This window comes from Cynocephalus volans, chromosome X (genome assembly GCF_027409185.1).
Source record: "Cynocephalus volans isolate mCynVol1 chromosome X, mCynVol1.pri, whole genome shotgun sequence".
Taxonomy (NCBI): Eukaryota; Metazoa; Chordata; class Mammalia; order Dermoptera; family Cynocephalidae; genus Cynocephalus; species Cynocephalus volans.
The window spans coordinates 23,674,246-23,735,193 of record NC_084478.1 but is presented as its reverse complement, the minus strand read 5'-3'; the positions used below and the strand labels follow the sequence as shown (position 1 = coordinate 23,735,193).

At 40.7% G+C, this 60,948-nt stretch overlaps 1 protein-coding gene and 1 non-coding gene across 2 annotated transcripts; one reads left to right on the top strand and one right to left on the bottom strand.

The window, feature by feature from the left end:
• Positions 1-1,023: 1,023 nt before the first annotated feature.
• On the bottom strand, positions 1,024-26,878 carry CA5B (carbonic anhydrase 5B). Its single transcript, XM_063084198.1, has 7 exons — positions 26,737-26,878; positions 16,174-16,371; positions 8,382-8,500; positions 7,247-7,342; positions 6,632-6,694; positions 5,444-5,599; positions 1,024-1,203 (listed from the first exon to the last, which is right to left on the bottom strand). Exons 1-7 carry the CDS (start codon positions 26,876-26,878, stop codon positions 1,024-1,026), a joined length of 954 nt encoding a protein of 317 aa, XP_062940268.1.
• Positions 26,879-42,472: 15,594 nt separating this feature from the next.
• On the top strand, positions 42,473-42,676 carry LOC134368803 (small nucleolar RNA SNORA73 family). The gene has a single exon (XR_010022504.1). It is a non-coding gene; the product is annotated as a small nucleolar RNA SNORA73 family (small nucleolar RNA).
• The last annotated feature ends 18,272 nt before the right edge of the window (positions 42,677-60,948 follow it).

Below are 60,948 nucleotides of genomic sequence, written 5' to 3'. Positions count from 1 at the left end.
TTCATTCTTACAAATTGTGATATTTCTTTATACTCTTTGCCCAACCTATCAAGTTCAGATAGTTTTAAAGGGAAGCCAAGCTAGCTCTGTCACTGTGAGAAATATTATCATTATATTCTATGTAACAGTGTACAAATAATATAAAATAATAATATAAACTACAGACTATTAGATTATTAGTCCTTTGAAAAATATTTCTATAAGTGTACCATGAAAGAATTCTAAGTTCTAGGCACTTTAAGCATTTTCATTAAAATGTTCCGCATACGCTTTCTATATGATCAAGCCTTTAGGTAAAATACCTGATCTTCAGAAATGCAAAAGGATTTCCAGATATAGTAAAAGTCCTTGTTTTCTTATGATTACAAAATATATTTTCTACATCATAAATTGATAGTAAGCATATCATGTACTACTAATAACAACTAAAGATTGAAGCAAATATACTCAACAAGAAGCCCTTATAAAAGAACACACATTTATGTTTTGAAATAAGATATACCTAAAACCATGGCCAATGTTCAGCCAGGAAGCACCCATCAGGGCCCCATGGCTGTTTCTGAAAGTCCTGTGTTCTGGATGGTCAGAGTCTGTGCCTCACCAGTTGTTTTCATTATAATCCCTACTTAGAACTCCATAGAACTCAATAGAATTGGTAAACATAAAAAGGTAGCTCAAAAATGTCAGACATAAATGTCAAACACTTTCATTATAATCTCTACTTATAACTCTATAGAACCACTAATTGGTAAACATAAGAAGATAGCTCAAAAATGTCAGACATAAAAAGATATTGCAATACCAACAGGTTGTAGGAGAAACTGGTGACTCTTGTTGATACTTAAGGATAAACAACAGTGTCAATAAAAGTAACAATTTGGTTACCAAATAGCTTTCCTCAAAGCACTCCCATACCAAGAAATGCACATCTATAAATGTTATTAAATGTGGGCGTTTAGAATACTCAAAAAATTTTAAAAAGCTAGAATGTGTTAAAGCAAAATACTACCTAATATGAATGCCTTAGGGTGTTGTTTGGCCGGTGGCCGGCTTGGATCTGGCCTGTATATTCAGCACATAATCATGCCGGAAAGACGAGCGGACAGTGCGATTCATCAGGGGCTGCAGGGGGCGGAAGTTGTCCACCATTTTTTTCTCTTGCTCCCCCTCGGAAGTGAAAAGCAGGGTCCGAAATTGCTCAAGCTAGAAATAGAAACAGAAAGCATAAATAATTTAATAGAAAACCAGCTTTACCTTATGAATAAATTACTTCCATTTTTACAATTCTGAAATATTTGCTTCAGCTTGGATACCACAGAACTTATTTCTGGGTAAGGATGCCTTTACCATTTGACAGGGAATAAAATGCCTGGTTGTTGTCGTGTGGGGAGAGCAGCAGGAGGTGGTAAAACCGGTGGGGCACTTCAGATCCAAACACTGGGGTCAAAGGCCCTGTCCCCCATATATCAGCCATTTACCAAGGAATCGCATCTTTAAATGAACGAAATAGCCAGCTTAGAAGATAATAAAGGAAAGAACTGATGCATATAGTAACAGTGCAAAAAATGTCGTTTTTTTTTTTTAATTGAACTGAATTGTCAACATAAAAAATGTATTCTCGATTGCTTGCCGCACCTGGGCATGGTGGGCAAAGCAATGCATGTAGATGTCTTAACTGGCAGTGGGATGCTCCCTGCTGGTGCTGCCCTATAGAACTTTCTGCAGTGATGGAAATGTCCTCTGCATGGTCCATTCTGGTAGCCACAAGCCACATATGGCTAGTGAGCACGTAAAATGTGGCTAGTGTGACTAAGGACTTAAATTTTTTATTTAATTTAATTGAAATTTACGTATATTTAAATTTAAATTTAACATGTGGCTGGTGGCTAATGTATTGGACAGTACAGCTCGACACAAAAGGAGCAACCCAAACTATCAAGGGCTTGTTCTCTGACATGACATCAATCAATAGCCCCTTGGCTTTCTGAGCAACCATGCTATGGAACAGTTTATTTCATGCCAGCCAGGAACCTGTTCACATTTCCCCTCAGTCAATCCGGCTTACTGTAGCTGGGGAGAAGATAGCCTGGGACACAGTCGGCAAGCATGTGATTTGTTTGGAACAAAGACTTCAGGCCAATTATAGCTGAAGAGTCAGGACTATGACCAGAGGCAAGCACTGAACACAATGGCTGCACTTGCAAATGACACATATGCCCTCTTTAATTAGGAAGCTGTGCAAGTAGCTAATGTTTATTTTTATTCGGCTAATTGCGAAAGATTTGAAATAGCTCAGGTACCAGTAACACAGGACATTAGATCTATAAAATTGACTATTATGTAGCCCTTAAAAATAATATTGAAGATAATGTTTATTATCTAGAAAATGTTCCACACATCACTGAATGAAAGGAGCAGTAAAATGGCATGTATAGAATGATTCCATGTTATAAAAATGATGCATATTTATATAGGCAAAGGACCAGAAGGATTTATGGACATCTATATAGATAAAAGACCAGAGGATTTACCCAAACAATGATTAAACTGAATGGTAAGATTATAGGCAACTAGAATTATAAATGACAGGTAACATTTTTTTTCTTACTAAATTTTCTGTGTTGAAATTTTATTTAAAAAGTCCTGTACCAGCCAGCCACAGGAAAAAAAAAAAAAAAAAAGCCCTCATATGGGCCACTGACCCTCTGATTTATTTACTTTATTTTTCAGTGTTATGTCAATTTTTTAATATGAAAGACAGTAGTGGACTAAATGTACAGGCCACAAAGCCTAGGCTTATGGGCTCAAGTTCTGTATTTTGTCATTTGTGGTCTTCATCATACAGAAATTTTTTTCAAAAATTATGTAGTCTAATTTACTAGTTGCTTTCTTTAAGACTTCCGGTTTCAATTTATAGTAAGAAAAGCTTCCTCCATTTGGAGGTATGAAAGGATTTTCCTCTGCTTATTCTAGTACTTTTATATTGGTACTTTTTACATTTAGTACATCTGTGATATATTCTTGTATAAGGTTTCAATTTTTTCTCCCAAATATCTGCTCAGTTGTTCCCCAACAGCATGTACTGAATCTTTTTCCCCTCATTGAGCTGAGATGCTATCTTTATCACAAGATAAATTCTCGTATGTATTTGGACATATTTCTGAACTTACTATTTTCTTCCTGTGAAGATTAATTTTATGTGTCAACTTGACTAGGCCATGGGGTGCCTAGATATTTGGTTAAACATTCTGAGAGTGTCTGTGAGAGTGTTTCCAGATGAGATTAGCATTTGAATTGGCAAACTGAGTAAAGCAAATGGCCCTCCCCGATGTGGGTGGGCATCATCCAATCCAATGAAGGCCTGAATAGAACAAAAAGGCAGAGGAAGGTTAAATTTGCTTTCTGCCTGACTGCTTGAGCTGGGGCATCAATCTTCTCCTGCCTTTGAAGCTCCTGGTTCTCAGGCCTTCAGACGTGGACTGGAATATACATCATCAGCTCTCTGGCTATCAGGCCTTTGAACTACATCACTGGCTTTCTTGGGTCTCCAGCTTACAGATGTGGGATTCTCAGCCTCCATAATTGCATGAGCCAATACCTTATAATAAATCTCTTTCTCTGTCTCTATCTTTATCTCTCCTGTTGGTTCTGTTTCTCTGGAGAACCCTGCCTAATACACTTCCCTTGATTGATCTCTTTATTCTTGTGCCTGTCCCATGTTACTTAATTATTGAGGCTTTATTACCTTGTGAGTTTAATCGTTCCTCATTTTCTTTTTAAAGATATTTTCTGGCTATTCACATTTGTTTTTACATGAGTTTAGAAGTAGCATATCTATTTAAAAATCCTATTGGTATGTTTATTGGGACCACATTAAATTTATGGAGAATAAACAATTCACGGAGAATAACAACTTAAGGAGAATTGACATCAAAGGTGTCTTTATGATGTCTTCCTCTCCAATAATATGGCATTAGTTTTATTAATTCAAGTCTCTTTTGTGTCCTTCAGGAACATTTTAAGTTTTCATGTTAACTTTCCTTGTTAAACTTATTCCAAAGTATTTTATAGTTTTGATTCCATTATAAATAGGGTTTTTTTCCCATTATATCATTACATCATTGTATCTTTTAGCTGACTGTATAATAAAAAAACTGGAAGCTTTTGTTCTTGTGAAAATTCTTTGTAATTAATAAAAATGCCATAAAACAAGTATGAGCAAAAATTATTTTAGTTTAGTTATATTATGAATTAAACAGGATTTTGTTGTATTGACAAAGTAACCACCATTTACACGTAGTTTTTTTTTTTTTTTTTTTGTCTTTTTCGTGACCGGTACTCAGCCAGTGAGTGCACCGGCCATTACTATATAGGATCCGAACCCGTGATGGGAGCGTCGCTGCGGTCCCAGCACCGCACTCTCCCGAGTGCGCCACGGGCTCGGCCCTACATTTCAGCTTGTTAAAGGAGTCAGTTCAACAGGAAAATTTATCATAACATGCCTTTTTAAGGGAAAAATAAATCCCAAGATCAGAACAACTAACTTACATTAAAATTTCCAAGCAGATGTTGTTGGATTCTGTTTTTATCTTGAGATTCTACAGCAAAACTCTCTTAAGGATTTTAAAGGGTTTTGAATATGAAGGGATTAAAAATATACCACCCCGGGATATTGACTATTTAAGTTAAAGACATTTGAGAAATAGCAGATGCAAAAAGATCACTTTGACCTTCATGCTGTTTCTTAAAAGCAGAAGATGAAATTCCCATGTGAAACACACCCTTTCTATACTAGAAACATGCAACATCATTACACTCAGGGATGAGAAGTTGACACAGAGAGAATGCTGTACAGACCTTGTTAGGATCACTCATCTTTTAAGCCCCCCCTACATAATTTAGTTGTTTCTTTGCAACTTAGTACTCTTTGTCCGATTCAGTATATAAGGAACTCACTCTACTTCTTTGGGTCTTCATTTCTTTATAAGGACTCCTATGCCACGTAAAATTTGTATTATGCTTTTCTCCTATTAATCTGTATTATGTCAATTTAATTCTTGAACCCAGCTGGGACCCTAAGAGGATGGTGGTGGAGTTTTTCCACCCCTGCAAACACATCCATTCCAGTCTTCACTCTTCCATTTAAAAGAGTCTTGACTATATAGAGATTCATAAAATTATTTGTAAAACACACAATGCATAAAACATATGTCCCTGTCCAGTACAGAAGAAAAAAGCTTATGTTCTATGCTTTAGCTCTTCCCTATAGTTAATTTGAAGCATCCCCAAATTCATCTGCAAACTGAGACAAGACATTAGCATATTTCAATAAAAATGTACAAGCATTACAAGACATTATAACTGATGCCAAAGTTTGAGCCCAGCCTTGTTTTAAACAGGCAGACTAGGATTTCCTTAGGTGGAAATTGTGGAAGGAATGTACCTGATCATGATCAACTTCGACTGGCTGCTTCTTAATGATCCAGGTGACAGACTCAGAGAGGGGCGGGGTAGTCAGAGATCCTGAGTAGGTCCAGTAATCCGGGCAGGTGGGCATCAGGCATGAAGGGTCGAACGACCCAAATTCCACGAGGGTGTCCTGGCCAAGAGACGGGGGTCACCAAGTCATTATTTAGTGGTGAAACACTCAGGAATCGCATGACAAGGTGATGATTCTTATGTTTGTCCAGGGATGAGCAGTGGTCCAGGGAGCTCCAGGTACCTCTGGGCAGCTCCCTGAAGAGTCACTGCTTAGGACAGAATCATGCCCACGCTTTGTTTCTGCAATCAGCTGTGTATTTCTGTTACTCCTCAGTGGGAAAACAGCCCAAACCTTGTTCTTCCTCAATTCTAGTGAGTTTACAGTTTCCTCTGGGTATCGTTGGGAGGTATTAGGCATCGTCTGGTGCAGAAACAAGGAGGCTTCTTACTTTCCCCCCCACCCTGCCCTTTCCAAGAGAGACTAACAAAGAATTGTCCCTTTAAAATGAAATGCAAATCAGGAGGAGCAAGAATCCTGGACTAACGGGAGAGACAGAGAAAGGGAAAAAGAGGGAGATGGAAAGGAGAAAGAGGTAGGGGGAGAGAGGGATGGGGGAATATATGGACTTCCAGGAAGAGGCCCCTTTGGGATTCTGAATATTTAAGAATTAATCTTGGGGGTTGGACAAAGGTATCCAACCTGAAGGAGAGCAGTCGTTTTTCTTTATAGCTGGACAAGTCAAGTTTCTGTAAAACTTTTCTCTGCTCTCCACCTTGGGAGCGTAACTAGAGAAAAGAAGGCTGTGCTGAGTGTTTTCACAAGGACTTAGAAGGAACCAGTGCATCAGGAACAGAACAGGGGACAGCAGTATGTTCCTGAGTCCCCAAGTCCTCAGAGGCATGGCAGTAAAACCAGAAAGCTCAGTGATCACCAATGCAATCACTTCTGTTCCCTGCAATGTGACCCGAGGCCAGGGACTCTTTCAACACAGCATCATAAATAGCAAGTCTCCTTCTAAGGCAACGTTCAAAGAGAGCCTGAATACAGTTCACTTAATTATACTTCCCGATTCAAAGTGCCTTGTTAATGTCTCCATCCTGAGATTGAAACACAAGATATATTTCAAGTGATTTAGGGTAAAAATATTACCTTATGCTTAATTGATGGCAAAGTATCCACCAACTTCTGTAGTTCTTTATGATGCTTGCCTAGCTAAAGAACAATCAATGAGAAAGTATTAAAAACAATGGACATCTTGGTGTAAAAACTCTAACAAAATGTGAATTGAAATTAACCACCTGGTGATTACATAAAATCAAACCACAGGGTTGAAACACTTACACTGGTAATTTAGAATGTCATTATAAACATCTCTAAATTAAATCAGACACAGAACAAATGAGCAGGCTCTTTGCTGATAAGGTCAGCGTGCCTGCAGGGAAAGGTGCCCCCAGCTCCATTTAAGTATCAGTTCTTCAACTGACATTTACATTAATTAAAATTAAATAAAATTAAAAATTGTTCCACATTTGCAGTAGCCACATTTCAAGTGCTCAATGGCCACATGTGGCTTGCAACTACTCCACTGAACTGTGCTTTTATCCCATTTGAAATATATTTGTAACAATCTTGTATTTTAACCATTGTTTATTTTCATCAGTGTATTGATCCCAGTATTCCTAAACTGAATAACAATATTATAATGTTGTATCTTTTCATGCTAGGATACAAAACATCATTTAAAGTTGGTGAGATTTTTGTTACCTTTAAAAATACTCCTATCACAGCCAAACCATCTTCTTCCAGTGCTGCATCCTCGAAGCTTTCAAATTTGACTGCATTCCAATGCACCAAGTGCAGCTGAAACACCATTAAAAGAGGATTTAACTCATGACCATACAGGATTGCTCCAAAATAAACTGAGAGCCTCATTCCACAGATGATATTTAAACATCTTTCCTCACCCAACATAAAGCCACTGAGAAAAGCATATGACAGTCTGCTACAAAATGAGATAATAATAAAAAACAAGAAGAAATTTAGGCAAGAGCAGCAATTAATACTACTTTGGAATAGAGGGATTTATATGGGGGAAAAAATAAAAGAAAATTCATATAGCAAAATAACATTTTAGTGAGGGATTAACATCTGTCCCTTGCCATCCTGATTTGCAAGAAATGCTAATATCTAAAAGCCTTTTTTGCATCTAAAGGAGAGAAGATATTTATACTGAGAGAAATAGATTCTCCCTATGGAAATTAAACAGGAGTTGAAGACAAATTTCTTCTTTGAAGGATAACCACTTGAAATGTGTTTTTATTTTTAACATAACACTTAAAACTAAATTAGGGGAAAATTTGTAAGAGATTCTATTTCTTTATGCTTTCCTTGTATTTCTCTACAAATCATTCCTCATCCGTCATTCAGGAATTATTATCATCCAGCTTCCTGAGTGAGACACCTCGAGGTCATGGCTAAATTCACCTTCTTTCCAGAAGAGGACCCACGTAAAGTTGCTTTTATTTCAGAAATGCTCGATAAATCTTGCTCTTTTTCTCTATTTCTATTGCCACAGCCTTCATTTAGGCTCCCACTGTCTCTCATTTGAATTAACCTGACCTTGGGGCCCTGCACTGTTGCCTGGGTGATTACTTGAGGCTATAATTTAAGCCTTGCTTAGAATTCTTTCAGAATATTAAGGTTCATTTCAGCTATATTATTTGAGATGAGGGAAGTTACCATTTTTACATGTCTAATCTGGGAATGATCAAATATGTCCCTGAGGGAGCTATTTACATTCACAGGAATCACCTGATTCTTCCTGATAATTTCTTAGACCTAGAAACCTCAGAAGTATCCCCACTTCTCCACACATATCGCTCTTCCTGACCTTACATACCTCTGCTGGGTAGCATTTGCTGTCCACGGTGTGCTCAGAGCCCCAGGCGTCGATGGCTCCCCAGTGAAAATGGAACTGCTTCAATCGGTAATTGTGTTCCAGGGGTCCTCCCTCAATCACTGAAATGGCACATCCAACAATTCAGGGGACGGTTATTTATGGGACTGTGGGGGAAAGGCTAATCTGTGGGTGGACTCTTTATGTGGACTGTCTTAAATGGAGTATGCTGTATTATATACAAGTGTTTAATAAACTTGATTTCCATGTGGTTGATGCATTTATAAAGGCAAGACTGAGTTGACACCAAGATTCAACCACATTGCAAGCTACATACAATTGTTAAAGGCCAATTCTTGACTTATCTTTGTATTATATTTTTACTGTGTCTGGTTTTCTTTTGTGTGCAATAAAATGCAAATTTCAGCATATTTATCCAACACAATCTCCTAAAACTGAAATATAAGGACAAAAGATACTCTCTTTTTATGCACTGACACTTTGCTTTTCACTTTTTGAAGCTATCAGTGTTTCTTTCCATTTCATTGAAATGCAATAGGAAATTTACAAGTCAAAAATGATCACCTGGGCCGAGCCCTTGGCGCACTCGGGAGGGTGCGGCGCTGGGAGCGCGGCGACGCTCCTGCCCGGTTCGGATCCTATATGGGAAAGGCCGGTGCACTCACTGGCTGAGTGCCGGTCATGAAAAAAACAAAAAAACAAACAAAAAAAAGATCACCTGGGAGATGTTGGTCAAAGGGTACAAAGTTTCAGTTAGGAAGAATTTTTCAAGATCCATTGCACAGCATGGTCACCATAGTTAATAACAATGTATGTTTCAAAATTGCTAAAAGAGTAGATTTTAAATGTTTTTACTACAAAAAATGATAAGTATGTGAGGTGATGGGTATGTTAATTAGTTTGCTATAATCATTCCATAATGTATACTTATGTTAAAACATCACATTGTACCCCATAAATATATATATAATTATTGTCAACTAAAAAAACAAAAATTGTCACCTAGCTCCCGTTGGACAGAATGAACAATGTTAGCCATCCATACACTTTACCACTGTTCTTACTGTGGTGGATAATAAATAGCTTTTGTTTAGACTAGGCTGTTCTGGAACTTGTGAAATCAACACATGATAGGCAAAATATTCAGTTAAGATAAGTTTTTAAAGTCATCCTTCCTGGTTTTTCCTTCTTAAATTTGCCAAGGCCTTTTAGTTCCTCATTTCTTCCATCCCCTCAGACCCTGGCAATGAGCAACACTAAAACTATCCATCTCATCAATTTTAATGATTTTTACTGTTTATTGCATCATTAGTTGAATTGGATGCACACAAACCAACAAGAACAGCAATCCCAAGGACCAAATACACAGAACACGTCACGCAGTGGTCTGTTATGTATCTTACCAGCTTTTGAAAAGTACTTACATAATTTCCTCTAAAAAAAAGTTTTGTAAGAGGCATGTGAAGATACCAATGACCACTTCTGTTTGGGGGAGGGGGGCAGGAAAGATGTAGAAAATGATATACCACATGATTCACTAATAGGAGGACTGTAAAAAACAAAAATCTTCCTAAAAATCTTATTTTTCTATGTCAGCTCTATATTGTGAGCACAATTTTGGCAAATACTGAATCCAATCTGTTGAACAAAACTGAAGTTCTGGTCCCAAGTTAACTGACCAGGGCAGTGGAAAGGGCTAGCTTTTCTCTCCTATCCCTAGAACAACACTGGCAACATTTCCTGCACCCTGTGTCTCCTCCAAAGATAATGAGCAGGACAGAGAGGAGACATCACCAATGGGTGGCTGCAAGGGATGGGAGGGGTGCAGAATTCGTCTTCAGGTGTGTTTTGACTCACCCACACAGTGTTGATTCACAAAGTACTAAATACATTTTGTAATTAGTTGCCAACATTTAAAGCTGGGCAATTTCATATAAAAACCCACATTTCCAATTTGACCTGTGAAAACGAGATGCCCTGGCCATGATGGGCACACAATCCCACTGGGAGACAACAGGCCGCCCCTTTAGATAGGTCTTCACTGTCGACGAGCTGCCATTTTTCTCAAACTCTCACAGCCTTGCTCATTCTCATTAATTCCCTGGCCTGTGGGTACGTCTACATTCGTGAGCCTTGGGACAGAAGTTAGAGGCCCAGGCATCTGACTCGGGCACTTGCTAGCTAGAAAGATCATTAAGTCCCCACCATGTGCTGGACACCAAACAAACTGTACACAAGGGAGAGGGGAGACAGGGAGGTAATTCTACTGTATAATGTGGCTAAGAGTATGTAGTGTGTAGGAAAAGGACCTCAGTTTGAATTAATCGGCTATGTGTCATTAGCCATGTGTAATGGCAGCTTCTTAGCCGATGCCCAATGATCCGCATCTCCTGGTATTCACAGTTTTGTATAATCCCCTCCCCTGAGTGTGAGCTGGATCTCATGACTTGCGTCTAAGGGCAAAAGTGATGGGATGTTACCTTTAGGATTAGGTTACAGAAAGACTCTGGCTTCCATCCTGCTTGCCCTCCCTGACTTTGCTTGCTTGCTTTGATGAAGGCAGTTGCCATGTTGTGAGCTGCCCTATGGAGAGGCCCACATGGCAAGGACATGACAGTGGCCCCTGCCATCAGTCCCCAAGAATGAAGGCCCTGAGACAAACTGAATCCCACTAATAGCCACTTGAGTGAGTTTGGAAGAGAATCCTTTGCCAGAGGAGCCTTGAGATGAGACCCCAACCAAGCCTAACACCTTGATCACAGCCCTATGAGAGACCCAGAGCCAGAGCACCAAGCTAAAGTGTGCCCTGATTCCCAGTCGATGAGCGTGGTCTGAAAAATGCTCCATGAATGGGCTCTTGCCTACCTCTGAACTTGTTCTTCTGCTGCTTCCTTCCTACACTTTACACACAGCAATACCTAACACAAGCATCACACTGCCTCACCCCTCTACCTCCACAAAGATTGCCCAGGTGTCACCTCCACCAGAAGCCTTCTCCCACCAGCCCCACATGCATACCTCCGTCACAGCACTTAGCACTCTGCGTGGGCATCATCTCATCTAGGGTCTATCTCCCAACCACACTCTAAACTCTCTTAAGGCAGGGACCATCCCTTCTTCCTCTTTCTATTCTGAGCACCTGGCACAGTGCCTGGCACTTAGTAGACCCGCAATGAAACCAGGAACTAAAGAAATAGACTGTCAAGTGTCTGTTGGTTTTGTTAATTAGGATGTTACTGGTAACCTCGGCAAGAGCCAAGGAAAAGGGTGGGGTCAGGTGGGGCAGATGACTGGAGGAGAAGGGGAAGTATAGTCATCAAGAAACGGGGCAGAGAAGGAAGACAGAAGATAGTGAATTAGAGAGCAGAACAGTCATAAGATCTATCAGATAAATATATACTTATGTATTTGAGGTTACAGATATTTTGTTTTTCCTGTGCTGTAAAATGAGAAAGGATTAAACTTATAAAAAAAATAGGTAACAAATATAAAACATGTAGCATAGAGTCTGGCTTACAATAAGCAATCTCTGTAATGTTCACTACCCTCTTTTGCTTTTCAATGCGTAAGTGAAGGAGCTAGCAGAGAAAAAGACGAAGAGAAAGGTAATACACAAAACCATAAAAGTAAATGCAGGAAATGGGCATAAGGAATCTTTCTGGGGTGATGGAAATGTTCTAAAATTGGATCAGGTGATAGATGGTTACACAACTCTGTAAATTTACTAAAAATCATTAAATTATTTTTAGTTTTTAAAGTAAATGTAGGACCAAAAATAGGGAAGGAGAACTTAAAATGTTTGTGAAAGCATTCTTACTAGGTTCACTGGCAATGCCCCCATCAAAGTGTAAAGAAAGTGAAGCGGGATGGGGCAGGAAGTAGCAGTAGAAGGAGAACAATGGGACTCACCTGTCCTTCTCGTTAATGCCTGTGGACATTGCCAGTAAGGGGAATTTCAGCGGTGATAATTTACAGGAATCATCCATGTTAGCCCAGGGATAATTTAGCGCCCTTCCCCACGATATTTTTTTTTAAATCTCTCATACTCACTCATTAAAATCATTTACTTGTCCTACTTAGGGGAACCAAATAACAAAACAATACCCAGCAGAGGATAGTGGTATGAGATGCTCACATACCTTCTCTTATAATCCTTGTAATTTCTGTAAGGTAGGTCATGTCGATCCCTCTTTCATTCCAGATTTTAGTAATTTGAGTCTTCTCTTTTATTGTTTTCTTGGTCCACTTAACTGAAGGTTTGTCAACTTTGTTGATCTTCCCAAAGAAGCAACTTTAGATTTCTGCTCTGTTCTTTACTATGTCCTTCTTTCTGCTTGCTTTGGGTTCAGTTTGCCCTTTCTAGTTTCTTAAGGTGGAAAGCTAGGTTACTGATTTGAGAAAGTTCTTCTCTATTCCATGCATTTTCATTTATAAATTTCCCTTTAAGCACTGCTTTAGCTGCATCCCATAAAGTTTGGTATGATTCATTTTTGTCACATACCTTCCCCAGATCCTTTTCCTTGTACTTTATCCCAGATCTTTATAAAGCACACTTTAGCAGCATTTCTTGGGTGCTGTTTTTTTGTATTTTGAAATTTATAGACATTGATATTTATTAGATGCTTACTTTTCTAAAATTGTTTCTTGCCTTCATTTCTACGATGTCTTTACTTTCTTTTACTTTTTCTTTATTTTTTATGTTCATTTGCTCTTTTATCTTCATTGAATGCTATTGATTATTTTGCAACAGCAGAAAGAAATAGCAGTGAAGAACAAGCAGGAAATAAGAGGCAGTCACTGAAATTTGAGAGAAAGAGAGAGAGAGAGAGAGAGAGAGAGAGAGAGAGACAGGTACTTATTAAAGACTGATGTTATCTTAAAGAAAATTATTAAAGCATAATAAAAAGGGACTATCAGTTTTATTCCTTCCCAACCAAACAAGTGGGTAATTACCAACCTCTCTACAATTTTTCTTGCATATTTTATAAAAACAGGGTGAGACTGACTCACCTAGGGAAGGCAGAATCAAAGAATGATTTAATCAGTTGGGTTTGTAGGTATCTAAAGAGCTATTATGATGAAAATTTCGGTCATTTGTTTTTCATCTGAGATTACCCATGAAAATGGGTAGATAAAGAATTCTTGAATCTATTGTTCAAAAGAAAAAGAGACAGCTAAAAATTAAAACAAACAGCTATTTGCCCTGGAAGTTCTTGGGCTCAACTCACTTGGTTAAGAAACACACTAAACAACTTCCTAAGATTTCCAACTCAATCAAGCAATGATATACAGTCCTCTCTTGGTAACTGTAGGGGATTGGTTCCAGGACCCTGCTGATGGACGCTCAAGTCCCTGATAAAAAATGGCACAGTACTTGCATATAATCTATGCGTATCCTCCTGTATACTTTAAATCATCTCTAGATTACTTATAATACCTAATACAATGCAAGTGCTATTAAATAGATGTTATGCTGTATTTTTTTTTTTTTTTTTTTAGCAGCTGGCCAGTACAGGGATCAAACCCTGGGCCTTGGTGTTATCAGCACCATGCTCTAACCAACTGAGCCAGCCCCTTGCATTGTTTTAACTTGTATTATGTTTTATTATTGCATTGTTATTTTTATTTTATTTTATTTTTTAATATTTTTGATCTGCTGTTGGTTTTATCCATTGATGTGGAACCCACAGATGTGGAGAGCCAACTGTATTCTGTATTGGCAACAGACAGTCCCTAGACTGTCAAGGGCTTTAGAAAGCCCACCAATACCTAGGATCCTCAGAAGAAAAGAAAGAAGGTTGCCAGGGACCTAGATGAGATTGAGACTTGAAAGGATTATTGCACATCCAGAATGAACGTATGAGAGTTGGTACTCTATAGACTGGATCTGCCCATCAGTTTAGCTCTGGCAAGGATAATGGTAGAGCTCTAAGGGAGACCAGTGGAGCTCACCAGAGTGTGAGATGGTCATCCGGAACACAGGATTTAGTTTCTGTTCTGAAGATTTCTGAAATCCTTATACACAATGTAATATTATAGGCTTCCAGCTGAGATGGAAAACACTTGAGAGTTTTGGAAAAATTAGGAAAGATGCCCTTGACTCTGGAAGGAAAAGGAACAACACCTTCCTTATTTGAGATACATAAGTTAGATGTTCAGGCTTGGAGGCTGTGTCATACCACAGAGGAGAAACAGAAGTATGGGAGACATGGACCCACCTAAGCCCTTAAGGACAGACTCGAATACTTCCTGAATCACAGCAGAGAACCAGAGAGAAAGTAAGCCCATTGGAGGAGCAGTCTATTTGCAGTTGGGCCAGAGCATCATGTCTAAGTATCAGAGCATCACTAGGAAAATGCAAAGAAAACAAATATACCAGTGAGAATCCTTGAGCCAGGATAAATACAGGAGTGAACAAAAGTTACACTTTTTACTTCATTCATTATCACTTTCATGAACTCATTTCCTCACATTCATGAGAGAAAACAAATTTCCTTTAGATCAGGATTTCTCAGCCTCAGCTCTATTGATATTCGAGGCTAGATAACTCTGTTAATGCTGTTCTGTGCACTGTAGGATGTTTAGCAGCAGCCCTGGCCTTGACCTATTAGATGCCAGTTGCAACCCCCACCCCCACCTAAAATGCCTCCAGATGTTGCCAAGTGTCACCAGTCCCTGGTCCCAGGGGTCGGGGGTTGGGGGGAGGGTGGCAAAGTTGCCACTGGTTGAGAACTATCACTTTAGATACACTATTTCAAATAATAATTATTTCAGACTAATTAAAACTATTTGATAATGTCAAATTCAGTTAAGAAAAAAAAAGAAAAGAAAAGAAAAAAGAAAAAAGGGAATAAGAAACCTGTATAGAATTAATCACATTCTGTCTTCCATAAACACCAAAAGTTTCAGATGTCTTTGAAATCACTCACATTAGTTTATATCCAGGCAGTTTGAAAAAAAAAAAAAAGATTCAAAAGCAATATAATTTGAATTTTAAAAACTCTTAAACTGTGTTTATTTTAAACTCTTAAACTGTGTTTATTTTAAACTAGGTGACATTGTTTCTTTAACAAAATTAACAGAAGTTTCCAGTTGTTAAGGCAGTAATCTAATACACACATGAATATTCTTTTTGTCTCATTTCAAGTGTATTGCAATCTGATAAGCTAAATCTAATTAAATAGTATGACTAGTATTACTATTTAATATAAAAGTTCGTGTAAAGTCAGCAGAGAAAAATTAGTACATATTCAATACACACATACAAAATCGATTTCTGGCAAAGCTTCAATATCACACCCTATTTTCTATACCAATTATAAAATCTCTATATAGAGATACATGTACAGTGACGCATTGTTTAATGATGGGGAGACATTCTGAGAAATGCATTGTTAGGCAATTTCACCACTGTGTGAACATCATAGAGCTCACTTCCACAAACCTAGATGGAACAGCCTACTGCACACCTAGGCTATATGGTATAGCCATTAGAATCCTATGGGACTACTATCTTCTACATAATCAGTCCGTCATTGACCATTATGCAGCTCATGACTGTATTCATTGATAAAAAATACTACCTATACTAGTGGCAGAAAATGCGCATAAAAACTAGAAAGGAATTTTTGATACATTTAAAAGTAAGACCAATGAGTTCCATGCCATTGCTAACAAAGACGTCAGTACTACCATGGAGGGAGTTGGACCTGTCCTGTTTTGACATGACACTGTTCCTTTAACTCCAGACAAGACCACCAGATCTTACCCTCACCTGATTTATCTGTAGAATCTTCAAATTCCACGAGGAAAGAATACCCATTATTCCAGATGTGGAGGCAGGTGGTCGGGTCATAAGAGATGGTGAGTGGTTTTAGAGCAGGATCATAAACACTGTCCCTCCACCGGATGTTGATGGGCGACTGTCGATCACCCGCGGGAACCAGGTCCAGGCTCTCCCAGAGTGGATGCACTATGAGAAAGCAGGTTGGGGATATTAGCAAGACCGTTCACTGTCTAGCATCACACATGAGACAATTTCACAGGTGGGGACCCTGTGGAGGCTAATTGAAACTAAAAGTCTTAGGGGCCAGCCCGTGGCTCACTCGGGAGAGTGTGGTGCTGATAACACCAAGGCTGCAGGTTCGGATCTCATATAGGGATGGCCGGTTTGCTCACTGGCTGAGCGTGGTGCTGACAACACCAAGTCAAGGGTTAAGATCCCCTTACCGGTCATCTTTAAAAAAAAAAAAAAAGAAACTAAAAGTCTTAGGAAATAGCCACTTAGGGCCTTCATCAACTGACTAAAGCAGAGGATAAAGGCAGGTCAGACAGCACCTTGAGGAGCATTCTGCTGTCTTGGAAAACCAACGCGTCTCAGTCGGCCTACTAACTTCACCTAAAGCAAGCATGTCAGTCCTGAGACTAGTCCATGAGGAAACAAGGTATTCACGAATGAGTTTCTTGTCTTTGTGCATAGTTTCCTAAGCCCCAACCCCCAAACTAGCTTTAAATACAAAGACAAATTAATTTAATTTCAATAACAGATTTTTCAACAAAGGAAATGGAGGAAGAATTTTTGGACAGCAAACTTTCCATCAAGTACTGTCAGTGTTTAGTTGCTTGGGTAGTAGACGTAAAGGCCCGTGGAGCCTGCATCCCGTGAAAGGCGCACCCCACCTAGTGTGTGTGCTGAATTCACCTCTTATGTGAGCAAACTTTGAGGACTAGGCAGCCACCCTGCAAAACCTGGGTAGAATATCAGCACTGTGAAGGTCCCGGGAGTTTGCAGTCTGTCACATGAATGTGGACATTATCGTTAAGGTGTACACAGACAATTCATCCACGAAGGCACTAACGACATCATTAATGCTTATTTTCTTCACCAGGTCTTTGTAGCAGGTCCCTGAAAAATACCAGCAGAGTTCCTGATAACACAGATAGACCTGTTGCAACATCCATGCATGAGGAATGGAACCCACATGTATCAGTTTGGGGTAGTCCACTTCTCTGCCCTTCAGAAGCACCACAAATGGGTAGAATCAAGGCAAGGAGGAAAACTAGGAGAAATGTGATCGAGAGAAATCATTACCAACGACCCTCTGCATCTCACCCCTTTGCTAAGAATGAGTCTAAGAGTTTAAGAAAGTGACAGGGCAGCTGCTATTCAGTCAAATCCCCCACATATGGCTGCGCCTCCTCCTACTGCCATAAAAACCAGAAACCTGCCTCTGATTTACTCTTAGACAGGAGACGTTCCTCTTGCTTCAGTAGCTGCCCAAAGCTGGAAGTCAAGATCTTAACCTTGGTTTTGTTTTGTTTTGCAAAAGCACTCAGCAGTATGAAGAGAGCTCTCCTGAGAATGTCTAGACCAGGTTCTCAGCAGAGGAAGTGATTTTGCTCCCCAAAGGACATCTGGCAGTGTCTGGAGACATTTTTGGATGACAAATCTGGGGGAGGGTGCTACTGACATCTAGTGGGTAGAGGCCAGAGATGCTGCTAAACATCCTACAGTGCACAGGATGGACGGGCTCCCACAAGAAAGAATGTTTCTTTCCCTGCCCAAAATGTCAATAGTGCCAAAGTTGAGAAATCCTTATCTAGAGCTAAAAGTTATATGCAAACTCACAGTATTTTTCCCTTTCTATATTTTCATATAACACAGCACTTCCATCTCTGGAGAGGCCTGAAACCAACATTTGGGTTTTTCCTTTTGTATAAAAGAACTTGTGAAGAACAAGAACATACGTTAGAGAAAAACAAGAACTTTCTGCTTCAGAAATCTAAAATCAAAAATGCATATGAACTGGTACAATATTGTCATATTATAATCTGATGAGAATGCAAATTCCCTGTGGGCAGGCGCCATATCTTTCTCTTTTTTTGTTGCCCTGAAGTGTTAAATAAATGCCCTTTGAATATTGATTATCCAACTGCTGCTGTTGGGCGGGGGGCAGAGGGAAGCTATATTCTCAAGTTGTGTTAACTTTTAAACTTCTAGAAAACCCTAGAACAGCCTAGATTTTATTGTAAAGATTCCTGGCACAAAGAGACTGTGGCTGATAATTTGAGAACTCACATTCTTCAAAGCCAATTAATGAGGACTTCCTGTGAAGACTAGGGAAGAACTGAACGAATGATCAGGTCCCTAAGATGATGCCCTCTTCATGCAGAGGTCACCTTAATTGTCTCCCACTTCGTGCAGGAAAGTAGCATCTCTCACACCCGTGCAAACATCAGCCCAAGAAAAACCAGCCTATTCCCTCAATTGCTCTTTTATGACCTTAATGCTACTATCAATTTATGCCCTTTGGTTTACAAGTTCAACTTCCAGAAGGTTTTCTTTCCCCCTACCCATGTCCTCCTTTACTAACCCAGACCCATCCCCCAACTGCGGGGAGAGGGGGTGGTCACTGTCCCTTTAGTTGAGGCAGCTTTTTGCCAAGGGCTTGTTTTGCTAAAGATAAACTCACCCTTTTTTTTTCTCCCCTCCCCTTCTCTTCCTCCATTTAAACTCCATTTAAACACAAAACAGACTGCAATAATTTCTTGGTAGTTGCTCATATTTTCCCTCAAAATAGGAAGATGATGATGTGTTCTCAGTCATAGAGGCTTCGTTTTCCGGTTTTTCTTGCATAAGGAAAATGAAATAAATAGAGATAATGGTTGTATCAACCATGGTTTAAGTGAGCAAAGTAACACTGTCATTAAGAAGGTGTCCGTAATCCACAGCTGATGAGCGACAAATCCCTTTAGATTCTATGCTGAGAATGTGCTCGGTTTTAGTTCTTATTTATATGACTAGTCCTAGCTTTGATTTATTTTGTGCTTTAACACTGTCTTAGTTCGTTTGGGGCTGCTATAACATAATACCATAGACTGGGTGACTTATAAATAAAAGAAATTTATTTCTTACAGTTCTGGTGTCTGGGAAGTCCAAGATCAAGGTGCCTGTTGATGTGGTGTCTGGTGAGGGCCTTCTTTCCAGTTCATAGACAGTGCCTTCTCATTGTGTCTTCACATGGTGGAAGGGATGAAAGAGCCCTCTGGAGTCTCTTTTATAAGGGCACTAATCCCATTCATGAAGCTCCACTCTTATGATCTCATCACCTTCCAAAGGCCCCAGCTCTTAATATATCACATTGGGGTTAGGATTTCAACATATGAATTTTAGGGGGACATAACCATTCAGTTCATTGTAACCAACTATTTCTGCAGCTTCAGGAGTGTCCTTCTTTCAGCCCTTGAAACATGGAAATCTCATTCCTGCCTTACTTAGCCCCTTTGTTCCTGCTCCTCCTCCACAGAAATCAATTTCCCCTCATTCAGCTCAGGGCTGGCTCACATTATCTTTAGATTTCGGGCTTAATTGTCACCTCCTCAGCAGTTTTTTCTAACTACTCTCTTATAATATGATCCCCTTATCTTATTATTTTGTAATCATAGCACTCTTATTTTTTCTTCCACAACATTATTACACAGGAGTAGTTATAATTATATGTGTATGTGCTTACTGATCTGCCTCCCCCACAGCTCCGCAAGCCAGCTGGCTTTCAATCAATACTATGGTCTGAATGTTTGTATCCCTCCCCCCATCAAATTTCTATGTCAAAATCCCATCCCCCCAAAGTGATGGTATTAAGAGGTGGGGCATTTGGGAGGGGACTAGGTCATGAAGGCAGAGCTCTTGTGAATGGGATTAGTGCCCTTATAAAAGAGGCTGATGGAATTCCCCGGCTCCTTCCACCATGTGAGGATGTAGCAGAAGGTGCAGTCATTGAAGCAGAGAATAAGCCCTCACCAGACACTGAATTTGCCAGTGCCTTGATCTTGGAGTTCCCAGCCTCCAGAACTGGAAGCAGTACATTTCTGTTGCTTATAAATTACCCAGTCTAAGGTAGTTTGTTATAGCAGCCCAAATGGATTAAGACAGTTTGATTCTCCTCTTTGCTTTATTTCCTCTTACCCCACTGAGCACCACATTATTTCTTCATTAAGACTCTTTTGGGCTCATCTCTTCCTTGCCTTGCCCATGATCACTAGCCTAGTTCAGGCACCTACACCCCACACTTTCACATGAAGCATCTTGATGGCTTGTCCTCCTCCTCCACGCCCCTCTGCTCTTCTGTTTTGCTGCTCAGTGGTTTCCCTAAACTATCACCTTCATCATGTTGCACCTGTGCTATAGACTTAAATCATCAAGTCGTAACTTCTGTGTCCAAGTGACCAGCTTTCCTATTAGGAACCCACCTCACTTATCCAATCTCATTTCTGCTCATTCTTCCCAAACTCTGGTCCTCCCATGCTGCTTTTCTTGTCTTGCTGCTCTGCTTGTCATGCTTGTCCCCTTGCCATGCTTCTTCCTTTGCCATGTTACTTGCCATGCCATGCTTCTCCCCTTGCCATGCTACTCCACTTGCCCTGCTACTCCACTTGGTATGCTACTCTTCTCACCAATGCCCACCAACACAGACTTATCCCTACTTTTGCTTGTGCTGAAATGCCTTTCATTCTCCTTACCACTTATGAAATCTTTTCCAGTTCAAGTCTTATCTCTGTGATGATGTTTTCTCCAGCCACTCTTATCTTTGCTTTTTGAATTCCCACTGCATTCACTCTCACACCATTGAGCACCCAGCCATTCCTCATGTAGTGTATGTTTGCTTTATCTGCTCAAAGGGTCTACAGCTTCCAGGGCTAAACTTGGTACCAGTCACAGAGGAGGCACTAAATGCTTATTTTACTGATAGAGAAGACCAAACAAGTTGATCTCAAGGCTCTCTATCCTTGCCTCACACCCATCATCTCTCTACCAGGCAAGCTGGTTTACCCTGAATTCCTCCTGGGTTCACATTATCGTATCTGCCTGTTTCTATCCCATTTTTAAAAATTCTACCAGGCTGTCAAGGTCAGTTCAAGCCCCTTCCCTGATAATTCCACCCTAAATTAAGCATCCCCTCCATCTGCTCTTACTCCTAAGCACCCACTTTCTCTGTACTTGAACTTTCCAGTATGGTAGGCACGTGCCCTGTGTGGCTAGTCTAAAATGAGATGAGCTATAAATGTAGGACACCAGGGACTTTGAAGGCTTAATACAAAACAAAGAATGTAAAAAAATTCATTTATAATTCTTATATTCATTACATGTTAAAGTGATAATATTTTGGATATATTGGGTTAAATAAAATGTATTAGTAAAATTAATTTTATCTGTTTATTCGTATTTTTAAAAAAGCACTTATTAGAAAACATAGAATTAACTTTGAGGCTCACATTATCTACTGGACAGCATTGCTCTATACCTCATTTGCTTTTTCTCCTGTGCCTTGCCATGCCTTTTTCTTGGGATGTGCTATTTCCTCACATAATTGTAGACCATCTTTGTATGTCTTGGCCTTAGTTCACTGGCAGGATACACAGGGACCCTCCATCTGACTTTGTTAAGGATGTTCACAGAATCACAAGGTGCCTTGTTGGAGCATCAGGGCTTTAAAAGGCACTCATGCTGAGTCCATCAACCAGAGAATACACCTATAGTTATCAGCACAGGAGAATGAAGCCTGCAATTCCTGGTGGTCAGTTCCAGGAGTATTTGTCAGTCCCAGCTAGCTGAAAATAACCCTGAGGCCATTAATGCAATTCCAAGGGGTTCCTAATCCACCCATTGTTTCTCAAGGTTATTTGAACGTTAACAAATGACTATCTGGGGCACCCTGAGTCTATATTATCTGGAGATTATCAGAGTTCTTTGTGAAAACACTGAAAAACAAGCTTTTAATCATTCTCCAGGCTTTATTTGTGTTCTTCAAAATTAATTGGAGAAATAATAGAACTTTCTAACACAGTTCAGTTATAATATAGATTAGTGCTATCATGTAGACCTTTTTCTGATGATGAAAATGTCCACTATGGTAAATTCTAGGCACATGTGACTATAAAATTTTAATAAATTTAAATTCACATGTAGTATTCTCATGGAGCTAGTGGCTACAGTTTATATAGTGCCATTCTAGTTCAAGCTGTCCTAAAATGTTTCTCTCCCTTCTAAAAGTAGGGAGATCAATCATGAACATTAAGAATCACTGGAGTTTTGTCATATATGGCTTTTATTGTGTTGAGATACTTTCCTTCTATACCTAATTTGCTGAGAGTCTTTATCATGAAGTGGTGTTGAATTTTGTCAAATGCTTTTTCTGCATCTATTGAGATAATCATATGGTTTTTGTCCTTGTTTTTGTTGATGTGGTGTGTCACATTTACTGACACGTATGTTGAACCATCCTTGCCTCCCTGGGATGAATCCCACTTGATCATGACGTATAATTATGTGTTGCTGTATTCTAATTGCTAATATTTTGTTGAGGATTTTTCCGTCCATGTTCATCAGAGATATTGGTCTGTAGTTTTCTCTTTTTGTTGTATCTTTGTCTGGTTTTGGTGTCAGGGTGATGCTGGCCTCACAGAATGAGTTTGGGAGAGTGGCCTCTGTTTCAATATTTTGCAATAGTTTGAAGAGAATTGGTATTAATTCCTCTTTAAAGGCTTGGTAGAATTCATCAGCAAAGCCATCTGGTCCTGGGCTTTTCTTTGTTGGGAGACTGCTGATTATTGCTTCAATCTCATTGCTTATTACTGGTCTGTTCAGGTTTTCTATGTCTTCTTGGTTCAGTCTTGGTAGTATGTATGTGTCCTTCGCTCCCAACCTTCCTCTCAGGTAATCATCAGCTTTCAACTCAAATTGCTGTTTGCTACTCTGTCAAGATGCAGATGGTAACTGTTGACAGTCCTAACTTTGAGGACTTCTAGGCAATACACTTGTTATCCAAGATGAAAATAAAATACATTTCACTTAGGGTATTGTCTAGTGAAATTTAGCCTAATTGTCACATTTAAAAAATTAGGCATGAGATCTTAGACCATAGGAAAATGAATTTAATAGAATTTAGTGAAATAGAAAGAATATCATCTGGAATGAAAAAGGTACGGATTTGTTATTATTCCAGTGATTCTTTTTCTGTGTCTTTTTTTTTTCCTTGTTTTTGTTTGTTTCTTTCTTTTGGTGGTTGGCCAGTATGGGGAAGTGAACCTTTGACCTTGGTGATACAAGGCTGTGCTATAACCAACTGAGTTAACTGGCCAGCCCCTCCAGTGATTCTTTTTTTTTTTAATTAAAAAAGAATTTTAGTTGAAACATAATTGATTATTCATATTTTGGGGGTATAGTGTTGACTACCAGTATTTGTGTGCAATATGTGATGATCAAATCAATGTTATTAGCATGTTCATTATTGTAGAGCTAGGGCTAGGGTCTGGAGCTAACAGACCCCTCGAGCCCATTCACAAACCCTTCACATGCAGGTCTATGAGCTAGGTAACTGGCAAAAAGGTCCTTGGAGACTTGGTTGAAGAAGGAATAGTCTTTTATTCAGCACACAAACGTCTAGGAGCTAGGCAGTACAAAGAGAAACTCAGAAACTCCACTGCTACCAGCAAAGTCCAAAGAAAAACTGAGCAGCTGCCAGCAGAGTAAACATACTTTATTTTTAGACACAAGCTCTGCCGGCCAACTTCTGCTTCACAAACTCAAGAACACACAATAGCAACAAAACTAAAAAGATACATTGGTGCACATGTGCACTAACTCCACCCATGCACAACTTGTTTACAAGGAATGTGCTGCTTGACCCCCAACCAGACCTAAGCTGAGGGAGCCTGACTAAATTATCCTATTTTCCCCACGATTATTACATGATCCTTTGTGTCCCTTGCCCAATTTCTCCATAATCCCCCCCCTTCCCCACCTGTAGTAACCATAGGTCTGTTCTCTCCTTCTGAAAGTTCAACATTTTACTGTGGTCTGTCTTCTCTCCCTCTCTCCCTCCCTCCTTTCTTTTCTTTCTCTCTTTTTCTTTTCTTTCTCTCCTTCCTTCCTTCCTTCTTTCCTTCCTTCCTTCCTTCCTTCCTTCCTCCCTTCCTCCCTCCCTCCCACTTATAAATGAGGACATGCGGTATTTCTCTTTCTTTGCCTGGCTTGTTTCACTTATCAAAATTTTCTCCAAGCTCATCCATGTACTGCAAATGGCAGAATTTCGTTCTTTTTTATTCCATTGTGTATGTATACCACATTTTCCTTATCTAGTTGTCTGTCAATGGACATTTAGGTTGGTTCCATATCTTGGCTGTTGTAAATAGAGCTACAGTGAACAAGGGAGTGCAGGTATCCTTTCAACATGATGATTTCCATTCCTTTGGGTATATACCCAGAAATGGGATTGCTGGATCGTATGGCAGATCTATCTATAGTTGTTTGAGAAACCTCCATACTGTTTTCCATAATGGCTGCACTTGACACAATAGCAAACAGCAATTTGAGTTGAAAGCCAATGATTACCTGAGAGGAAGGTGGGGAGCGAAGGAAGGTAGACAAGCAGGGCACAGGGCTGTTCTGAAATGCTGCTTTCATAATTTGCCGCAACTTCCTACTTCATTTACTCCTTATTCTGCTTCATCTCATCTTAAAATGGTCAGATTTAAACATTTGAGGCAGGCACTGGGCCACTGATGATGATGAAGATGATGATGATGATGATGATTACAATCACAGTATGAGAAGCAGCTGCCAACATTGACTTTCTAACCCTCACAATCTCGGGTCATGTTTGGTCACAAGTGTACACTGAGCATTCCCTTGGGGAACTGAGCTGCCAGAAACAATGAGTATTGTTTTTACAACTAAGCAGGTGAGGGACTGGAATATCACAAGAGGGCATGCTCCATGGCCCAGGGCAGCAAAGACCACCATGTTCTCCTGGGTGAAAAGAGGTTGGAACAATGTAATATGCCAAAAGCAAAATCAAATGGTAACTGTCACCTGTTTTTCCTAGTAACTTACCAACAAGAACATGTCATCTAATGTGAGAAATTAATGAAGTAAAGCTGTCACCTCCCCAAGCCACTACTGTTTGTTTTTTTGTCAGCACTAAAAGGAGCAAACTATCCTAAAGACATAAGCATACTGGATTTTAGACCTTTAACTTTCAACTTCCTGTTAAAAAGGCAAAACTTTGGTAACTACATAAATATGACTAATTTCCATTTCAAGCCTTAGACCACAAAGTGCCAGTGTTTAGAATAAGCCAGTCGTGGTAGGAAGTGGGCATGCCACACCCAGCAACCAGAAATTTGTTATGACTCCGGCCAGTTTATTTTAATGAGAACATGGTCAATGCTGAAGGAGACAAAATAAACTTACAATAAAAATATATTTATGGAGCAGTTTCAAGCCCTTAGATTTAGCCAGATTAGCATTACTAATTTATAAGCATTCCATTTCTACCCATTCTTTTTATTACATGCATATAGGGTCAAAGAGAGTAAACATAAAAAGTCAAGAAACCTAGACCTTAGTGCAAACCAGCATTTGAAAACTGTGTGTTAATTTCTTTTGAATAATGGAAAACATGAATAATTCCTCTTTAATGATATACTCAGCCACTTCATAAACTCAAACTCTTCTCTCCAACAAATACATACAGTATCCTCTTCTATCATCTCAATGGTTCTTAACCAGAGAGCAATTTTGTCCCCCAGAGCTTGTTTGGCAATGTCTGCAGATATTTTTGGTTGTTATAAGTCGGTGGGGGTGCTACTGGCATCTAGTGGGTAGATGCCAGGGATGTTACTAAAGACCCTACAGTGGATAGGACAGCCCCAAACTACACAGAATTGTCCATCCCCAATGTCAGTAGTGCCGTGATGAAGAATCCCTGCAACATCCAGACGTGGATGGGGATCTGTCTTTCCAGGAGGGGAACAAGGTGGAAGAGGTTTGAGGAAGACCATCTGCTGCCTCACTTGATCTTCCGTGTTTACAGCAGAGCGCACACTTGCAAGCAGGTCAGCTCGGATTACTCAGCAATTCTAACTTGGGACAGAATATTCTACAATGTGAAGCTACTGAACTGTTTGCAAACATTAATATGCAACTTTCAAAAACTTAAGAGTCACAGAAATAATTAGCAGTCTGTGGACCAACGTTAGTAAAAAGACAATTGCTAACAAGAACAATAAAGAACACGTTCCAAAATATTTGAAACTGGACATTTCTCTTGGCCGGTCTCCACATGACATCATTTTGACATTTTAAAATTGGTCAAGAAAGAACTTTCCACATTTATTTTAGTAGACAAATAGAGAAACAGTCATTCTCACATATAACCTTAAAGCATATAATCCCACACTGGAATGCCAATGACCCATAGTCACAAATGCTTAACACAGGTGATGGTTATAAAACAAACAAGCCTTTCTGCTCTCTTTGAGGCAGAAGTGTACTCACAGGCTCGGTTCCGGGTTTTGTAAGTGCAGGTATAAAGGCTGCAGGGCCTCACTGGCATGGACCTCGGAAGCTGGAACCTTTTCCAAAGTGATTTGCATGGAGAGACTCGAAGAATGACCCTCAGGCTATTCATCACCAACATCCTTAGCTTGAATTCTCTATCACTTCCCAAATAATTTGAAGGGACCTAATACCCTAAAGGGAGGAGGGCAGAGGAGGAAAGCTGTAAACAATAGAGATTTGAGATCCCTAGGAATCCTCTAGGTAGGATAACAACATTCAGAACAGCAGTACACACCCTGAGGGGCAGGGAGGGCCAGGGTTTATGCGCTCTTGTTCCTCAAACCCATTGGTCTCCTTGGTGGAGGGCAGGGTCGGATGACTGACTCATGTTTTCTTTTCCCTTGGGGTTGGCAAATATTAGAGGTCCAGAGAAAAGATTCTCTTTATCTACAGGAATGAAAAGACTGTTTACAGTACAATTTCTTATAGTTAAAAAGTAATTTACTTCCTGAAATTCAGCATGGTATTTTCATGTAGGAAGAACCCAAAGATTAAAGCTTCCTCTAGGCAGCCTGAATAAAAATAACATCTGTATCTGGATTGCTTTAAAAAAAAAAGAAAAAGAAACCTAAGATACATCCTGCCAAAATAGTCATAGGTGGTTTTGAAATCTAAGCTTAAATATAATCTGTGACTTTTGCCAGTGTAAGGCGTAACACTCTGGCCCTTGAACATGGGAAAATGGGCAAGGTGAATCCTGAACTCTCTCTACCTCTTGCATGTTCACAAAGTCTCAGATGATGCTTTCCAAGGTATTCACAATGCTGTTCTGGAATTACAGTCACATCGGCTTTGCACACTTCTCTTCCCCTCTCCCCTCCAATATTGCTTCATTCATTTTTCCTGAAATCTTCCATCCCTGTACCAAGTGAGCAAACAAGTTCTGAAATTTAAGAAACCTTTTTCCCCCTGATTACACAATCATTCCACCACAGATTTAGAAGTGTTTAGCAGGATTAGTTGAGATGCTTTCAGACAGCTGTTGGGGACACCATCTGAGCAACCATGGGGCTGGTGTGACTGTGAGGCTGGACCCTGGCCTTGTGGAGCCCTCAGCCTCACATCCACTGCCTGCCCCTGGCCCCGTGGACTTCGCTTCTCCATGTCCTGCCCTCCTCCAGCCTGTGCTGATGCTCTTGCTTTCCTGGACCACCCGTCCTCCATCTTGGCCTGGGTCACTCCCGCCCACCCTTCAGGCGACTAACTGCAGCATGATCCCTCGAAGGCTCCCTGAGCACCTGCTCACCAGGTTGGCCCAGCACCCTCTTCTTGGCCCAGCACTTGTGGCAGCTGGAGGAAGCACCTGACCAGGAATGTCCTTTACAACTCCATCCTCCCCAGCAACTAAGCCCCATGGTTGTGGGGACTGTGTCTGTCTCCATCACAGCTGCATCTCTCAAGACCTGGTTCCCCACAGGTGTTCGAGGTACTAGCTGAAAGACCTGAGGAGGCTTCCTTGGTGACAGAGATTTTAACGTCAAGAACTGAGAACCGTGACATGATGGCCAGCATGACATGACAGTACTGAGGGGCCCTCGCTTTCTCAAATGCCAGCACCCCCCAATTGCAGGACCGTTTATACTTTCAAAACTTTTAAATGCTTGTCCTTTAGAAGGAGAGTCTCATATCCCTACCTGTAAGATCTGAAGGACCCCCAAAGTCCTGCCTGATCTATAAGAGGGACGTAGCCGAACATGAACCTGACCTAGCCTCACAGGGATGGGAACTCTGTCAGTTAGAATTTCCATCCCAACATCTACTGCATTTCCTCTGCTGCAGGCACTGCGTCGGGTGCTGTGATGCAAAGGTGAACAAGATCATGAAAAGGAATGAAGTCCTGGTACTTGGTAAGAAGGCGGATGAACCTTGAAAACATGGTGCTAAGTGAAAAAAGCCACACACAACGGTAACGTAGATTCCATTCACATGAAATACTCAGGACAGGGAAATCTATAGACAGAAAGCTGGCTGGTGGTTGCTAGGGGTCAAGGGAAGGGGAGATGGGGAGTGACTGCTTAGAAGGTATGGGGTTTCTTTTTGGGGTGATGAAAATGTTTTGGAACTAGACACAAGTGGTGGTTGTATAACATTTTGAATGTTCTAAATGCCACTGAATTATACCCTTAAAATAGCTTAATTTTATGTTATGCAAAGTTTACCTCAATCATGTTTGTATTTCATAAAAAAAGGTGAACATGGAAACACACAGCAAAGCAGGTCACAGCAGTTTGTCTGCCTCCTGAGATTCTGCCATCCCCTGTCAAAAGGAGGGCTCTCAGCAGTGTGGCCTTGACTTGGGGACAAAGGCACAAAAAGAGAAACTGAGGGGCACTAAAGACACATTTCACTCACAGACCTGAACTTTATTTCTTCATATCATCTTTTCAAGAAGAGTGTAAGATACAAAACTCACATGATCCCCAGCGATGCTAAGCAAGGAGGCCAACATTGTGATTTCACCCGTCTCTTTTCACGCATGTCCCTGCTACTAGCTGGCTGTGAATTAGCTCTTCTCTCTGTACTGCTCTCCTTGACCCTGCTGCACCTGAGCTACAGGGAAGAAGGCTACACCTAAGTGAAAAGAGAGAAAATCACATCTGACTAACTGTGTCCAATGAAAGCGGGAAGCAGAGTTACTTCCTATCACTACCCACAAGGAACAATTGAGGGGTCCAGGCAGAACTCTTTAACTGGCTATCAACAAGCCATCTGCCTGGAGAAGTGTTCAAAGTTAATGTAACTGTAATTCCAGAACACCATAGTGAATACCTTGGAAAGCATCATCTGAAACTTTGTGAACATGTAAGAGGTAGAGAGAGAGTTCAAGATTCACCTTGCCCATTTTCCCATGTTCAATGGCCAGAGTGTTACATCTGTACCAGTCTTTAGCCCTGGTGCCATGTGCTTTGTATGTGCATGAGTTTGGGAATGTATCCACTGAACTCAGAGGGCCATCGCGTAAAAGGGGACCAGTAGGAAGTTTGTGAATCCTACAGCGGCTCCTCACCTGCAGGCCTAACTCCCTACCTGGGGTCTTTAGGCCAGGGACATCTAATGTATGTCTGCACTGCCCAAGAGGTGTTTTACATTCTCAAACCAAAGTTAAAATCAGTTTTCTTTATACTTTTATGTGTATATTTGTGTGTATATATTTTTGAAGGGAGCGTGTACGTCAAAATGTACCTTATTTAAGATATGCAAAAGTTTGACTCAGGATTTCAAACACAGACCGGTAATAAACTTCCAAGGGATTATCTTGATAGTGCCTTGAGCCAAATAATAGCACCTTGTTTTCAAATACCCTCCTTAACTGAATTAACTGAGCAGGTTTACAGAATATTAGACCATTGCCACCTCAATTCAGAAGCTAATTCTGCTTTTTTTCCCCTTTATTTTGTATTACGGAAAACTTCAAATTCATACAAATATAGTGAGAATACTATAATAAATCCACCCATGAATCCAATACTCCATTTCAATAATTATGTGTTCAAGGTAAATCATGTTTTATTTACACCCCCCCTTCCACTTTCCAGGTTATTTTGAAGCAAATCCCAGACATCATATCAACTCATTCATAATTGTATTTTTATAGGGAAATAACCTCCTATTTTATAGTTTCTTTTCCATAAAAATGATCTGTATGAAACAGCCCCTGGTGATAGTTTATTACAGAATATGAAAACAATAAATTTTTCAAAATTAAAAAGATAGCAAAAAAGCCTAGTAACCCAATAGACTTTATCAGTATCAACGTAACCTTTCATGTAACCACTTTACTTCTCTCTTGATATCTTCACCCTCTTCTTGGATAAGAGCTCAGATTAGGAACTTTATATTCTTCCTAACTTGAAAGACCATGTTCAGCATGAAACTGCATAATTTATAATTGCAGGGCTGATCGGTTAGCTCACTTGGCTAGAGCGTGGTGATGATAACACTAAGGTCAAGGGTTTGGATCCCCTTAACTGGCCAGCTGCCAAAACAAAACAATCAACCAACCGAACAAAAAAGTTATAATTGCAGCTCAGCAGAGTAAAAGGATTAGATGAACTGAAATGCTTAAGATTAAGCCTTAATAAAAGAAGACACAACAATCACAATTCCTTGAACTTGTTAAGTCAAGTGAACAGATATGATGTTGATGGGGGGGAGGGGGGAGAGGGAGCGGGGAGAGGAAGGGAGGAAAAGGAGGAATTGGTAAAGGGACACGAAAATCAACTACATTGTATATTGATAAATTAAAATGAAATAATAAAATAAAAAACCCACAAAGTTTGGCTTATGTAATGGAACCAAGTTGTGACTGAAGAAAACATGTCCAGCTATGAAAACAACAAAGTATAGTGTTCAAGGTTCCCATAAGCTTTATTGCTATTTTAACTTTCATGTGCAATGCTCAATTCATAGTAAATCTTCCCTTTTTTAATAATTTGTGAAACTGAAACAAAAAGTGTGAGATGGAAATATTTAGTGATAAGCTAATAAAGCATACATTTTAGTAAAAAAAAAAAAAAAAAAAAGATTAAGGCTTAATGTACACCCTTAAAACTTAGCAAGAGTCTAGTACCAGAGGAGCAGGAAAAATAGTTGTTCAATAACACCACACAAGAAGTTGACTCTGTGACTTCAAATGGTACAAGCTATGAGAAAACTCTCTGAAAATGCTAGTGAGTGATACATACGTGCAAGTTATTAGTACTACAATTAAGTTGGCTAAAATGCTACCCATGATATAAATGCAAAAACTAAGAAAACAGAAGGCAGTTTTGGATGACTTAATATTTTTTCTTTTTAAGCCATTACCATCAAACAATTGGAACTAATCAGGATTCCTTCAGATAAAATTGATTTGACACTAAAAAATTTCAAAAACTGCTAAAAGATATGGGGAAGCCTTGCCTTAATGCTTCCTTTCCATTGACTTCCATTCCTGAATTGGAGCAACAGTGAGGGATTCTCTCATGTCAAGCACTGTGCTTGTGTAAAGATGAAAAAGTCATGCTCTTTCCCCCTTCCCACAAGCTTGTAATCTACAAGGAAAAACTATTTAAACAAATAACTTCTAGGGCCGAGCCCGTGGCGCACTCGGGAGAGTGCGGCGCTGGGAGCGCGGCGACGCTCCCGCCGCGGGTTCGGATCCTATATAGGAATGGCCGGTGCACTCACTGGCTGAGTGCCGGTCACGAAAAAGACAAAAAAAAATAAATAAATAAACAAATAACTTCTCTCTCTTTTTGGTTACCTTTTTTAAAGTTATGGTAAAATATATATAATATTTATCATTTTAACCAATTGTGAATGTACAATTCAGTGGCATTAAATACATTCACAATGTTGTGTAACCATCACCACCATCTATACCCAAAACTTTTTCATCATCCCCAACATAAACTCTGTACTCATTAAACAATAACTCCTCCTCCATCCCCCATCTCCTGGTAACGTCTATTCTACTTTATGTCTCTGTGTATTTGCCTGTTCTAGTTAACTCACATAAGTGGAATCCTATGATGTTTGTCCTTCTGTGGCTGGCTTACTTTACTTACTAGCATACTCAAACAGATATTTCTTAATCCAAGCCAGATGCAATGACAGCCTTGATTTAGTGCAATGAGAACACAGGGGCAGAGGCTCTAAGTTTCAGGAAGGGGCAGAGGGATGGACAGGGGAAACTTCAAGAATGATGAGGACATGGTGGGAGCAGTGATTGGACGCCAAGGCCAGAGACGACAGTTGGGGTTGAAATATGCAGAACCTTAGGTTTATTCAGTAAACAATTCCAGTATCAGGGATATGTGGGCAAACGTGGAAAAGCTCTCCTTGCTTCCTTGCAATCTAGTTGGGAAGAGAGACTTAGTAATTTCCAGGAAGATGATGCCAAGGACAACATACACTCAACAGAAAGGACGTGCCAGCTTCACCTTCAAAGGGAAGGCTGTGATAAGACAAGGCCAAGGGCATGTCTGCCAGCAAACAGATGAGTGGACACACACGTGGCCAGGGCTCAGGGCCCTGCATGAAAGGCTGCGTGGAGGGTCTGAGGCCTGCTAGCATGGCACCCAGAGAAGTCTGGGGAAATGACCCTTGGCTTTGCTTCACAAAGAGCTGCAGGAAAGCACTCAGGAGAGGCTGAGCTGGTGGAGCAGGCTGAGGCTGACTGCCAGGATTGTGGTCATGCCTTGGAAACTGCCCTAAACTCTGCAGTCATGCTGTCTGTGCACAATGCCGAGGCTGGCAACCAATGACACTTGGCCCACAGGAAGTGTCTCCTGCACACTGCAAGACCGGCTCTCTAGGGATAGGGGGCAGGAGGGCTCCAGTGGGCCTGAAGTTACTCTCACCCTCTTAGTATTCTCCTCCACAAAGCCCACCACCCAGTGGCAGACTGGCTGGTAGTGGTCCAGAAGTCTGAACCTCTGCCTGTTCCCCAGGATGCAGCTGATCTTACTGCAGGGGACACTGACTCTGCAGACCTCATTTTGTGTCCTTTAGACAAAAACAAAACAACCTCCCCAAAACAAAATAATCCTCCCAAACCCGGTTTTTGGAACAAAGCCTAGAGTGTATCTGAGCACCCCATCATTCCAAGTCTGCTATTTATATTTGTCACACACCGGCCAGACAGATGCCCAGGGGGTACAGTGGAAGGTGGGGCTGGGTGGGGATTTGAGATTGATTTGGGAAATATGAATTTCCCATAGATGCGAGGCCTTGCAGGTGTTATTCCATGTGTACCAGCGGAAGCACTGATGGCTTCTGATGACACCAACAGCGAGCACAGGATGGCAGGGAGTGGGCGAAGAGTGCAGCTGGCCAAGTCAGGGAGGGGGTGATCCCTTCAGCTATCTTTCATTCAGTCCTTCACTCTCTCACTCTTACTTTCATCAAGATATCAACTGAACAGCTATTAAATGCCAGATACTGTTTTAGGCTCCTTGGGGACAAAAAAAAGTCCCTACCCTTGCGGAGCTTACATCCCAGTAGAGGGATGCAGATAACAAACAACAAATGTAATAAGTCCATCAGTTGTACAGACAGTTAGAATATGTTCAGTGAAAAGCAGAGCAGGGGAAGGAGAATTTGGAGTGCCACCAGGGAGGAAGTGTTGTATTTTTAAATGAATCACTCAGGAGAAACCTCATTGAGAAGGTGAAGTTTGAGCAAAGGATTGAAGGAGGTAGGGAATTAGTTATATGGGTATCTAGAGGAAGGGCACTCCAGGCAGGGGAAATGCCTGTGCAAAGATCCTGAAGTGGAAGCATGTCTGGCACATTCAAGAAACATAAAGGAGGCCAATACGGCAGGAGTGGAGTGAACCAGGAGGAAGGCAGTAGGAGATGAGGTCTGGGGATAATGGACGCCAGACCCAGTAGACTTCTAGGCCATCCTAAGAGTTCTTTCTCTAAGTTGGGGTCTCTCAACCCAGGCACTATTGACATTTTTGACCAGATGATTCTTGGTTGTAGGGGGCTGTCCTGTGCATCACAGGGTGTTTAGCAGCATCCCTACTGGCTGGCATCTGCTAGATGCCAGTAGCACCCTATACCAGAGTTGTGACAACAAAAAGTGTCTCCAGGCATTGCCAGATATCCCATGGGCGGGGGAGGGGTTACCCTAGATTGAGAACCATTGCTCTAAGTGAAATGAACAGACAAGGGAGGTTTTTGAGCAGAGGAGTAACAATCTAATTTACATTTTTAAAAGGTCACTCAGTGTGTCCTATTGAAAATTGCCTTGGGCAGTTGGTGGGTGGGCAGGGAAAAAGCAGGAGGACCATTTAGGATAATCCAGGGACTTGAACTAAGCATGTCACAGTAGAGGTGGTAAGAAGTGGTTGGATATTGGATATATCTTGAAGATACAGTGAGTAAGATGTGAAAGAAAGGAGTTGAGGATTACTGGAAGATTCTTGGCCTAAGCAACTGGAAGGATGGAGTTACCACAAACTGAAATATGGAAGACAGTGGGTAGAAGAGGTTTGGGGTGGGAAATCAGTAGCTCAGGTTTGGGCATGAAAAGTTTGAAATGAAAGTACAATAATCCAAGTCGGAGAATATGAAGCACCGAACTGCGCATGGCCATAGAAATGGACAAGGTCTGCTGTATTCAAGAGATAGCCATTTTGATTAAAAAAAAAAAAGAAGTACAGTTTGGCACTCAACTGGAGGAGAGAAAAGGGAAGAAGTAGAAGCCTTGTGATTTTGCAGCTGGCATGATGCTGGTGGTAGGGGGAGGATGAATCCCTGAACATAGAAATAGAACCTGGCATGAGAAACAGGGGAGGGAAAGATAATGGTCTCATCACTAATCATATTGGATTTGAGGTGCCAATGGGAAAGCCGAGAGGAAAGGTCTAGAAGAGAGTTGGCAAAGCAGCTCTGGTGCTCAGGAGCAGTCACAAGCTAGATCCAGAAGAAAAATCCCCTGTCTGCCCCCCCCCCTAGGAGTTACAGGTATATCAAGGGAGACTGACAAAAAGAAGTGATTAAGGATGCCGAGAGACTGAGAAGGAATAGTCAAAGGCAATCAGGGAAGAATCAGCATGGAAGGAGGGATCCAGGAAAATTCAAATAAATAGAAACTCAGCTAATGCTAAGCTACAATATCTGTAACAATACAACGCTCAGTCCTAAGGCCGATCCCCTCTGTTAAATGAAAAGTAAAAGTTTATTGAGTTGGTTATTTAAACTTACTCACTGAACTCAAAATCCAAGCTTGTAAAATCTCAAATAATGTTTAATCATCAAACACAGCACATAACTGTATTCCACGAAAAATCTGTCCATAATTAAATTTGGCCATAAAGATGGGTCTATGGGCTTGATGCGCCACAGGGAAGCTAAGCTTTCTGTGCTATGTGCCTTTACTATCACTGATTATTTATGTATATCCTTGGATTTTACTAACATATCCCTTATCTGCTGTTTTGCAGACTTAGAAATGTGTGAGAAAAAAAGATTCTGAAAGCCCTCAAAGAATCACTCATAAACCATATATTTATTAAATGACAAGTAGTTTGAACTCTGCCTGATTAAGCCATTTATACTTATGCAAAACAGCAAAAAAAAAAAAAAAGTACTCAGACTAAAAGTTACAATTACATTGAAAAAAATTATTTGATTCCCATCAGATTTATCCTTCATCTTCTCACCTCCTGATTTCAAAAGGAAGCAAGACTTGGCTTCTGGTCAAGATGGCAGAATAGACAGTCCCCAGACTCACTCTCTCCCACAAATCAACCAATTTACAACTATGAAAAAGCAACAACAGCCAAGCTGGGGCTGCTAGAGCTCAGGGGAAGAGGAGGAGAGACCTACGGAGTGCGTGTAGGCAGGAGAAGCCACGATGAGAGAAAGAAAAAACCACTCCTACCATTTTGTGCTGTGGCCACTTTAATTCTGGAGCTGCTGAGTGCACGGAGCAGGAGCTGGCAAAAGCCACAGCTGTGCGCTTTGGATGAAGTTGCTTGGAGGCAGCAGGGGAGAAGAGGGCCTTGGTGGCCCTCAGGACAGTAAGACCACTAATAGGGTTCCTGTGGGCCCACATAGAAGCAAGGAGTGACAACAACTGAAAAAAAGGAGCCAGTCATAGTCCAGTGAGTCATTGCAAGGGACCAGTGTATGGCCCATCCCATGGGAAGTGTTTGGAGCATGGGGGGTGGGGGAGACAGGCCCACCAGGAAAACACTGGGGCACAACAAGGACAGCTGACCAGCACCCCAGTTAGCGAAGGACCACTCAGAGGAGACTGGTCACGAATATAGAATTGCATGGGGTGCAGTTTGATGAAAAGACTCAGGCCCAGATCAGAGTTTCTACACAACCCAGGTGCACCAGGTCTCTGGAGAGCTGGAAGTACCTATAAGGTCAACTGTAAAAACCTGAGCTGCACAAAAAGCCTTCCCTAGGGAATCAGCAGCAAAGCAGCAATTTAGCTCAACCACATAGCTCAAGTACTGGTCCCTACAGGAAGTTTCCCCATTTTAGAAGTAAGCAAAGGACAAAAAGTTAGTTCCGGCCAGGCATACTGCCAGTGCCTTGGGGCCCACTCGGGTACCTGAGGTACGGATCTGGGCACTGGACCCCCCCCCCCCCCCCACAACCAGGCACACCACCAGCACCAAGGAGCATGCCAAAAACATCATCTCCATGTGGGTGGCCCACCACAGCCACCACAATAATTACGGCTCAGCGAAAGCAGCTAGATGCCACAACCACCATGCAGACAGTCCACCAGCCACTGGAGTGCATTGACACAAGAAAGTCACCAGCAGAGACCAAGAGGATACCTCTCTCCACAAAGCCCCTTCCAGAGTGACAGAAGCATCTGCTCTATGGTAATATTGGGGAACATGAACACACCTCTCAGCACTGGACAGATCATCTAGGCAACAAATCAACAGAGTAACCATTACTCTTTCAGAAGGAGAGAAGAAATCTAGGGTTATCAGAAGTGGGAGGGGGGAGGGAGAGGAGGATAGGGAAAGATTGGACAAGGGACATAAAGAGTAAGTATGATTTGTAACAATATATATGCTAGTAGTATTGATTCGATCAACATGTCAACGTTGAACCCCCAAAATATGTATAATCGGTTATGATTCAATAAAAATTAAAAAAAAAAAAAAAAAGGAAGCCTTTTGGAATTCCTTGAAATCTAAGTTAGAGGTTATGTTGCCATATCTTGACTGAGAAAGCTTAGTTTTTTCCTTTCACCCACTTCTCTCTGAGAGCATGATCCCAATCTGGGATTGCCAGAGGTTTCAAAATACGTGTCTAGTAATGGCTCTGTGTCCTGCAACTAACTTCCCAGTGTGGCCAATCAGATGATATGCATTTCCTCCTTTCCATCAGATTTTCAAAACCTTCATATTCACTGATTCACTCACAATTCACTCAACCTTTATTGCATCCTAACAACAGTGGAAGCCTTTTGCCTGGCTCCAGGGAGAAGAGGGCAGGTCTGCACAGGCACAGAGAATGGTACCCTTGCTGCTTTTGGCCTTTCAGTGAATTCCAACCCAGGTACTGACTTAAAAATATCTGAGTAATGGAAGAAAGCCCTAGAAAGCTGAAATATCTCCAACATATCTGAGAACAGTGGTCACTCAGGGATGTGCAGGAATGGCTCAAAGGTAGAGTCTGGGGCAGCTTCCCTCACCAGAGAAACAGGGCTACTCCTCTTCATACTCCAGAAAGGCTTTCAAACAGCAGACTGGAAATGGCCAGATTATCAGCAATGGAAGAAGGGAAGCAGAAAGCAATGTGGTTTTCAGTAGCTGAGACTGAACAAGTTCTATCGAAACTAAGGTGTACACATTAACTCCCCCTATTTCTCAAACTTTCCCAGCGAAAATAGTAGGGAGAAGAGGGCACTGACATTAATATTAACGAGTTGCCACCGGCCTGAGCGCAGAAGCATTTGACCAATGCCTCAAAGAATCTCAGCCACCAAAAATGTTTGGAGGTTGCTCTCCTCCAGCTCTGGGGCGGAGCACAAAACAAAAAGGCCAGAAGGAATTGTGCAGTGAAGAAAACTCAGATTTGTCTACATGGCACAGTTGTGATTCTGATCCCCTGCCCTGGGGTTGGCTGTGAGTCTGTCCATAGCCACTGGCATAGTGAGAGGGTGAGGAGGGTGGTCAGAAACACAGTGCAAACCCGAGTGAGTACCAGCTTACTGCGCCTCGGTTTTTGGAACTGCAAACTGCAACCTCAGATTTGCAACCCTTACCCATTCTGCAGCTATTTCACAGCAGGCTGGACTTTCTTGAGTTATTTAGATTCAACCAACCCTAACAACACCCCCTCCCAAGGAACTGCCCTCTCGCTCCCACAAATTCTCTGGGACAGCTGTTCTTCCATCATAGTGCTACGAACCGTAAAGAAGATGAAGCAGTCTGGTGACCCCCATAGTGGAGGAAGAGGACTGAGGTGAGGAAGGGAGATGCCTCATTACAGCACCACCCCCCAAGTCCCCCGGGGCGCCCCGACGGGACCCACGAAATACTCGCAAGACCAACAGCTGTCCGGGCTCTGGGACCTGGAGCGGCGGGGTTGGGGGTCGTGGGGAGGGTCACGGATCGCTATGGGTCGGCCCGCCCGCGCTGTCGCCCCCACTCCATTCGGCCGCCCATCCTTACCTCAGCGATGCCCCAGGTCAAGAACCTCGCGGCTCGCGAGCCTCCCGACACCCGCTGCCAGCGCGCCCAGCCATTATAGCCACGCCCCGCCCCGCCCCACACCACCCCACACGTTCGGGCCACGCCCCCACCTGACAGACCAGCGCCCCGCTACGTTGATACGTACCGCCCTGACCACGCCCCACCAGACCGTGCGGGCCTCCGCTCTCCGCCCTGGCCACACCCCTCCCGCCGAAGCCGCGCCTTGCGCTTCGCGTGAACTAGCCCCTCCACCCTAGGCCACGCCTCTGCGCTCCACTCTGGCCCCGCCCCCGCCCCTCGCCCGACCAACCCCCCTCCTTTTCCCTGCCCACCGCTAGTGGCGTTTGTGGGGTGAAATCGGACTGCAGGCCTACGGTCCTCGTCTAAGAAATGACTTTTTTCAGATTCTCTCCAAACACCACGACTTGATGTGTTAGGAACAGGTGACTCAGTAGAGAAGCAACACTGGACGTGTCCTTTCCCGCTAGTTTTCATGCCCAATTTACTCGAGTTTCTTCGAGCCAGTTTTCACGTCCTCCAAACTGGATCTGTGAACCCGTGTTCCTTCCAGCCAGTTTTCATATCCTGTAAACCAGAACTGTGAAAGCGTGTTTCTTCTAGCCCTACAGGCCGATCTTAAATGCTAGGCAGATGAGTGGAGTATGCAGAATTCCTCTACTTCCTGACGTCTCCTCTCCATGACCTTTGCTATGCACCTAGTGCCCTCTTGCTGTCTAGGGCCTGTGGAGACATCGCCCCACTTAGACTGAAACTCTGGTTGCAGCCCCGTGCTCTGAGATCACTCTGCTGCTATTTTTGCTCCTGCCATTTACAACTCTGCGTTTTCTTCACAAGAAAAACGTGAAGCGGTTATAACCATCTTTCTTCCCCTGTGTGTAAATCTCTGACTCATTCATTCAAGTCACATTTATCGAGTACATGCGTCCCTGACAAATAAGACAAGCTTCAAGGAGCTTAAGAAGTTGTCCTAACTTGGGTTTTGACAAGAAATGATGAGAAAGTTAGGGAAGATGTGGCAAGGGGTCAATAGGTGGAAAAAGACTTGGTCTTCTTGATTCCATTAGTAAAAATATTTTTGAGTGGCAAACACAGGAAGCCACTTTTATAGTACTTAGTACACTTCTCTACACAATAAATTCTCAATAAATATTTATCGAATATTTACCCTTTTCACATGTATAGAAAGACATAATCTCCCCCTTTATAGCAATAGGATTTGCTACTTATGCCAATGATAACGATTTTATGATCACGTTTTAGTTACTTTTTCTTCTTTTCCCATCCTCCATTTCTGGCTCGAAGACAGTGAGAATATTCAAAATGTTGTGCTAGGATGAACACAGAGAAAAGAACAAGTTTCAGTAGAACACCCTGACCCTGGGAACCCTGCTTCATCTGCAAAATGTTTCAACTGTCGGTCATTTTTTTCTCTGAAAAATGACAATCTCACAGAGATTGGTTAAAATGCAACCTCTATAAAAATTACTGAGTTGATTGCAACCTGTATAAAAATTGAGTGATTCTACCTCACCTTCTTCCACAAATGATTGAGGCACCTTACTAAAATATAGACAGTACTAGATAAAAGAGTTAAAGAAACCAAGGAAAGAGGAGCTGAACGGAAGGAGAGTAATGCAACCAATAAAATTAACACTTATGCATGCATTCCACTGGATCCGGAGCAGTCGTCAAGGGCAGGCCAGAAATTTGACTCTAAGTTTTTGAATTGCCATAGAAAAGATAAATAGTGACTATTTTAAGGTTTCCAGTATTCATAAGATAAAAGTCACCCAGGTTTTTGTTTTGTTTTGATAGAAGCACAGTTTTTCTTGAATTTTAGTCCTGAGGGAAAGTCTGTTTCCTCATGAAGATGATGTAGTGAGCTGAGTGGAGACTTAAGTGTCATAAGGAGTTACATGCAGATCCCCTCAATGGAAACTGTTGGCACAATCAGAGTGCATTAAATCAATTCTATAAACCATTAAAACTTTTCTGTCCACTTGAGCACACAGGCCCTCAATGATCGTCTTTCCCCAGGATGACAAATAGGTTTCAACTCGCACGTCAACTCTGGTCCATTCATAGTAGCTGCCTGAAATAAACTGTGTTGTGAAGTTTTGTGGCTGAGTCCAGGCTCAGAAAGGAAAAGTTCTGTGATTAATTAACACTGTCTGTCGTGCGTAAAGGACAGGTGAGCATACAACAACCTAGCTGGCATCCCTGAGTTGTAGGAATGGAGAGAGATTTTACAGTCCTCCAGAAACAGCATTTCTCATTATAGGGCTGTTGATAATTATCACATGGGAGAGAGTTCAAAGTCATTGTCACTGGCCAAAACAAGGGCAGAAATTTTGAGATGTTGATTAATTGATATGCTTTGTATGTCAACCAGGAGGAAGGTAGTTTAAGGTTCTGTTATAAAAATGAGAGCATCTAACCAAAGTGGTACATGGCCTGAGGACCCCTCCACCTCTTTATAAAGGCTGGCAAAGTAGGTAGGTATGGGCAGGGCTAAACACTTTTGGGTAAACTCCAACCGGCAACAAATGGATGACTAAAGACCAAACATCCTACCTCTGTGTACGGCTGCAAGAATTTTAGCTTAGCAATACAAGCATTGTGTGCCAAGATCATGGAAAACCTTTGGTATAATGCCTAAGAAGCAGTATAAATATGTGAACATCTAGGAAGGAATATCAGAAGACTCAGTACAGTCTTGCTTTGACTGTATGGGACCCACTATGACTTACTGGTATTCATTCACAGAATGAGACCCAAAAAGAGGTACTCATGTGTAGTGTTTAAGAAACTGTCCTTTACACCTCTAGTTTAAGAATATGAGGATACTGCAAAAAATACATGGAAAAATAAATTAAAAGATAATGTGAATCTTCCCATGAACTTTTTGAAAACTGCTCCATAATGTTGGCAAAATTATACTCACTCAGTTTGTCTGAGTTAATTTTTATTTCCAAGCAGCAGTGATTAACTTTCCCTGAAGTAAAAAAAGGTTAGACTGTGAAAAATAAGTCAAAGTTCATAACAGTGATGGCTGTTAATTAACCTACAAAATTTGATGAGACTTTTGAATATGCTAGTTTCATGAGATTTTCTCATAAAATAGAGTATAAAATATCAGGATGGAGACAAAAATATTCTAAAACCCAGAATTCTTTGTTTATGATCGATCCTGGAAGTTATTTTTGTTTTTTGCTTTTTGTTTTTCCTAGCTAGAAATGAGATAAAAAGTGCAATAGACCTGAAGACACTTCTTTCCCAACAGTTTTGGGCTCCATAGAAGTCCAGTTTATGACTAGGATTAGTCAGTTCAGTTATATTCAGAAACCAAATATTCATGGGCTATGAGAAGTACAAAAATGAACCAAGTATAGTCTCTGCCCTCCAGAAACTTATAATTTTATAGGACACAAAAGTAGATCATGTGAGCAATAGATGCATATGCAAATGTGGACAAAATGCTAGGTCCCACATGGATACTCCCTGGAGGTCACTCTCCCTGGGTTCTGTCCAAGTGGCATTGGGAGTGGGGGCACAGGGCTCTGCCCCATCATGAACAGTCCCTTTTCGTGATGATGGAGATGATGCTGGGCCTTGAGACTGCGCCTGCATATTCCGACAACTTCTCAGAGTCTGCGGACAATGAGGAGATAAACCATGCAGGAAAGTCTTCTACAGCAACAAAACAAAATAAAACAAACAAACAAACAAACAAGAAAAACAAAGCTATGGGAACACAGGAGATGGAGAGGATAAGAAGTAAATGGATTTGATGAGCCAATTATAAGACTCTACAACAAAAGCAAAAGAAAGCAAAGATTTCTCAAAGGAGGTGATATGATAAATTAAAAGAGACCTGGAATAATGACTAAGATGTTTAAAGGTAAAAAATCAAAGCTCACAGGATTCAAGTTAAGCAAACGGTGTGAAACACACACACACACACACACACACACACACACACACACACACACACACACACACACACACACACACACACACACACACACGGCAGAGGTAGGACGTGGCCAACTTGCAGGGACTGGCGGGTAGAATGGCTCGGAGGGGCTAGGGGAGGGAGCATGAGTGTATATGCACCTGAAAAGCCAAGTTAGATTCAGAGCTTAGAGAACAAAGTATTTGGATTCTCTGACTTGGCCCTGGGGCACTAATGAAGATTTCAATGTGGAAAGGACTTCTGTGTAAATGACAGGAGAAAGATAATGGAAGGTAGTAAGGGCAGTCCATGACAGTGAGTTTTGATATGTCTGTTTTTACTAATCAAGGGCTGTTGGACTGGCAGGATATATGGAAAGTGAGGGCCAGCAGGACCCTAGTGGGAACACAAAGAAGGGAAACATGGCTTCCTTCCCAAACAGCATTTGTGGGAATCAAAACTGGTCCCAAAAGGAAGGTACCAAAAACATGTAGACTCTTCTTATAAAGAATTTTCCATCTTATTACTCAATATGAACAGTTAAATGTTTACTTAAGAAGGGGATATATAAAAGGGATTAAATTTGAGTACAAAATTTGTATTAAAAATTGAAGCCAGATATTTTTTTCATGAGCCTTAAACAGAAAAATAAAATGAAATTTTGATTAGGCAAGTTAGATAAAGTACATGAGGGAGGGTAAAATGAATCAGTTATAGTAGCAATGACATTCCTTGAGATTTGATTGGAAATAAGAATCATAGGTTTGATTATTCTACTTTCTCACTAGCCATCTTAAGAGGATAAATGATCTTATTGTAATAGTAAATTCAGAATACAGAGCAAATGATAAATTATAAGCTTATTTTATATATATTAGACTAAGCTCTCATTTTAACTAGTATCCCATGGAGTTTATTAAACGATAATCTTTAGGGAAACACTATTCAGGCCTTTGGTAATTTCTTCCTCCTTATCAATTGAATTAAAGGAAATAATCCCAAATAAGAAGAACAGGAGTTAATAAAGGGAAACAACAAGAGAGGAAATCTGTAAATTGATAAATTAGGCTGAAGGTGATAATATGGGGGAAACCTTCATAAGAATATACCAAAATACTGTGCTCACCATAGAGGAAAACAGAATTTTAAAAGAAAAAAAAAAAAAAGACTCAAGTCAAAGTAAAACTTCAAGTTGCACAAGCAGTGTAAAAGGTATAAGATAGATATCCAAGTTGAGAACTCTCCAAGGTAGACAGTCCAGTTCTTAGACCAGAAGTTTCTACACAGTGGTCAAAATTGAACTCCATCATTGGTACCTAAGCAGGTATAGAGAAAACTCACTACACCTACAGCTAGGATGTTTTACTCTGAATATGGCTTATTTATTTATATATGTGAACGATAAAAGTAATGATGCCAATTAACCAAGGTGTCAGCACTAAATATGAGGGTACTTCAGAAAGTTCATATTATTTTTTAATTCCATTTTTCCATGAACTTTTAGAAGTACCCTCATATTTACTCCAATATACTAGATCCTAAGTTGCTCTTTCTAATATTGGGAAACTGGGAAAGAATACGTGGTCCATTATCCAAAAGCATCTGCACAATGAGTGGCACCATTACTTTAAAACAAGCTTTCTCTACCTGGGCTCTGTTGACATTTGGGGCCAGATAACTCTTCGTTGTGCAGGCTGCCCTATGCATTGTGGGATGTTGAGCGGCTTCCCTGGTCTCTACCCCCTAAATGTCAGTAGCATCCCCACCCTGCCCACCACAGTTGTGACAACCCAAAATGTCTCCAGACATTGCCAGCTGTTCTGGGGGTGGGGGGAAACGGTGAAAAATGGCTCCTGATCGAGAACCACTGGGTTAAAATAGAATAGATTTGAGCAGTAGACAAACATCTTGTCTCCTCATGCATCTTAATGCCAACTGCCAATTAAAAGAGAATAAAATCATTTTGTTATCTAATTATACTGAAAATATTGTATTAATGAATATAAACATCTTGATATTGTCTATTACATAGTCTATCAATTCCAATTTAAACTATGAAGGATCACATTTATTCAAAATTCTACAACTTCTATTCTAGAAAATCCTTAAGTGGAGCCATTTAATTAAGATGTTAACTTAAAAAATGAAAAGTTTTTATCTTATAAAATGTTTTTATGCTCAGTTATTAAAGGTTTTATTTGATTTCTTTTAATGTGTCACAGCCAGATACATTTCTCAGAACCCAATAAAAATATACAGAGTAACGTAATGTTTGAAATGATTTCACGGTTTACTGTACTAGTTTTAAGTGCTGTAGGTTTACTAAATTCCTGTTTGTGACAATGAAACCGAATAATCAGGGTAACAATTTAAAAGCAAAAGGCCTTCCTTACTCCTTGCTTTATTGCAGGTAAATGGAGCCTACATATCCCCACATGAATTTATGGCTCTGGTGAACTTTAAAAGGCATCCTGCATGAATCAAAAGAACAACACAAGATGTTGTTGTCTTTTTGGGTGACCTCATATTTTATTTACCCCAGAGCAGTAGATCAGAAATTACGTGCCCAGAAACTGCTTTTCAGTAGTGCTGTGGAGTGTCAAAAACACGGAAAAATCGATTTCTTTTTCCTGTCTCAGGAGACTTGGTGCCCTTTGGTGTTGCTCGTGGCAACAGTAATCTGAACTTTTATTTACATTCTCTAAACTCTGAACATTTGGAAATAAATAGCAACACATTCAGAATGATTGAAACTGCTTTATTTGTCGTCATTACCATGGTTACTAATAAGTTATTAAGCTCCCATATGTGAAATTGCTGAAACGAGAAGTTTAGGAAGCAAGTTACACAGATATGAATTCTCTGGAAGTTTACTACTTAAAACTTGTATAGCAAAACAGACACTAATTTTGTGCAAGGTTTTGAAAAGTGTAAGCAAATAAAGACAGTGTGTTGAGAGGCAAAAACCCTAGTATCTAGTTCTGTTTTCCATTTATTTTACTGAGCTCTCCATCAAGCAATTTAACAGTGAATTTGTTTTTAGTACTTTCCATGTGACAAGTAACTTGTGGCATCTTCAGACTTGAAGCCGAGTTATTGAAATGTCTCATATTTGTCATTTGAGCTTTTGTCTTTCTAGTCCCCTGACAGGACCTACCTGTATTTTGAATCATGCCCCTTTGGGCCACACACTTGACAATTTCTTTTGCTGTTGTCAAACAAATCTAAACATACAAGCACTTCAGCCCATGGGCATGAATTTGCCTTATCCAGTTATAAAAATCTTATTCCATTAAGAAAGTTTCTATTTCATACCCATTAATTGTATGATAGATCTGTTTTATAATAATACAAAAGTCACAGATAATGCTTTTGTTGTATAAATAGAAATTTACTCTAACAATGCAGTATTCAGTTATAATTCCTTTAAAAAGAATATTGTCAGATGCTTATTTGAAGTTATTTATAAAATATATTTGGAAATTAATGGGTGAACTGTACAGACTTCCTCTTATAAATTCTAAGATTAAAAACACATTAACTTGCTTGAGATTAATAAGAATATTATTTAAAATATAATATATACATATATTTATAGTTAAATCTGAAAGGAACTTAGAAATTTATAAAACATTTTTCTAAGTAATTTTTGGATTATAGAAAAAAATGAAAACTAGAATTATAGACTATTTTGAAAATTAATGATAAAGAAATCACTCTACATCTATACTTCTTATGCCATGTGGCCAGAGCAGTATTCAGAGGAAAATTTATAGCCATGGATGTTTTCATTATTAACTAAGACTAAAAACAAATGAGCTTATTAGTCAACTCAAGAGTTATAAAAAGAACATACAACAAATATAACAACAACTAGAAAAATAACTTAATAAATGTAAGTAAGATGGATGAATCAGAAAACAGAAAGAGTAGAAGTAAAAATTAATCCAAGAGCAAGTTCTTTGAAAAAATAACAAGAAATAGCAAAACTCTGGCAGATGTAATGAAAAATAAGAAAAAATTAATGTATTCACTAGCAAATTTAAAGAGAACATATCAACAAATATAGGTATTTTATTAGAAATATTATATAATGCTAATAGGAATACTGGAAACTTTGAATGAAATAAATTACTTTCTTAGAAATTGATGAGTCTAAAAGGATTTAGAAAGAAGTGCAAAATCTGAAATAAATGACAGTGGAAGAAATGGAAAGTTTTCAGAGAACTCCTTGCCCCAAATATGCATGGTCCAAAATAAAACCTGCAAAGTTTTATTTCTTATCCTTTTAAAAGTATTTTTAAACATAGAAAATGCTAGAAATATTTCTATACCATATTCAAGGTGGTAATATAATGGCAAGAAAAATCCTCAAGAATTAGCACCTGAAAAGGAACCTACATACTATTCTTCTTCTGAAAATAGATCTAAAAATCCTAGGAGAAAAAGTTATAAAATAAGCCCAGTAGCATATTAAAAATAATCAAAATAGTCAAAATCAAATAAAAATAATCAAAAATAGATTATCTAAGGGTTGGATCAATTTAAAGAAATGTATTCGTATAATGCACCAAATGACAAAAACCCAATGATCATACTAATAGATATTAAAAAGATAGTTAAATTTCAAAATCGATTGATAAAAAGAATCTTTAATAAACTAGGAATAAAAGGATACTTTTATCACAAGACACATCATATTTGACAGTGACTCACCAGATTCTGTGGAGGAGAAACATTCCCCTTAGAATAAGGAAGAAAACACATGTCCGTGATATTCCATCATTATGTCACTGTGTTCTGATAGTGCCACCACAATGAGACAAGACAATAATGACATCAACAACTAGGTATTACTGTTGAAAAGTAGGAGAGAAACTTAAAAATATGTGTAGATGACATAAAATATAGGATTGCTTTCCAGAAATATGCAAGAGAATATTCATATATCAAATTAAAATGGGAACTGACAACTGGCAAAGAATGTCTGTGGACACACAAATTCGAGCAAAAAATTTGAGAATAAACACTTCAGCAGAAAAAGAGGCAAAGGATCAATTAAGCAATTAACAAAGAAAGAAATACAAATGACCATTCAACATAAAAAAATGTTCAGCTTTAGTATGAAACAAAGAATTGCAAATCAAAGCAGTATTCATATACTGTTATACCATTTGTTTTGAGGACCAGTAATATTCAGTGCAGGATACTGGAAAATGGACACTCATATACTACAAAAAATATGCACACTGACATAACATTTTTGAAGAAAAATTAACACATATTAAAACCCTACATTTCACACATCTTTTTACCCCCAAATTTAAATTTATACCAAAACTATTACTAGAAATAAGTGAAAAGTGTTAGTTTCTATTGTTTATTTTAATGATAAAAAGAAAATAAGAAATTAGATTAAAAGGCATATGATAGATCCATAAATTAAATGCAATATTAGATTATCATTAAAACCTGTATTAGAAAAAAATATTTAGTGATGTGGAAATACATTCAAAATACACTAAGTTCAAGAAAGAAGACGACAAAGCTGTACAATAGTATGATCCCAGTTTTTTTAAAAGAAGAAATGTATCCGTATTTACACACGTACACACAAAAGAAAACATAAGGCTAGGAAAGATACGTTCCAAATATTTAGAAAACATTAACAATGGTCAGTGGTGCCAGTAGAATTACAGGTGATTTCTACTTTTCTCTTTTTGTTTCTCTGTATTTTCTATAAAGAATTTCTATTGCTCTTTTTAAAAAATGATACAACAAACATTGAGAAATCATAATTCAAAAGAAGAGATTTTCTTCTCTTTCCAAATGAGTGGCTTACACTGAATAAGATACACTGAATAAAACACTGAAGTATTTTACTGTCTTCAGTCCTGTTCACATAGATGACTCAGTAAAAACACACGGAGCAATTCGTCACTTTTGTGAAGTGCAAGACTACAGGAAAGTTGAATCAGGTTTCTATGCCTCTAACATGGCTATGTTCCTTGACACAAATAAAACATTTTGTTACAATCTCTGTCTCCATGTGTATTGACTTTTTCTTGTCATGATGACTTTATCTAGTCTAACATATCCCAAGATGACTTTATACTAGTCTGACATTTTTTGGGGGGATTAGTTACATGAGCTCTTCCTTGGGTGGATTTAGCTAACAGAAGTGGGTCACCTATGATAAAATACCAGCCTTCCCAGGAGGGGGAAATATGTCTCTCAAGGCGCTGCAGAAGTGTCCTTGTCATTTTCCTCATTGTTGCTTTAAAAACCCAAAATTTCTACTTAACACCAGGGTCACCCAATGTGATTTTTCCATTCATGATTTTCGATGAACTAGGTGGAATTTGGGGACTGAATTCATGAAGAGGCAGCACGGCAGAGAGAAAAGCCCTGACAGGGACCCTTGGGGGGCTGCTGTGACATCTGTGGAACGCCCAGCAGGGGAAAGACTCTTTCACACCCACGATCTCCATCCTCAGCACGTCTCTGAGGTTTTGTTGCAACGTCAGTTTTGACCGATGATGGCCAGAGATGCAGGGTGGTTCTGGGTGGTGGGGACAGGGTCCCAGTGTAAGTCAGCCTGGCTGGTAAGGCCACACCCATTCCACTCATCTCGTTGCTGCCAGTGACTCAAACACAAGATCCTCAGTTCCCTCCCAGGGAGGATGATTATAATCACAATTCTGAGGTATTATTTTGGGTATTAGAGAAATAATCCAGTGAACCCAGGTCATGGCAGGAAGCTCTTAATTGCTGTTGCATAGCTGCACTGACCAAGGAAGTCACTAGCCAGCCACACATTGCTACTTAAATTGAATTAAATTAATAAGAAATTCCGTATCTCAGCAACCCTAGCCCCATTCCAAATGCTCAATAGCCACCCATGTCTAGTGGCTACCATATCGGATAGCAGACATACAGAACATTCCCATCATCACAGAATATTGCATTAGACTGCACTGCATTATATCACCAATTTAGATTTTACACAACTGCCAGACCTTAGTGCTGAGCAAAACCAATCCCTCTGTTGGAAGCAGAAGCTCCCCTGGTGTGTTCACCTGCTGTGGTCAGAGTCAGGTGAGGCCAGTCTCTGAAGGGCATCCTTTGTTCACAAGAGATAGGAAAGAGTGATCTTTGTTTCCCAAATTAAGACAGCCTATCTGTGAGCCAGATAATAGCCTTGGAAAGGAAAACCCGCAGAAAGGATTCAATTCTTCCCACCTACACTTAAGCAGAGAACCTCAGGAGGGGTGGCAGGAGGATTCCGACTTTGAGTCAGCAGAGGACATTCTTTTGAGGTTGAGTTTGGAAAAAACAACTAATCCATAGATTTCTATCAAAAACTGACAGCAGATGAGCTGCTTATGAAAGTATTAGCCCAAATGATGGATGTTAATCACTAAAGCTTTTAGGTGATGGCTCCCTTATTTCTTTGATATTCTAAACCGGATCACAGAATGGTAAAGGCAGCTTTATGTGAAAGATGGATTTTTTTTCTTTTTCTGTTTGTGTTGTGTTTTCCACTCTGGAGGAATGTTACAGCTGCCCTTTTTTCTGGTGACTCCTATTCATGCTGAACTCTGACAACCAAGCACATGGCCTTGAAACTTAAAAAGAGATTAGCAGTTTTCTGTTGTTTAGTGCAAGTCTTTGGCTTAAAGGACTTGTTATTTCTTTAAATCTGCAGATGTGTTGAAGTTTGAAATTTGAGCCTGCAGCTGTTTTACAAGTTTGGAAAGAAAATATTAAATCACCTAAAATGCCTGAGGGTAAACTTTCAGGAATATTTGGGACCACTTAATTGTAGATCTGTTTTCTGTTTATTTCTGTTGCATTAAATCATTTTGTCATCATCTGCTGCTCTTTCCAGTGCTCAATAGCCACCTGTGTATGGTGGCTGCCCCACTGGACAGCACAGATATAGAACATTTTCATCATCACAGAATGTTCCATTGGACAGCACTGTTCCATATGATTAACTTTGATTTTCACAACTACCAGATTTTAGGGCTGATCAAAACCAATCCTGTTGCAAGAAAATGTTTTTTAAATGAATTTCAGACCAGCTCTGGGAGATAAAGCAGTAACTGGATCACCTGCTACACATTTTTCAAATTGATTTTCCAATAACACTGTGCTTTTTTTATTAATGGGTCCTTCTGCACAGTTATCTTAAGCTTGAATAAATTATTCCTAAAGACCTCAGTCTGATGTTTTATTAGAATAATAATAGATTGAAATGGAGGTTATTAATAAAATGGTTTTGCTTAAAGTATTTAATGTATAGTATATACTAGAAATCTTGAACTGATGACATAACTAACATGTGTCACTTGGCCTGTGACGCTACATGTGGGATATAAAGATGTGTTTATTCAATTTCGTGCATTTATTGAGCATGTAGTATGTGCCAAGTATATGCACAGCAGGCAGCTAAGCTGCTATAAACATTCTTGTGCATGTATTTTCCATCTGCTTTTTCTTGGGTATTTACTCAGAAGTGGAATGCTGGTCATAGAATATGCATATGTTTAGTTTTAGTATCTCTTTCCTTATCCTCTCGTAAGTTGTACATTTTCTCACTAGTATGTGTGCTCAATTCCTTTTATGTGTGGAGCCTCTCTCTTTGAAACGTTTTGAATACCCTAGTGAGAAATCTACTACAACCAGTGCACAAGATTTCAATCCTTTCACCCTTACTCGAGATAAGTTTGTTCCACTGGCAAGAGACCCAACCTAATCTAGAACTGTGTCAATCCTGTTCTGATCTAAATGGTTCAGGGCTTTGTTCTGTACCCAAAACTACACTCTCACCCAGCCAGTTCATGTTCTTGGTTTTAAGAGGAACAAATGAAAGGACAGAGATCAGGTCAAATCATCTCCAGGATCTGAAAAACAATTTAAAGTTATGCTCTGGTGAGAGCCTGGCAGCATCTGCATTTTCATCTCCTGCACTGAGCTCATTGTTCTCATCCACAATTGAGCAGGCTCATCCTCCATCTCCACATTCTCTTAAGAAGCTTTCCTTGTCTGAATAGTGTGACTCTGATCAACAATGGCTTTTGTCTTAGTTCTTTGTGTGCTGCTATAACAGAATACCACAAACTGGGAAATTCATAAAAAATAAAATTTTTTTTGGCTCACGGTTCTGGAGGTTGGGAAGTCCAAAAGCAAGGGGCCACATCTGGTGAGGACCTTCTTGCTGCATCATACCATGGCAGAAGGCATCCCATGGTGAGAGTGTGTCAGAGAGAGCAAGAGAGGGCCAAACTTTTATAACTTCACTTGGCCTGTGAAGCCACACTCTAGAGATAAGGGACCTACTCCCGCAATAAGGACATTAATCCATTCACAAGGGCAGAGCCCTCATGACCTAATCACCTCTTAAAGGTCCCACCTGTCAATACTGTTGCATTGGGGATTAAGTTTCTAACACATGAAGTTTAGAGGACACATTAAAACCACAGCAGTCATTCTTGATTTCCAAGTTCATTGATTTGAGGTCTGTACACTTCTGTTCCTTAAGCAGGGGAAGAAGCCAAAGGGAGAATGAAACTCAAACTTATTTTTCCTTGTATTTATGAAAGTAGCTTTGAGGAAAGAGAATATTAAAATTATTCACCAAAATGAGGATTGGATTTTATTTGTATTTCAGCAAGTCATTCTTTTTTTTTTGTCTGAAGTTATTACAGATATACAAGGGAGCCTGTCCAAAGCCAATTCTTTCTTCATGCTCAAGGGAGTTGTTTTACTCCAGTGTAAACTAGTTTTTAAAATCCATCCTCTGAAGAAATGAGCCATTAATGACATATGAGGCATTCCTTCTGGTTTTCAGTAGTCAACAAGAATATCTATCCTCAGAAACAGTGATGGCTTCAGATTATTAGGCCTCATGGCTAACATCAGCACAACCAGGTTAAGCAACTTTCTCCCTTCTCCCTCTCCTCTTTCCCTTTTCTGTTTGGAAAACTGAGATTTCTCTCCTGGGAAGGGGTAAACAGTACCGTTATCATCAAGGGAACGTCTTGTGGGTTGCATCTAGCAGGCTTCGGGCTGGAATGCTTTGTACTGAGATAGTGGCTACTCAAGAACCTATGACTTAACCTACCGGATGTCATTGGACTACAAGGTCTGTGTCACCTTGCATACCACTGATTTTGAAATTGCCCATTACTCTGTCTGAACCCTCCCTAAAAGTCTTATAAACCCCGTGCTTTCCCTTAGTTCACGGGAACTGATTTTGTTCAGTCTCCCCACCACATTAGCGGAATAAACCTTTTGGCTGAAATGGCTCCTGACTTGGGTCTCTCTCTCTTTTCTCCATCTCACTAAACTTAACACAGATTTTCTCTGTTGATGAGTGGGGAGGCTATGGGGAACCTGTGTTGAAATTACATTTTGACAGCAAGCTCCCCTTTTGCTGAGATCCCACATTTATATGGAGTGGCTATGAGAGAGGTACTGATGGAAATTATCCTGGGCTAAAGTCCCCCCAATCCATTCCCTGTGGCTACTTACACCTTTACTTGTGTGACGTTGCACAAAAAAGCAGCAACAAACTGTATAGGTCACAAATGACACAAATGACAGCTGTTGTTAGGCCTATGGTATGCAAAATTTTGCAAAACAAAATTGGGACACATGGTTGACCACTGTGAGTGTCCTTAGGAAATGCTCTTCATGGTGTGTGTAGACCAGCGGAGAGATTGGTGGTAAATATGTGTTACAAACCAGGAGAACTACTGACTACCTTGATTGATAATGATATGATATGGTGGGGTGTGGTGGGCTGAGGTGGGGGCTTCTTTATGTTGGGTGGTCAAGGGAAGGCCTGAGGTAGTGCCATTTAAGCTGAGACTGGACTAATAAGAAGGAGCCTGCAAGAGGAAAAATGTTCCAAGTGGGAGGAATTTGCTCTTGGCAGGACGCCCTGGATGGAGGGGTGTGCAGATCTTGCTGCCAGGCGGTAGGAGTCCCGGCAATACTGCTGTCAGGGGGATGAGTGATGAAGGTGGCTTAATAAAGCAGGACGTGTTTAAGATGCAATTCAAGTGCTGGGTTGGATTCTACATGTGCTGCTATAAAGGGAGCTGCATCTCTACATGAAGAGGCATCTCCTATGGTAAAGGGCACCACACAGTGCATTATGGGATGAAAAATAGCTTTGTGGTGGGTGGATGGAAGACAACAGTAACTTGGCAAATGGGTCAGGTTTTAAATCGTCTGCCTTCCAGAGGTCTTTTGGTTGCAATGTGGGCAGAGTGAATTCTGGAGGGTAGCTTGTTATGGAACAAATTGTATACCCTTTATGTTGAAGTCCTAACCTCCAGTACCTTAGAATGTGACTATGTTTGGAGATTGGGTCTTCGAAGAGGTAATTAAAATAAAATGAGGTCATTAGGGTGGTTTTTCATCCAATATGATGGGTGTCATAAGAGGAGGAGGTTAGGACACAGATGTGCACTGAGGAAAGAACACGCGAAGACAGGGAGAAGACAGCCATCTACAAGACAAGGAAAGAGGTCTCAGAAGAAATCAACACTGCTGACACCTTGATCTTGGACTTTCAGCTTCCGAACTATGAGAAAATAAATTTCTGATGTTTAAGCCACCCAGCCTATGGTATTTGTTACGGCAATCCTAGGAAACTAACGTAGTACAAATATTCCTTTCCAGGATGGCTTCAGTGATCTTGGACATTGGCTGTTTATTGTTTTTTTTCTCATTCCTTATTCTAGAATATTGCAGAAAACTTGAAGATACTGAGATGCACAAAGAATCAAACAAAAATAACTTGACTTGAAAATATGAAGAGAAATAATTAAAGCTACTCAAGTAATTAATGCAGTAATGAACACTCTCATTTCCATCTCGCTTAGGACCCAGTCCTTACTACACTATCTCCTTTATCAAGTTCCATCAGCACCAATGACACAGAGCTCATGACCTCTGGAGGGTGCCTCTTCATATTTGGAACCGTACGACTGGCATATGCCTACAGCATAACCTTGACTGGCTATGGAAGAAGACGTGATTTCTAAAGAGAGGTCCAGGCTGCCTCCACACAGGGCTTGCTGGAGGGCTGACCTGGTCCAGTCACCATCACCCCAGGTGGGCAGTGGAAGAGAAGCCAGGGATCCCCTATGAGGGTCAGAGAGGCACGATGTAGAGAGCGCTGTGGCATTTCCACTCCCTTCCCCACAGCACAAGGGCAGGAATGGGCTCCTGTGCATGGACACCATCAGTGCAGCCAGTGCAGGTGTAGACAACGGGGTCCATTCGGATTAGTTGGTGCCCGTTCCACACTAGTGAGCTTACGTTCTGAGTGAGAGTCTCGCTTGTTTCCCCAACTGCTTCAAGTCAGGGAGAGAACTTCTGGGGGGGGGGGGTGTCAACAAGGGAGAGGCTGGCATGTTATTTCCTGCTTGGATGCTCCCCAACTTGCGGACACGCTCAGGACTCCCTCAGGTTGACACCAGAGCAGCAGCAGCTGGACTTCTGGAGAATTCGACGGTGTCCCCAGTCACTGAGAGTGAACCGTGGGACAGAAACGGCACCTGCCTCTTAGCTGGAGAAGGGCAAAGCTGGAAGCCGCCTGCGGCTGGGGAGAGGGAGGGCAGCCCTGTGAGCCGTCTGCACGTGGACACGTTCCTGGGGCCCAGCAGAGGCTGCCTGTTGGGCCAGAGGAGTCTGGGGGGGCCGTGGTAGGGGGCAGGGCGCAGCGCAGACGGATGAAGCAGCTCAGGGGAGGATGCCCTGCAGAGGTCCCCGGGGGTCCCCAAAGCCCCTCCGCTGCACTCTGAATGGAGAGCATTTGGATGCCTGCCACACAGAGGACCGGCCTGGTCGAGGAAAAAGAGCTTGGCCTTTTCTTACCCATGTGATCCCCCATCTCCCTTTGCCGTCCCCAATGAGCGAGAGTGGCGCACGGGGAGGGGGCCTGCGCAGGAGGAAGCGGAGCGCGGGAGTGACCGCCATCCAGGCCCCGCTCGGGCCAGAGCCGCTGGCAGGAGAGCCGCCTTCTGTTGGAGGCCAGACCGGCCCGCCCCGACGCTCTCGCAGGCGGAAGTGACAGGAGAGCTCAGGCTTCGGCTCCAGGTGCTGCCAGGAGGAGAGGAAGAAAGGGCGACAGAGTGCCAAAGGCAGCAGTGAGAGTACCGTGACCCTGTGCCCGCATCGCGGCCCTTGAGGCCGGCCCGTGGAGCGGCGCTGCTGTGGCCGGATCCATAGAGTTAAGTGACCGCTGTTGACAGCCTGCTACGTGCTGGGCACTGGGATTGAAATGACGATGAGACCAGGGGTCAGCAAACCACAGCCTGTGGGCCAAATCCAGCCCAATGCATGTTTTTTATAAGACTCACAGCTAGCAAAGATTTCCACATTTTTAAATGGTTGGAAAATGAAAAAGAATTGTGACACCTGAAAATCACCTAAAATTCCAATGTCTGTACGCACACATAAAGTGTCATGGGAATACAGCATTTGTTATTTGTGTATCTTTTGTCTGTGGCTGTTTTCCTTCTACAGCAGCAGAGATGGGTCGTCCTTACAGAAACAGCATGCGGCCAAAGCCCAAAATATTAGCATGTGGCCCTTTTGGAAAATCTTGCTGACCCCTACAGAAGACATGGCCTCTGATCCCAAATGAGGTCAGTTTAGCAAGGGGATAGAAAAGAATTCATTGCAATAAATAATTTTAATGTATTTTCGAAAATGTTTAAAATGTGATGTTATATGTATACATATTTAGTCCCTAGAATGAATCTGACTTTATCGTTCATTAAAAGCTAAGCATCTACTAATTTTGCCATTGAATAAAGTTAAGTTGTATATGGGAATTACTTTGAAGCGTATAGAAAAAACCATGAGTATTGTACATTATTAATCTGTATGAAATTCCAATGTGCTATTCTATAGTTCTAGAAGCTGGGATGGGCTATGTAATTTATAGGGCTCAGTGCAAAGTGAAAATGGAGGGCTCCTTGTTCAAAATGATTAAGAATTTCAACACTTTAACAGCAGATCATAGGCTTGTGTGACTGCACAGGTCCCATGCCCAAGAAATTAGCCCTAGTAGATATTATAGGAAGATGGACTAAATGTGACAGCAAGAAGACAATTCTTTCAAAATTATTATTCACAAATCTTGATATCAAATGATTTTCTTTGTTATTTCCTGGCTTTTCTTAAAAGCAGAGTGGAAGATGGATGAAAAAACTTAGTTGATAGAAAGCTCTGAATATGTCATGCTAGTTGAGGTTTTCTTGGGACTTGAAGATGGCAACCACATGTTTTCAACTATTCACAATGAGATCTAGGCCAGACCTACTAAAATGATTTACCAGGAATTTTAAAATGCTGAAAGTAGTTTCTAAGAAAGCAGTAATCTAAGTTTAAAGTTAAAAATGTTTCTTGGGAAATGTATCTGCCTACATACATTAGCATTTACTCAAATGCTGGCTTGTAGGATAATTGGTCACTTTTAGCAAGAGAGGTAGAAGTCTAACTCAGGCTTTCTCTTTCTGAGTTAAATGGTGCAGGGCGTGTAATGGATTTCTTCCTCTGCCTAATTATTTAAGGATAAGTCTTGTGATCTAAAAAGGAACAATGTGCTGTTGTATCCAAGGTAAGGGGATTAATGGTCTTGTGCTTATAAAACAGCAGCTCAGCTCCCATTTAGTCCTTTTGATTTCCAGAAACAAGAGCCTGATTCTTACCACCCCTTGGATACAGTTGGCCCTGCCTGGCCCCATTGATGAGAAATGGCAGTGGAGCCAATTCTTAGAGAATTAGCATTAAAGCAGGGCTTCCCACACTTGAGGAAAGCGAGTGAACATTTTCACCTCTTTTTAGTCATTTGTTTAAAGAAGTTACTTGTGTATGTGTTAATATAATTTCTTGGTAAAACAATTGGTCAAAATGATTACTGAAGTGAATTCATCAGACTCATCTATATCTAACATCTTGAAAATGTAGGATTTCTATTTAGCTGTGCTAATGGTATTTCAGTTTATTTATTACATCTAAACACACTTTTAAAAGTCATGTTTGACTCAGTAAGTGCTTGTTGCTCGATTAGTTTTCCATTCTGTACAAATCTTGGAGGACTTTCAGCATAGTCACATTTAGAAGAAAGACCATGGAGAAGTCACACTAGTAGTACAAAATCTATTATTAGAAGAGAGTTGTATTCTTTGGTTCCTTAAATTGACTACTGAACTCTGTACAATTATTTTTCATGTTACTTCCTTTTTAGCACCAACTTTCTCTCCTTACATTTTTAATTCCTTTTAGCTACCCCCACCTATACTATATTCAGGGTTCTTCTTTCACTGTAGCGTTTTGTATTATTATGCATCTCTAAATATTTGTATCTGAGTAGGGGAAGTTTCAGGGAAGTAATCGCTGTTCCTCTTTCCCTCCCTTATTTATTATTGCAGCCCCTGCCCAATTGAGTTCTTCACGGGTTCTCTAAGGGAAAAACCCTAGAAACAGTGAGATGTTAACTTTCTTTCATCCATCCATCCATCTTGCAATCACTTACTGAGTGCTCATGTGGGGCCACCCTTCTTGCAGGGGCTCACAGCTCAGGACAGACTTGGGCCTTGTCCTCATGTCCCAGGGCCCAGAGAAATCTATTTGTTGCAGATGGACAAAGTATTTGATAGACCCGCTGGTGACCCTACAGCTCATAAAATTAAAACGGGGTGTTCTGTACTTGGAGACCATGAAGTTCAAATCAGAGCAGGGATTGGAGACCCTCCTGACAAAGACTGGGGACAAGCCTCATGAAATCTTAGAAGCCCTTTGCCCTCCCCATGCCTGGGTTTATTCTCAGATGGGGCATGGAATGATGTGCACATTCTGGCATCTCAGGAGTTACTGGCTCCACTTTGGTTTTTCATGTTCTGATGGGCTCGAGACACTGGCCTTGGTGGTCAAGGGTCTTGGCATCACTAAATTCCTGCACCTGCTACTTTGGAAAAGTTCATGGAATCTAAATGCCCTTGCAGTAGGAACTATTCCTAACCATATTGGCTAATCACGGTTAGCTCTTAGGAAATATGTGTGAGTGAATGAAGCACGCTTAACATCCTGCCTCTTAAACCAAGGGCCTGTCTGTTGAGGCGCAGTGGACACAAGAGAACAGTGCCCCCACCCACCTGTTTCTTCCTCTTCTTGCACCTTAGTCCCCTGGGAGGATGCTCCCATGGTGGATGTGGCACACAGTGGCCACAGTAGTAGTTCCCCATTGCCTGGGCTTTAGCTCTTGTCGGGCCTCAGTTTCCTACTCTTGGAGGAGCCAAGATACTAGTTAGTTTCTCAAATCATCATTCCAGCAAGAAGGAAGGCCCAGCCCGTGGGTGTGTCTCCTTCTTCATATACGGCCCTTGTCTTGTGTCCGTCTTCAGAGCAGGGTGGGCTTTCCCCGGCCCCTTTCCCACAACCTTGCTACTTTAGAAAGTGGGCTTACTGGTTCAACTGCCTGTATGTGAACAGAATAGACATTTCTCTATAATTATGTTTATATGGTTGACATTTGTTGAACACTAGGTTAGTTTTTTCTTAGAGGAATTGTATCTTTAGGCAGAATGATCATGCAGGAAGGATACTTAATATGAAGACCCCAGGCAGCTAAAACTATGCACCTTTTTTCCTAATACCACTTTTTGGAGAAATGATGGAAATAGTGCTTCCTATGACACTAGTACAGTGGGAGGTATCCCAATAAGTATTTAATACATTTGGATGTATAACAGAACTCATTCAAAAAGAATTTTAGATAATTATTAAGACCATCCTTATGCTGATGGGTGCCAATATCTTGCATTTGAATACATCTTGTTATTATTTTTAAAGTACATTTCTATCTGTTGTGTTGTTATCTATGATGCCAACTGAACTTGTAATTTTTCCATTGCTTTGTTTTACCTCGTATCTTTAGTTCACTTTATAGTGCCCAGGCAACTTTTTCAACAACTGCTTAGCTATTGCTAAAATATAATTATATATCTACTTATAGATATATACATATATATGCTTTAATATGAAATAGTTTTAGATTTTAAGAAGAATTGCAGAGATACAGGAAGCTCCTATGTAACAATGGCTCTCAACCTGGGGCAATTTTGTGCCCCTTCTCCACTCCAGGACATGCGGAACTATATTGGAGACATTGTTGGATTTCAATACTTGGGTGGATAGGGGGGTGCAGTAAAATGGAAGTGCTGCTGGTGTGTAGTGGGTGGAGGCCAGGGATACTGCTAAACTTTCCACAAAGCATAGCAAGTCTCTCACAGCAATGACCCAGCCCCAAATGTCAGTAGTGCCCAGGTCGAGAAAGCCTGCTCTGGATCCTTCATCCAGTTCTCCTAATGCTATGCTAACCACAATGCATTCATCAAAACTGAAAGATTAACATCAGAGCAACACAACTCGAGTTTCTTTGGATTTCCTCAGTTTTTCTGCTAATGTTTCTCCATCCCAGAATCTACCCCTCCTTGGTCTCCCCGCACTCTGTAACAGTTTCTCAATCTTTCCTTGTTTTTCATGACCTTGATGCTTCTGAAGAGGGCTGGTTGGGTATTTTGTAAAAGTCCTCAATTTGATATTGTCTGATGTGTTCTCATAATTTAAGCAGAGCATAGGGATTTTTGGAGGAGAAAATTAGAGGTGAAGTGCCCTTCTCAGCATATGTCATCAGGGGTGCATGCTGTCCACATGACACCACTGTATGTTCACCTTGATCCCATGGATTAGGTGACATGTGCCATGTATCTGCCCTGTATCTGTTAGAAGCGAATCTCTAAACTCGTACGCTCAGGGGAGGGGAATTAAGCTTTACCCCTAGAGAGAGGAGTGTTAGGGAATCGTGGACCTATGTTATCACACATATTGTGTTTTAATACAACTAGATAATATTAATTGTTAGCCGAGATATAAGTCTTGTGGAAAGGAGCTATGGGGTTAATGCCCACAAAAATCT

Coding starts and splice junctions, on each gene's coding strand:
- CA5B (XM_063084198.1), bottom strand. CDS start 26,878: ATGTTGGTGATGAATAGCCTGAGGGTCATTCTTCGAGTCTCTCCATGC. Junction 6,695..7,246: donor TGATAGGAGTATTTTTAAAG/GTAACAAAAATC, acceptor ATTGTTCTTTAG/CTAGGCAAGCATCATAAAGA. Junction 1,204..5,443: donor TCGAAGTTGATCATGATCAG/GTACATTCCTTC, acceptor TTCTATTTCTAG/CTTGAGCAATTTCGGACCCT.